We start from the raw sequence: 72,089 nt of genomic DNA, 5'->3' as shown, positions 1-72,089 counted from the left end.
GGAGCAGAAACACGGAAAGAATGAGAGAAGGAAAAGTAACGTGAAGAGAGAGATAGCAATGGTTTGGGCTTCGGTACTTTCTAATCAAAGAAAGCGAAAGAAGAAAGAGAGACCAAGAAACCATCATAATCACCATTATGATAATGTTGAGGATTTAACAAACAACACAACGGCGCCGCCGGTGACTCCGCCGCCACCTCCTCCACTGCCTCCACCTTCGGTTTTTCAAAGTATATTTAGAAAGGGGATGGGCAAGAGTAAGAAAATCCATTCAGTACATTCAGTCCCAGCGCCACCTCCTCCTCCGCCGTCAAGGAGATCGTCTAAGCCGAAGAATCAAATCCCCCAGCCTCCACTGACTCCTCCACCGTCAAGGAGATCGTCTAAGCCGAAGAATCAAATCCCCCAGCCTCCACTGACTCCTCCACCGTCAAGGAGATCTTCTCAACCTCAGAATCAAATCCCCCAGCCTCCACCAACACCACCTCGCCAGGGAAGCCGCACCAAACCGCCATTGCCAAACAAATCGACCAGCTTCATCAATGACACCTTAAACAGCGGCAACCAGTCGCCTCTGATCCCCATTCCACCGCCTTTACCACCGTTTAAGATTCCTGCAATGAAATTCGAACTTCGCGGGGATTTTGTTAAGATACTTAGTAACCAGAGCTCGAGGTGTACTTCGCCCGAGCGAGAGCACATTGATGGAGAAGTTTCAGAAACCACCACCGTTACAAACTCCGGTATGATTCATAACAGCAACGCGAGTGTGCATGTTTTCTGTCCGAGCCCTGACGTGAATGCGAAGGCTGCAACATTCATTGCTCGTCTCAGGGGAGAATGGAGGCTACAAAAGCTCAACTCCATCAAGGAGAAAGGCAATGGCTCATTGCCTTTTGCAAGGGATTCCACACACTAAACTATAGTTACATAATTCACTCGTCTCCATAGAAAACTTAGAATTCGTTCGCGAGTTGAGGCCAAGTCGGCCACATTTGATCACAATTTATGGTCTGTGATCACAATCTCGACAGCAACATAATACTTTTCAATGTTTTCGCGACTGCAGTTGAGGCCAACTCGGCCACATTTGATCGCAAGTCTTCGCTATACTAAGAACTGCGACGAGACTGCAACAGCAATGTAAAAATGCATATTAAGAAACTGGGCTCTAGTTATGGCTTTTTTTGTTCAACTATTAGAGTCTAGTGAACAATTTTTTTGAGATTTTGAGTTTTGGTTTGCTTGGTTTTGTGGATTGATAATGATCCAAGGTTTTTAGTTACTATGGTCTTATAAAGATCATACATTAGAAATGAAGTAAAACTGATTTGTATAGGAAGATAGCTGAGGTGAAGCTCTAATTCTGTTTTTGATGTGTTATTAGAGCTTCTACCAGATTTATTGAGAGTGCGAACATATGTTTTGTTACAGCTTGTATGTTTCTAAAATATGCAGCAATGAGTATGTGATTGTATTAGACTATTTGTTGAATAAATGTGTGATTTACTAGTTGATATATGAAGCTAATTGAACTAGTGTGATTATGCAAAAGAAATATACCAAACATACTCAGACTTGTTAAAAAGGTATTTTTGACAGAGTGAAGATTTGTTACTTGTAAGCCGGGTTTTGCTTTTCAAAGGAGACTATACTTCCTTGTCCTTGTGATGTACTTACTATACATGAAGAATTAAAGATCACAAAGAGGAAAACAAGGTTTCAATTTTCAAGCATGTACTATATAGCTTTTAAGTCTAATAAAGGGGAATCACTTTCAATAAGAAGTGGGAATCTTTGCTTTCTGTTGCCCAGTCAAATATGAAGTGGACAATTCATGCAAGCTTATCCTTGTCACCATTTTTTACATATATAGTAAAACTTTGATAATAAATGGAAATAATCCACCTCCATACAAAGTATGGAAATGAAATAATAAAAAGTAGTAGGTACAGAGTATACAAAGAAGTTGATATGGATACTGAAAAGATGTTTGTGACTGCTAAAGGCAGTTTATATAACTATGAGATCTTTTTGAATTGATTTCTGAAACAAAAAAGTGTATAATTGAATATTTGAATTAGTCAATAATTTATATTTATATATGGATTCCTCAATCATTATTTTTAATCACGTCAACAGAGGTTGAGAGAGCCTATTAAATGTTGGTTAGAAATCTGCGAGTTTTAGTTCAACTAATTTGGCTAAGCCAACATCAGCAAATGTTGTTGAGTTTGAACACAATAATGCTTACTTTAAATGTCACCCACAAACTAGAAATAAAACAGTTGCTTTAGACCTCGTTTACGGATGTCGCCTATAAAACCGAATAGTTCATTGATTGGAAGACTAAATCAGTTTAGTCAAAATCGAGTGTTAAATTATAGGATCTTACGTGCTGTGTTAAATCGTAAGATCTTACGTGCCAAGGATGCCTGATAATAGAGTAGTGGGTAGAGTAGTGGAATATGCGTTCCACTATTATTGCCGAGCTGACACAGTTTGTTAGTATTGCTTGCTTTTATATAGCAAGGTCTTTCTATCTCTCTTATTATCTAATACAATGAGTATTTTCTTTACCTTATCAAACTCTATCATGGTATCTTGAGCTTCTTTTTTTTCGATCCATGGAGTCCCTTTTTCCGTCTTCTCAGGTGAAACTTTCTCACCTGATTTATGTTAAACTTGATGACAAAAATTTCAAACAATGGAAGCAACAGATTGATGGTGTTGTACGTGGTCACCGTCTTCAACGGTTTGTCACTGTTCCTGTGATTCCATCTCCATCTCCTCCAGATCCTGCATCTCACAGTGCTTTTCTGGAGTGGGAACAACAAGATGCTCTCATCTGCACCTGGCTTCTTTCCACCATCTCTGATTCCCTTCTTCCCAAACTTGTTGAGTGTACACACTCGTGGCAGGTTTGGACGGAGGTTCACCGCTACTTTGACACACTGCTCTCCACCAAAGCACGTCAGTTACGATCCGAGCTTCGTCGTCTCACAAAAGGACCGCTCACAATTGAGGAACTTCTGAAGCGCACTCGTGAGATCAGTGAGTCGCTCGTTTCGATTGGGGATCCTGTTCCTCTTCGTAACCTAATCGAAATTGTGCTTGATTCCCTTCCTGAAGAATACGACTCCATTGTCGCCGCCGTCAACAGTAAAGATGAGTTGAGTTCCTTGGATGAACTTGAGTCGTCTTTGCTTGCTCATGAGTCGCGTCTTGAGAAACATCGCAAAGCTGCTGTTGCGGAGTCGGCGACGGTGAATCTCACTCAGGCCGCGTCGTCCCCTGCGTCTGCTGCCACGGATCAAGTCTCTACTGAAGTGTTTCCTCAAGGAACGAGTTACACCAATGCTAATGCTGAGAACCATACCTATGGCTCGCGTGGAGGTCGTTTTGGTCGTGGAGGCGGTCGTTTTGGTCGTGGTGGAGGTCATTTTGCCAAACAGTCATGTCAAATTTGTCACAAGTCTGGTCATGATGCTTCAGTATGCTATTATCGTTACTCAAATGGTGTTGGTTATCCTCAACAAAGAGCTCCATTCAATCCATTTCCTGTGGCTCCTCGTGCTATGTATCTTGTGCAATTTGCTTATGGTTCACCCAGAGCTGCACCTCCTAGATCCACAGCACCTCACGCACCACAGGCCTTTTATGCAGGTACTGAAGCTAGCAACAATAATCAATGGTGGTATCCTGACTCCGGTGCTTCTCATCATGTTACTCCTGAGGCTTCTAATGTGTCTGACTCTGCTTCTGTGCCTGGATCTAAGCAAGTCTTCATAGGAAATGGCCAAGGTTTGTCTGTCAATTCTGTTGGTTCCATGTCTTTCTCTTTACCACACAAACCTCACCTATCCCCCACTCTTAGGAATCTTTTACATATCCCTCAAATTACCAAAAATCTCATGAGTGTGAGCAAATTTGCTCAAGATAATAATGTGTTTTTTGAATTTCATTCTAAATTTTGTGTTGTTAAATCTCAGACTACTTCTGAAGTATTGCTCAGTGGTCATGTTGGAGATGATGGTCTCTATAAGTTTCCTAATCCTGCTGCATCTCCAGTGTCAAAGTCTTGTCCCAGTCTTAATTCTTGTAGTACTAGCAGTAGGTTTATGGGTTCCCCTGCAATAAGCAGTTCTAATTCTTCAAATTATATGTCAAATCCTACTATTCCTTGTAATGACTCTTTAAATAATAATATTACAAGTACTTTTCTTAATTCCTCTCTTAATTCTGCCACTGCTAGCACTGACTTATCCTCATCTCACTCTAATAGCTCTGCTGCAATAGCAACTAATCAATATGTTCTGTGGCATACTAGATTAGGCCACCCTAATCATCATGCTCTTGTTGCAATCCTAAAACTCTGTAATCTTGCTATCCCTTCTAAACCACCTACAGAAATGTGTCATGCCTGCTGTATTGGCAAATCTCATAGATTGCCTTCCTCTTTGTCTACTACTGTCTACACTCATCCCTTTGAATTTGTTGTTTGTGATCTCTGGGGTCCAGCTCCTATGCAATCTTCAAGTGACTACACTTACTTTCTAACTTGTGTAGATGCCTTTTCTAGATTTGTTTGGGTCTTTCCTCTCAAACTCAAGTCTGATACCATGCTTCAGTTCATTCAATTTAAGAAAATGGTTGAACTACAATTCAATTGTTCCATTAAGTGTGTCCAAACTGATGGAGGAGGAGAGTTTAGACCTCTCACCAAGTATCTCACAAACTTAGGAATTGTTCATAGGTTCACTTGTCCTCATACACACCATCAAAATGGTCTTGTAGAACGCAAACATAGACAAATTGTTGAAACTGGTCTAACTCTTCTAGCTCAGTCCACTCTTCCTTTGAAATTTTGGGATCATGCCTTTGTTACTGCAGCCTATCTTATCAACAGAATTCCCAGCCCTACCCTTAACAATACCTCTCCTTACTACAAATTACTCAACAAACCTCCTGATTATTCCACTCTTAAGGTTTTTGGCTGTGCCTGTTATCCCTTTCTGCGCCCTTATAACTCTCATAAGCTAGATTATAGATCTCAACAATGTCTCTTTCTTGGTTATTCCTCCTCTCACAAAGGCTACAAGTGTCTTGCCTCTGATGGCCATATCTACATCTCTAAGGATGTTGTTTTTCATGAAGCCTTGTTTCCCTATTCTTCCTTATTTCCTGAGTCTTCTAACTCCTCTGATCCTTCATCTGTTTCCTTTAGTGCTCCATCTGTGCCTCCTACTCCATCTGCTGGCAGTCAGTCCATAGCTTCTCTCTCTCAGTCCAACTCTCCTTCCCTTTCTTCCTATAACCCTGCTACTAATCACAACCCTATTCCTGGTTCTTCCTCTTTCCATAATGCTGTCTCTTCTCCTGAATCTTCAACCTCTGCTAGTCAGCAGTTGGTCACCCCTATTCCTGAGTCTCTTACTGCTATTTATACTCCCTCTCTTTCTATCTCCCCTCCCCTTATCCTCACTGATCCAGCTGAAACCAGCACTATTTCCCCTTCTTCCTCTCATAATCCTTCTGAACATTCCAGCTCAAGCTCTAATCCCAGCCCTCCTGATTTACCTTTACCTTTCATTCACCCTCAAAATGTGCATCCTATGCAAACTAGAGCCAAAAGAGGCATCACTCAACCTAGATTACATCCTACCCTTCTTTTAACACACATGGAACCCATTTCTGTTGGTCAGGCCTTGGCTGCTCCTCATTGGTTTCAGACAATGCAAGAAAAGTATCAGGCACTGCCGAGGAATCAGACATGGACATTGGTGAAAGCTCCTACTTCCAAGAAACCTATTGGTTGTAAGTGGGTTTCCAGAACAAAGGAAACCCCTGATGGCTCTATAAACAGTTACAAGGCCAGATTAGTGGCTAAGGGATTTCATCAAAGAGCTGGCAGTGATTTTCAAGAGACTTTCTCACTTGTTATTAAACTTGTAACAGTCAGAATTGTTTTAACCATTGTTGTTAGTAACAAGTGGACCATCCACCAGATAGATGTTAACAATGCTTTCCTCAATGGCACTCTTGAAGAGGAAGTGTTCATGCAGCAGCCTCCTGGTTTTGAAGCAGCTGACAAGTCTCTAGTGTGTAAATTAAACAGGGCTATTTATGGTTTAAAACAGGCCCCCAGGGCCTGGTTTGATAAACTGAAGAGTGCTCTAGTTCAACTTGGTTTTCAAGCAAGCAAGTGTGACCCTAGCCTCTTTCTTCTACATCAAGGCAAGCTTCAAGTCATGATTTTGGTTTATGTTGATGACATTATTGTCACAGGCAGTTCAGTTCCTTTTATCAACTCTCTAATCAAGCACCTCAACAACAAATTTTCACTAAAACAATTGGGACAACTTGATTACTTCTTAGGTCTTGAAGTCTCTCATCTCCCTAATGGTTCCTTGCTTTTATCCCAAACCAAGTATGTTTCTGACCTCCTAACTAAACTCAACATGCTCAATGCTAATGGGATGCCAACTCCCATGGTTTCCAACAGCGAATTATCCAAAATTGGCTCAGCTGCTGTTGAAGATCCCACTCAGTTTAGGTCAGTTGTTGGTGCACTGCAATATGCCACTTTAACTATGCCTGAAAGGATCTAGAGGTTTGTCAGTTTTTATCCAATCCTCTAGAGAATCATTGGAAGGCAATCAAAAGGATCTTGAGGTACTTAAGTGGCACACTGCATCATGGCTTACTTATTCAACCTGCCCATGTTCAGCAGCCCATGCAACTATTAGGTTTTTGTGATGCAGATTAGGCATCAGATCCTGATGACAGAAGGTCTACTTCAGGGGCCTGCATCTATCTTGGTCCAAATGCTGTTTCCTGGTGGTCCAAGAAGCAGCAACTTGTTGCTAGATCCAGTGCTGAAGCAGAGTATCGCAATATGGCTCAATTGGCTGCTGAGCTTATTTGGATTCAGTCTTTACTTCAGGAACTCCACTGCTCTGTTCAGGTGCCTAGGATTCTATGTGACAACTTGAGCACTGTCACTCTTGCTCATAATCCTATTCTACACAACAGAACCAAGCATATGGAACTGGATATATTCTTTCTAAGAGAGAAGGTTCTCAGCAAACACCTCTCTGTAGCCCATGTTCCAACTCAAGATCAATGGGCTGACATTCTGACTAAACCCTTATCTGCTGCCAAATTTGTACCTCTGCGCTCTAAGTTGCGTGTGTTAGACAGAATTGCCTTGAAACACCCACCAGCAGATTCTAAGGGGGACTTATAGAGTAGTGATATAATATAATAGAATAAGTGTGACTATAGTGGTCATGTGACTATAGTACAGTAGTGGGTAGAGTAGTGGAATATGCGTTCCACTATTATTGCTGAGCTGGCATAGTTTGTTACAATTTGTTAGTATTGCTTGCCTTTATATAGCAAACTCTTTGTATCTCTCTTATTATGTAATACAATGAGTATTTTCTTTACCTTATCAAACTCTATCACCTGAGAATTCTGGTGTGGTTAAAATCAAGCTATTTGAATAAGATCGTAAATAAAATAAAACGTGTTAGGCCTGTTTTTTAGCCTGAACCATAATTACCATGTTTTCGTATGTGTGTATAAATATATATGAGATTACCATTTTCCCCTTCATGAGGATCTTATGTATCATACTAAGAATCCGAGTTTTACAATCTTTCACAAGCTGACGACCTACTTAACAACGGGTACTTGAGTACATTGACTAAGACAACTATACCAAAGTATTATATAATAAGAAACAAGAAATAACCATTAGACCAAAAGAATGTGGAGTGCAAGAAGAAAAAGTGATAATATACATTGGTGTATCCCATTTCACTAGCATTTTTAAAACCATAGTAAACCTACAACCTCAACTAGTAATACTAGGTGCAAAACAGAATTGTTGAACTTCCTATCATTTAACTTCATCATCATCTATGATTGATCATTTTGAATTGGAACAGTTTGCATCTCTGACTTCTTTTTCTCCTTGAGAATTACCTGCCTTGGCATTACCTCTAATAGAAAGCCTGCTCCATTCCACACGGATGCAGAAACCTTCAGTAGTTGGAAAACCAATGACAGCTCATACGACAAAAATATCGGAACAGTCAGCGCCATTGTTGCCACTGTAAACATTCCTTGAAGAAGAATGAACATTAACAAGCGGTTTTGATCCCCGAGCAAACCGCTTAGGCGCCACCACATGTTGTTTGCTTTCTGAGCTTTTTTCGAAAGTTCCCTATGAAAAAGTATGGCCAATAACGGTCAAAATTCAGCTAACGTGGTCGCAATCATGATAGTTAAAAGTCTAGTATATTTGGCAAAACGGAATGAGAGGAAACTGTTTGTTACCTGTAGGAAGTCATGACTTCAGGATCTCTTAAGAACCGCTGTCGACGTAAGACATTGACAATGAGGAAGTAAAGAACCTGCCACAGGGTGTAAACTATTAAGGGAACGAAAAACAGCCATGTACAGAGATAGGATTTATCTTCGACATAAGGCCATGTAACTCTTGCGGCAGCTCCCTCTGGTCTCATGGCTTCTAGGGTCTCGGGATTCCACCATCGAATGGTAAAGAAAACCAATCCTGAATAAAAAATCGGTTCATTAAAGATGTGACGAAAATAAAAAATTAATGCTTAAAGAATCATGTCACAAGCCCATTCCAGATGTAGCATCTCTCTCTATTATTGTCATGTTCATGTAGATTGTCAAGTTCGTATGAGTTTACCAAAAAGAGAATTTAAGTGAGTTAAATCGTAATAGAAGCCAATGGTTTTCCAAAAAGAAAGAATAGTAAAATTGGTAGGTGTAACATACCAGGTAAAAGATGGATAAGAACACTGACGATTTTGTCAACAGAACTGAATACCAGACTGCAACGCCAAACAATCAAAGCCCATGCTAACGGCCCCTGCAACAGAAGCACTTAAATAAGTTACAACATCCACGATTAACCATTTGTGTACTAAGATGTCAAATTACCAGGGAATAAAATGCTCACCTCAGCAAATGAAAAGCAAACCAGAAAAAGCTTTTCATTCTTTGGATAAAAGAGAAGGTAAACCAAGAAAATTGTATTCGCATAGTAGCAAAAGTCCTGAAACACGTGAACAATAATTCAATAACCTTATTCCTATTAACTATGTTTCTACAGAAGCATCTGAAAAATCTTGTTAACTTTATCTTATGAATCATGATAATGGTAATGACAACAATGAGAGAGTACTCCAATGATTGTAATCAGCAATGGAATTGAATTGAAACACGGTTTAAATAAACAAGCCCTCTTCCAATGACTTTCTACCATGTGTCTCATACAACATTTAACCCAAAAAATAGACTTTTTGACAGTACAAGTAACATCATATATGGTTTAGGGATCCAGATGAACTTTTGTCACTGCATCATAAAGTTACACGCAGAAAATAATCTTAGACATTTTATACATTTACCAAATCAGCTTTAAATAATCTATCATTAATTTAGATTGGAGAGTTGAGATCGGTAACCATGTCACACATTTACTGCAGGGAATCCGATCCCGATCAAGGGCAAAATTAGTTGGTGGCCTTTGGCTGCCATGGCTACCCCCAAATAGTTATCTCCAATTTAATTTTTATGAAAAATCATTTGACGGTTCCCTAGTTTTCGATGTCTAGTCTTTAATGGATTTCATAGAAGTAGAAGGACGTATCGTGCTTATAAATAATAATCACACAATCTTTAGTTTATGCTTTTTTGTATATTGACCCCCTCTTGCATTGTTTCTTGGGTAGCTTATAGGATCAATCTAGTATCACCGAGGAATTTAATGGTAAATTGACATAAACGAGAGGGATGAACACTCTTATATTGATTTTGGCATAACAAACAGAATCAAAGTGGTTCTAATGCGGATTAAAGTGTATTAAAAGTAATAAAAATGACATAATAAATGATAGGCTAGTCAGTTTGAGAAGCCTAGAATCTCCCAAGAATAACTTTCAATTCTAGTTTGCCCACTCCCGTGCAAGTTCCTTCTTTTTATTCAACTACTGCCAATTTCTCTATCCTCGCCCACACCCGACTTAGCCCACTCAACAGGTAGTTATTAGTGGAATTGTCCCTGCTTCCCCCTATTCTTTTCTCTCATGTACACCCTTTCACAGAGCTTGGAAAACCATGTAGCTTCACTACTTCAACTTTTCATCAGCTTGTACCTCTTCCAGCCCTTCCCACACTTCACATTGAACTGTAGTAATTGTAGCATATTGCATCTGTTGAGATAAAGCATTTGTTGCACTATTTTCTTTACCCGGTTTATGCTTGATTTCGAAACTATAGCCCATTAATTTTGAAACCATTTTTGTTGCTCTTCTCCCATGATCTTTTGCTCAGTTAAGAACCATAAACTTTTCTGATCAGAGTGGGACCCTTGAAATGTTTCCCTAGCAAATATGGTCTCCATTTTTTAATAGCTATGACAATAGCCATGAGTTCTCTCTCATACACAAACATTGTCAGACAGATCCCCCAATTAAAACTATATTTCTTCAGTAATTGAGTCATAGGCCATGCTAATTTCCCATAATTCTTCACAAATTTCCTGTAATACCCAGTCAAATCCTCTATGTCCTTCTACGTCAGCACTATAAATAAATATATCATAAAAAAGGACATAACTGTTCCCCAAGTTCATCCGGCCACCATGGTGTCTGGGGACATAATTGTCTCTGCTCCGGTGGCTTTGCTAACAATGTTCCGTCACTTCCTTCATCCTCATCGCCATCTCTTCCTTTCCTTCCCGGATCTTTTACTCTCCTCCAACGAGGACATTCCCTCCGTTCCAGCAACAACAGACGAACCTATTCCATCATCATCTCCACATTTCCTAACCTCTGATATATCACATCAACATGATTCTCCATGTTGTTCCTTGTTACAACCATCCACTGTGCAGCAGAACCCAAGGCTCTGGATACCAAATTGATAGGATCAATCTAGTTACAGCGAGGAACTTAATGGTAAATTGACATACTGATTTTGGCATAGCAAACAGAATCATAATGGCTCTTATGTGGATTAGAGTATAAAAAAGTGATAAAAATGACATAATAAATGATAGGCGAGGCAGTTCGGGAAGCCTAGGATCTCCCAAGAATAACTTCCAATTTCTAGTCTGCCCATTCCCCTCCATGTTCCTTCTTTTTATTCAACTACTTCCAATTTCTCTCTCCTTATCCATACCCTACTAAGCCCACTCACCAGGTAGCTATTAGTGGAATTGTCCATGCTTCCCCCTCTTCTTTTCTCTCGCGTACACCCTCTCATAACTATCAGTAGCATGTTTTTTGTTCAGTTGTATAGTGAGTGATCCTGCCATAAATATTCTACCCATAAAACCAATAATAGATAATAAATGCCTATGAATTCTACCAAATTGTGCAAGAATAACAATGAAACTAACACCTATATAGCATCAACCCTTCAGATGATAAACCTATCTGACACCAACGCAACAATGACACCAGTGATCACATACAATCACTAATATTCTAACAAATTTATAACCCATGTGCTATGTCTATGTGTCAAGTCGGTTTCGTGTCTCGTGTTCATGTTTGTGCTTAATAGACTAATGCTCATTCAAGAAACAAAAAAACATGTGCTTCCAGAAGCAAGTAACAGTTTCAATGACACAAAAGTGCTAAATTTGAAAATCAGGTTTTGAGATAAATCTGAATTTACCAGGAGATAGTAATGCCATTTCTTGAACCTATAGTATATCCAACGAAGAGGAACAAACACAACATAGAACAAACAATAAACTAAGGGAACATCTTGAGGCCCTGTAAAAAAGAATAATATAAAATTAAACCAAAAAAAAAAAAAAAAACATCAAACTGTACATATTCGAATGATAGATTAATCAACTTACTTGCTCCTAAGAGGAAACAAAATCCACCAAAGCCAAGAACATTCAATAAATGAGTAACCTGAAGAAACAACAACAAAAAAAAAACACATCAAAAAATTGAAACTTGTTCCAGCATTGAAATACCCAAATTAAAAAAAAAATAAATAAAAGAAGACACCTTGTTGATGAAACTCTCATGTTCCTCGGCACGTTTTGCGATCTTAACCGCTTGTTTGGACAAAACCTCCTTCAAATTGAATCAAACCCAAAACAAAACCACATCAGAAAAATCAGAAACAGATAGAACATGTTGAAATCAAATGAAGAAAAAAGAAAACATGATGTGATTGGAGATCAATGGAACGGACCTTTGACCTATCCCTCAAGCGTCTTTTGGCCGCTGCAGTGGGTTCGGTATCTAGGACCTCTGTGTGATCTTCGTTTTCAGACATACTCATTAGAACAACCGAGGATTGATCGAGAAGAAAAAGTATGGTGATGTTATGGAGATTGTGAGGAGGGACAGGGATTGTTTGGTCTTTTTAAGGTTCCAGAAAAAGTAGGAATATGCTAGTGTCGTTACGTGGAATAATCTTCGTGTATAAGAAATCTAGAATTTTTTCTTTTTCTAATCAAAAGAGGGCAAAGCCCTGTATAAGAAATCTAGAATTTGATTACGCGGAAAGTTGTATAAATAATAGTGCAATTTTTTACTGCCTACTTAATATGCGCTATTTTTATTTACTTTTTTAAAATTCTCAAGTGTCTCACTTTTTGACACTATGCCATGAGGTATTTTAATATCTATATTCAGAGCTCTCAAAATGAATTATTCGATTCTAAATGGGTCGATTTTAATATCTATATTCAGAGCTTTCAAAATGGATTATTCGATTCTAAATGGGTCGATTTGGACGGGTCTTGAGTTTTTTATAGTTAGGTAAAAAAGACTCTGTGTAATATGAGCTCAAGATTTACTATCTGAGTCTGAGTCCGGCTTTAGTTAGGCTTCCGACTATTTGATCTTAAATAATTTATTTTATTTAAAAAATTAAAATAAAAACTCCATAATATTTATTATGAATAAAATTAACATGTTATTTTAAACCTAATACATTTTTAAGTACTATATTATCTCTTATAAATACTATAATGTGTTTCTAAATACAATATATGTCTAAATTGTATAAAATAATACTAGAATATTTATTATAACAGAAAAACTAATAATATGATATAACAGAAAAATTAATAATATGATAAAAAATATTTATTATATTAATGTATAATATTTAAAAGAAAAAGATTGAACATAAAATTTAGTGAAGTGAGAAAAATTAATATGTTATTTTGGAGTAAGATAATATAAATATAAATATATTTTTTAAAATTTATAATTATGCGGCCTTAATGGGCTACTCACGACCCATATGGGTTAGCCCTAATGGGTAGCACGCTTTTCAGGGTTTGGCTAAAAAGGCCCTGAAAAATAAGAGTTCTAATTTTAAGGCGCAAGCCCTATAATTTTTTGGGCTTGGCGGGCCGGCCCATATGGACTAGCCCATTTTAACCACTCTAATCCTCGGCATCCAATGGCTCAGTATTTTATTTTATTTTATTAATTGTAATGATATAAATTAATTTTTTATTAATAAAATGATTTTTTTAATCATTTTATTTAAAAAATTACTCATTTTTTACTTGATGATCTCGTGGATGAGGGACAAGATCTCATACATGATTTTGAAGCAACTGGAAAACTCATCGGAACAATGAAGTCGCCATCGAGTGTTTATTTATTCCACTAGAAGAAAAAGGAAAACATCGAGTAAAACCTAAGAGAAAACAAACAAGGGTCTTACGACCAAAAGAAAGGGTAAGGGAATCAGTTACACAAGGGGAAGGGATTAGCACCCCTCACGTCCGTCGTACTCGACATAATCCACTCTTGTTAGTTCTAAATTTATGAGTGTAAATGTCTGTAAGTACGAAGTGCGCCTAAGAGGGGGTGAATTAGGTTCTTAAAATTTGTATCGGTTTTTGGTGATATGTGATTTATTTTTCTGGTTTATGGTGAAGTTATGGAAAGAGTAAAATGCAGAAAAAGTAAATGACACGACGATATATCCTGGTTTCCCTTACAGTCCGAGAGTACTCTAGTCCTCTTTCAAACACGAAAGAGATTTTACTAGTGTAAGCAACTTACAAAAGCCTATGCAATCCACAAGAACAATCCTCTTGTGACTGACTAACAAATGATCAAGAGAACAATCCTCTCCTTGATCAAACCAAATGATTAAGAGAATAATCCTCTCTTTAATCAATCAACCCTTGCATCCAACAATCCTGGATAACAAATAATAATCAACAAATCTGAATATTTGTTTAAGTAAGAAAGTGTATGAATATGTATCAATCTATAAGAAAGATCTTCCCTTCCAAGCAAGCAATTATCAATGATAGTATAGTGCTCAATATTTATGACTTATGGTATGAATTTTTCTGGTCTTGTATGAAATACTAATGCAGAAAAACTCAATGTGAAAATTTCAATATCAATAAGCATTTTGTATGAAAATTGAGAGAGTAAGTGTATATAATTGCAAATGGAAGAGGTAAATATGAAATCTAAAAGTGAGGGTATTTATAACCTCTTAACACCTTCTAAAACAGTATGGAATCATGAAATGGTGCAATGTTCAAAGGACAAAAGAAAATGGATGTTTGGCTCTTTTGAAATGCTAAAACAATGTCACTGGTTCAGTCGTAACAAACGCCGTAACTGGTTACGCTGTACCGTTGCAGCCTAAAAGTTCAAAAAAACATTTATGTAATCGGTTACACCAAAAACCGTAACCGGTTACACTGGGAGAAAAAGCAATTCCAGAAGCAAGAAAAAGCCTGGTTGCGTGACCGTAACTAGTTACGCCTAAAACCGTAACCAGTTACGCCTAAAACCGTAACAAGTTACGTTGGAAGAAAAAACAAATTCTTTTGCTTTTTAAGACTTCTATCATGCCAAGATTCTTAGGAATGTGACTTAATAATCTTATGCAATAATGTACGGATTCTGAGCACTATTTTATCAAGACAACAACATGTTTATACCTTAAGCTCCAAATAACTTCAAATGTTGTTTTAAGAAACTTGATGCTATTTTGAGACTTGGATTGAATGCTCGTTGAATCTTTTTCTCATCCTTTCTTGAGGCTTATGCATAAATGTTGATATCATCAAAACATGAAATTGAGGAAGCTTGACTTCACATTCTCCCCCTTTTTGATGATGACAATGATAGAATCAATTTAGTAATTAGGGCAGAAAGTGACAAAAGTACACAAAATATAGTGAAAGAAAGGAATAATTCTTATTAGTAATAGAGTTCAAATGGGATCTAGTAGTACAATGATGCAGAAATGAAAGAAACAAAAGCAGGGAAATAGAAATGAGAGGCTCTTCGAGAGGCCTAGGCTCTCATAGTGGATAACTTCACTCAATTTTTGTGTGCCTCCAAATGAGTGCCTCTCCAATAATTTATTGACTCTGTCCTAGATTTCCTTTCCACTCAGCTGCTGCCACCTGGCCAGCCCATGTGCAGCCTTTAACAGAATTTGTCCTATATAGGAATATTCTCTCTCTCTCTCTCTCTCTCTCTCTCTCTCTCTCTCTCTCTCTCTCTCTCTCTCTCTCTCTCTCTCTCTCCTCTTACGTGTCCTCTCATAATATTTTACAAATCTACCAATTCTCCCCCCCCCCCCCTTCAAGACTCTCCTTGACCTCAAGGAGGAATGTTGGGAACTCAACTCTCACCTTATCTCTTAGCTACCATGAATTTTCAAAATTTGGCAGCTTTTTCCACTTGATTAAGATTTTCCACTCCCCCTGCTCATTCTTCCTAGTAGCTATCACTTCTTCAGGTTCAGGTTCTAAATGACATTCCTCAGTCATACAAGCTGGTAAGGGTTGTGATTCCATAGAAGGAATGGTTGCTTTCTTTAACAAGAAAGCATGGGAAAACTGGTTGAACCCTAGTGTCTTCATGCAATTTCATCTTATAGGCTACTGCTCCTATCTTTTGTAATACTTCATACGGACTATAGTATTAAGGAATTAATTTTTTATTCATCCTCTTAGCTAATTTCTTCATCTTGTAAGGTTGAATCTTCAAGAACACCCTCTCCCCCACTTCATACTCAACCTCTCTTCTATGTTTATTAGCTTGGTTTCTCATCATGTCTTGTGCCTTAAGCAACTGCTCTTGTAACTCCTTTAGCATAATGTTTCTTTCAGCTGTCAACTTATTGACTTCATCAACTGCTGAGAAAGAGGCATCCCCCCTGATTAGCACATGTGGTGCTCTACCATATAAAGCCTTAAAAGGGGTTGTTTTCAAGGAAGCATGATAATTTGTATTGTACTAGTATTCAGCCCAAGCTAGCCATTTAGGCCACTGTTTGGGTTTCATACAGTCACACACCTTAGATAGGTCTCTAGACACCTATTTACTACTTCAATATTCCCATCCGACTGAGGATGGTATGCATTGTTGTATTTTAACTTGGTGTCTGCCTGCTTAAATAGTTCAGACCAAAAGTGACTCAAAAATACCTTGTCTCTGTCATAGACAATAGAAATAGGAAACCCATGCAACCTTACTACCTCCTGGATAAACAGTTCAGCAATTTCCTTAGCAGTATAAGGATGGCTAACAGGTAGGAAATGAGCAAATTTGGTCAGTCTGTCCACCACCTCCATCATTGTATCTATACCTTGGACTTTAGGCAAACCTCCAATTAAGTCCATGGAGATGTCACTCCAAATTTGAGTGGGTGCTTGCAAAGGTTGTAGCATCCCTCCAGGTGTCAAAGTTTGATATTTATTTCTTTGGCATACTTCACAAGCTTGCACATAAGCTTGAATTTGCTTTCTCATCCCTTCCCAATAAACCACACTACCAATTCTTTTGTAGGTCCTTAGATACCATGAGTGCCCCCTACAGCTGTATCATGGAATTCATTCATAATCCAAGCCACCCTAAGTGAGTTCTTGGGAATTACTACTCTACTTTCATGATACAATCTCCCAATCTTCTTTATCGACCAACAACCAAATCAGACAATGATCGGAAACATCCCTACTTCCTATCAATTGACCTACAATCCCCCACGACAAAATGATATTATCGGAGACAAGAAATCTATCAATCCTACTCTTTGATTTTCCATCCCCACTAAACCAACTAAACTTCTTTACTTTACAAGAAACGTCCATTAAACCACTATCATCAATGAAATTCGAGAACTCCCTCCATTCCACGTTACTACTTTTCAAAGATTGACCCACTCTTTCTCTCTGATTCTTTACCCCATTAAAGTCTCCTCCAAAAATCCACTCCCTGTCTTGATAATTATTTTTCAATTCTAACAACCGAGACCATAATTGACGTTTTAAAGGCAAAGAAAAAGGGGAATACACATTAACAATGTAAAAGATACCTCCTTTCCAAGACACTTTCGATCCAAGATAACCTGAGCCATGAAATCTAGCTAGAATAGTAATTGTGTGTGTTCTTCAAATAGATAGTAAACCTCTTGCAGATCCGTCAGAGGCAGAAAAAGAATAGTCCATATCATCTCATCTCCACAAGCTCCTAGCTAAAGAATCAGAAACTTCCTTCAATTTAGTTTCTTGGATAAGAAAAAAATCTGGCCTGCCTTTGCTAATTATACTCCTGATCCTCTTCCTTTTAACAAGGCTGCCACCTCCCCTAATGTTTAAACTCCCAACAATCATTTAAAACAGTTTAATTGCGCATTCCTTCCTTCCGTTTTCTTTGCTTCCACTGACTGTATTTCTGAAATTTTCTTCTAAACATCCCTCCTGAAGCATCCCGACACCACTCCAATCTTAGCCAAAGCATCACACAATTTAATATCACAATCAGGTCCAAAATTAGATAATGTTCTAATGTTGCACCTAACTATATCAAAATTATCAAGATGGATACCATCAGGTTGAACACTAGAGCCGATTATGTTAGCCGATGAAGAAGGAGAAGAATGATGTGTTGTGGTACGCTTGTTCAAAGGTAAATACTGAGTCGGGACTTCTATCTCATTTGACTGGCCCATCTTTAAATGTTTAAAACTCTTTTTTATTTTCCTACTGGGCCTAGGTGGGAATTTTAATTTGGGCCCACCCACTTCAACATAATGTTTAATGCTTATTGACTTCTTTTTCCTAACCTTGCTCAATACTTCCGCCGCCCCAGAGTTTTTTTTGACAAAGAAGGATTAGGTAAAGGAGTCGTGCTATCAGGAACATGTTGTACCAAGTTTGCACCAATGGAAGGATGAAGATCTGAAAAGGTATGTTCAGAAGATATTTCAATGGACTGATGGTTTTTAACCAGTGCCTTCTTTTTAATCTCCAAAACTGGATGTAAAGCTTTATCAAAAGTCACATCCGCCTCGCTGTGGTTTGACCCTACCCCCAAAAAGTTTTATGAACATTCTGAATTTTCTGAACATTCACCTTTGAACCCGTGCATAACGTGTGCAATGCCATCTTCCTGCTTCTGCTTGTCCTCCTCATATCTTCTAAGAACATCCTCTGCTTCATTATCCGATGGACCAACCGATGCATCTAAATCCTCATCTCCAGCTTCATGTTTATCATATTTAGAAGAATCCTCAAAACTTGAGGATGAGTTTGAATCCAAAGCCTTCTCAGAGGACTTCTGAGCAATAATTCTAACCGGCCCATAAGAATCTTCCTGGAGAATCAAAGTGAATAAAGCCCCATCAATTGAAACCTTCAAGACTTTAGTGAGAAAAAAATTGGATGGAACCCTAATCATAAGCCTTGCTATATCCATGTTGCATCCAGACACAGTGTTCTCGTCCACATAAATGTAAGTTCCAATTTGGTTGGCTAAAATTTCGAAGAAATCTGTACTCTAAGCATGACAAGGAACACCATAGACTCTAACCCAAACCACCCTCTCCGAATCAACTTCATTTTCCTGCCACGGTCTTATTGATTTGAACCATTGTTGCCATCACCATCTACCTTCATCTATCAACTCTTGAATGATCCCTTCCTCTATTTCCTCAAGCAAGCAAAGATTCGCCCACATTAGATGGACTTTGATTGAGAAATAACCTTCGATTTCTAAGTGTGTTTGGATGTTGTACGACTCTCCCGGAAACAATACCTCCCCAATAAATGACTTCTTCCACCTGTCCCTTAACACTAAGCCTGATAAATAACTAAAGGAAGAAGACGTATCCTGGGAATCTTTCTTCTTTACTCCCCCATGAACAACATCAACAAAAGATTTGGAACTCTCAACCAATCTATTAGTATAAGTCGAAACCACCACCCTACGCCCTTCATCGCGATTCTGCAGCTCACCTACTCTCCCTTGCCATCCACTCCTATTTAATTTAGGTTGATTAGCATGAATTTTTCCCATCTATCAAAATGTTATCAAGCCTCACCGCTGTCATCCTTGAAGGATAGAAAAACACTTAGAAAGGGGGGGTTTGAATAAGTGTAGCTTTAAAAAAACTTGACAGATAAAAATAAATTGCACAGTTATTTTTATCCTGGTTCGTTGTTAACTAAACTACTCTAGTCCACCCCCGCAGAGATGATTTACCTCAACTGAGGATTTAATCCACTAATCGCACGGATTACAATGGTTCTCCACTTAGTCAGCAACTAAGTCTTCCAGAGTCTTCTGATCACACACTGATCACTCCAGGAACAACTGCTTAGATACCCTCTAAGACTTTTCTAGAGTATACTGATCCACACGATCACTCTAGTTACAACCTGCTTAGATAACCTCTAAGACTTCCTAGAGTATTCTGATCCACACGATCACTCTAGTTCCTTACAACTTAATGTAATCAATTCTAAGAGTATTACAAATGCTTCTTAAAAGCTATAATCACAAACTGTGATATTTCTCTTAACGTTTAAGCTTAATCTCACTAATATATTACAACAGCAATGTAGTGAGCTTTGATGAAGATGAAGATTCTGAGCTTTGAATTTGAACAGCGTTTCAGCAAGTTTAATATGAGTTGTTTTGGTGCAGAATCGTTAACCTTGCTTCTCATCAGAACTTCATATTTATAGGCGTTGGAGAAGATGACCGTTGAGTGCATTTAATGCTTTGCGTGTTCCGTACAGCATCGCATTTAATGTTATACGCTTTTGTCAACTACCTCGAGCCTTGTTCACGCTGTGTCTACTGACGTAGCCTTTAGTAGCTTTTAACGTTCCTTTTGTCAGTCAGCGTAGCTTGCCACTTGTACTTTCTTCTGATCTGATGTTTGTGAATACAACGTTTGAATATCATCAGAGTCAAACAGCTTGGTGCAAAGCATCTTCTGATCTTCTGACCTTGAAGTGCTTCTGAGCGTGATACCATCAGAACTTCAGTGCTTCTGTTCTCTTGTTCTTCTGATGCTTCCATAGACCCATGTTCTGATTCTGCTTCGACCATCTTCTGATGTCTTGCCAGACCATGTTCTGATGTTGCATGCTGAACCCTTTGAGACAAAGCTTCTGAGCGCTGAATTATGCATACTCTTTATATATTTCCTGAAAAGGAAATTGCATTGGATTAGAGTACCATATTATCTTAAGCAAAATTCATATTATTGTTATCATCAAAACTAAGATAATTGATCAGAACAATTCTTGTTCTAACAATCTCCCCCTTTTTGATGATGACAAAAACATATATAAATGATATGAATTTGCGATCAGAAAGAACAGACGGCAAAAGACAAATTACACAGCTATAGCATAAGCATATGAATATGTCTCCCCCTGAGATTAACAATCTCCCCCTGAGATAAATAATCTCCCCCTGAAATAAATACTCGAAGAACTTTAATAAAAGACTTCCCTGATTATTTCGGTAGAGACGATCATATAAGCTTCTGTCTTCAGAGAATTCATAGCTTCTGACTTCTGCTTCCATTGGACAGCTTCAGAACTAGAATTTCTTTAGATCCCTAGAACACTCACAGCTTCTGATTCCTGCTTTCATCTAGGACAGCTTCAGAACTAGAATTTCTTTGATCTTCTGAACATTCACAGCTTCTGATTTCTGCTTCCATTCAGGACAGCTTCAGAACTTGAGTTTTCTGGATCTTTAGAACATTCACAGCTTCTGATTTCTGCTTCCCTCGGATAGCTTCAGAGCTTGAATTTCTACCAACATCACTTCATGCTAGATTTGTATCAGAACATTGTTGAATGTACCAGAGCATCATCAGAGCATCTCTACATCCTGAAATGTTACAGAACAAAAACTAAACGACAAAAGTCAGCATGAACGAGTTAGAACATAAAATGTATATTTGAACACATGATATGTATCAGAGCCATATAGGCTAAAACAATGTGTCAGAGCAAATAGAATTTTGTCAAAGCAAATAGACAGATATGGATTAAATTCTATTTTCAGTGCTTCTGATTTCTGAAGCTTGACAGCACTCAGCTTGCTTCAGTTTCCATGAGCTTATTCTTTTTACAGAATAACACTTCTTATGGTTTTGCTTCTTGTGTTTGCTTTGAAGATTTTCTTCACTCCTTTATGCCTGCAAAACACTTAAACCATATAGAACTTGCAGTTCTTGTTAGTGAATGTGTGGGAGCTTTACCCAGCAACTGATAGGTTAATCAAATCATTTATCATTTATCTTCTCCCCCTTTTTGTCATATCATCAAAAAGCAAAAAAGATTCAGAGACAAACAAAACGAAACACACGGAGGAAGAAGATGATTTCATTGAAGTTCGAACAGCAGGTACAGAAGTACATGAAGATAAGAAAGATCAGATGCACAAAGACAGATGCAACGAAAAGAAAGAAACAACACAGACTCAATCTAAGATGGCCCTAGTCTTGACAAGATCTTGGTCAGCATCTCTTGAACCTTATTGTTGTGTCCTTCTTGCCTCACCATGAAAGCGCTATACTCAGCATTGAGTGAGCTTTGCTCATCCTGTCTCTTCTGAATTTCTTCCAGAGTCCTTGCAAGACGAGAAGATTCATCAGAAGAAGCTTCAGCGCTTCTATCCACAGGGATGACATGTTGATCTGCAGCTTCCATAGATAGATCATTTGCAGGGATTTCCTCAACAGGAACAGATTTAGCAACACGATCTTCAGCATCTGCTTCTTGCATAGAAGCATCTCCATATTCTGCAGCAGGAATTTCCGAGTTTCCATTCTCAAGTGCCTGAAGAATGGCAGCTAGATTCCTGGGAGCAGAAGGAACTTCAACTTCTGGTGGGTCAACAACTTCTGGAATGACCAAGCTTGGGTCTTTCTCAGACGGGTTTTCCCTCAGATAGTCAAAGAGAGTCTTGAAGTCTCCTAGCAGAACAGGATAATCAGGAACAAAGATAACAATATCCCTGCATGGATTTGCTTCCATTTCAGCAGCCAATCTTAATTGTTCCATCTCATCCAAGAAGGGCTTCTCTTCCAACAGATGTCTTCCTTTGAGACTAGCAAACCAGAAGTCTTCATAATTCCTCAGAATTCCACGAGGCCGTGGGGCAGCAGCTACACAGGCTTCCTGAAGTTCTAAAAACAGAGCATCTGATTCTCTGCGAAAGATCCTCCAGAAGTTCCGCATAGCAACATCATTCAATCCAGAACTTTCAGCAATTCTGAGAGTATCAAAGGTACTTCTGAGATTCCTCTTTATGTTTTCAAAAACTACACCAATAGGATATACAGGGCGGAATTTTATTTGGGTTTTTGAAAAGGCAGGGTTGGAAGTGAAGTACGGATGAGGTTCTCTATCCAACCTATAAGAAGATTCTGCTTCAGTATCAGAATCTAACACTACCACTTCAGCTTCAGGACGAGGCTTGGGAGTGTAGTTGCAATCACGGAGCAGCTGCTCATGTGATGCAGAGGTTGGAAGAGGAGAATCACAAAGATTGTTTTGAGAGGTGGAGGGAGTATGTTCAAGAGAGGCATTGAGAGAAGGTTGAGATGGAAAGAGAGTTTGAAGGGGTGGTATATCCAGAACAGGATTTATGGTAGGTGGAGAGGAAGGAATGGTTATAGGAGAAGATGGAGGTGTAAGAACATGGACAAAGACAGGTGATTCTGATGTGGCTTTTTCTGGTTCAGGTGTAGGGACAACCTCTATTGGTGCAGCAGGAACAGAATCAGGTTCAGAAATGCATATACCTTTGGAACCTCTCAGAAAAGCTTTGGCCACATCCTCAGTCTTCTTCTGCTTCTTACTCTTCGGCTCTTCAATAATCTTTGTTTTGCCGCTAGCGATTTCTTTCCTTCTGACATATGCCAGAACTTCTGGTTGATTCTCAGCCTCTTGAGAGATATTTTCTTCATCAGATTCTTGAAGAATCATCTTTCTTTTTCTGATTTTCTTCTTCTCAACAACTTCAACAATCTCAGCATTGTTATTTGACTTCTTCTTCTTTTTCTCAGCTTCCTTCTTTTTCTTCTCAAAATCAGCAGAGACAGCCTTAGCAACCTTTGCAATGACTTCTTCTGGGACTACTTCTTTATTGGTGGTAGCAGCAGGATGATCAAACTTTCTTTTGGTCCTTTCTTCCTTCTTACGATTCACTTTAATAGGAGCACCTTTGTCTTGATCTTTAAGACTCTTATCCTCTTTTTGTGACTTCAGATACTTAGTTCTGACTTCAGGTACCTCACTATTGAAGAAGGTTTCAAAGTCAGCTAGTACTGGTTTTCTTCTGATTCTTGTTCCAGCTAGAGGTTGAGGAACTTTGAGGATAGTGTTAATTATTTTCATCTTCTTTAAAGAAAAAGCATTCAGACAGGCTCCAGAGGTGACAGCAAGGTCTTTGATAATACCTTCAGACTCCAGACTCTCAACAATCTTGGAATGCACCAGAAGGTTTGTAATAATTCTACCAAAAGGAATGATTGTTCCACCATTTTCTTTTCTGAAAGCGTTTCTGGAATCCTTTACTGCTTTCCACATATGGTTGAAGATAATGTAAATCGCATCAACCTTCTTCTGAGTGGCAATGCAATAAAGAATATACCTTTGATCATTACTGATGAAATCCGAGGCATGTGTTGCTTTCCTATGGTAGAAACACCCAAGAAGGATCTTTGTCCAGATTCTGTAGACATCTCTCAAATCCTTGACGTGTTTTGTTTTCTTGACATTTGGATAGAGAGTGGATAGAACATCTCCCATATCTGCCCTTTGATCAAACTCAAAAACCCCTTCAGGGTTTTTCAGATCAAACATCATTCTTAGGATGTTTTCAGTAATAACAACAAACTTTCCATGGACGAAAGAAAGTATAGATTTTGGAGCAACCACAGCATGTGCCCAGAACTCCTTGACAAGATCCGGATAAACTGGACCAACGAACTCAGCAAACAACGAGGTCCATCCTTGAAAGATGATGTCTTCTTTAAGGTGAAATTGGTTTTCTTCAATGTTGTCAAAGTCAACCATGAGTTCACACAGAACTTCCAATTCATCTTTAGGAATGGAGCATGCAACAACAGGAGTGAGTTGCAAAGTTTCTTCTTGGAGATGATGAGGAACAGATGACTCAGCATTTTGGGATGAGAAGGCAGCCATGGATGCAGAATGAACAAAAACGAACAAGAAAAGCGAACTGGGTTTTCGATTAGGGTTTTTAGAACACGGCTAAGAACTTTTCAAACGAGAGAATGCAAGGAGAGAGAGAGTCAAGGGAGCGAAAAAAATGTAAGATATGATTTGAAAAGAATATATAGAGACGGATTTGAAAAGGAAAATAATAAGAAATATAAACTGAACAGTTCCAGAATCAAAAGAAATCAATTTCATTAAATGATGAGTGACGTAAGGAGAGAGAACGTGGTAAATGAAATGATTTAAAACAGTTACCTAGGTCGGCGTCTTTTCAACTGCACGCTTTGTACAAAACCGTACAGACACGTGTTCACCATCAGATAATAGATGACAGCTGTAAATTTCAGAATAGACTTTACGCCTTCAGATTCAGATCACTGCTTCTGATCTGATCAAGTTTCTCTTCAGGAAACACTCCTTCTGAAGTGCTGATGTAAATCTGAATGATCTTCTGATCCATTACTTCTGATATACACAGCTTTCTGGAGGTTCACTTCTTTGCTTTGCAGCTTCTGATACGACAAAATTGTATCTGCAGAAATTCTTAAGATAGATTCTTCAACAGATTTAAGTACCAGAACTTGGAAGACAATCCTTCTTCCCTTCAAGTGTTGAGACCAACTTGAGTCCAGGTGACATGACATGTTGATTTTTATCTTCTTTGTCGCCAAGAGAATCTGCAAAAGAAATAGTCTTTTTCTTTGGTACCCACATTTTCTTGGGTCCTTTCTTGTTAGTTCTCCTCAAGTTCTGATTGAACTTAGGTTTAACATTGTAAGCAGAAGGAGGAACAGCATGATAATTTTTAATGTGAGTTTCATGATATTTCCTAGGTTGTGTCACATGCCTTTTGGTGTGTGTTATGTGAAAACTTTGAGCATGTGAAGTGTGCCTAATATCATGGGAGTGGCCATACTTGAACTGATCATACAATGGCTTGTATGTGAGTTTCATTTCATCAACAGGTTCAAGTTTGTATGGGGTTTCACCCTTAAAACCAATGCCGACTCTTTTGTTTCTAGACACAGCATATATCATAGAAGCTAGCTGACTTCTGCCAATACTTCTAGATAAGAACTTCCTGAAACTTAAATCATATTCTTTCAGAATATGGTTTAGACTAGGAGTGGATTTTTCTGAATCAGAAGGAGATCCAACATTATTGGATAATTTTAAAAGTTTTTCTTTTAATTCAGAATTCTCCAACTCAAGCTTCTTTGTTTCAAATTCAAATAGCTTTTTCAGCTTTTTGTATTTGAGACTAATCTGAGACTTGAGTTCCAGAAGTTCAGTTAGACCGGAAACTAACTCATCTCTAGTAAGTTCAGAAAATACCTCTTCAGAATCTGATTCTGATGTAGATTCTGATCCGTCATCTTCTGTCGCCATCAGCGCACAGTTAGCCTGCTCATCTTCAGAGTCTGAATCATCTTCTGACTCATCCCAGGTTGCCATAAGGCCTTTCTTCTTATGAAACTTCTTCTTGGGATTTTCCTTCTGAAGATTTGGACATTCATTCTTGAAGTGTCCAGGCTCATTGCATTCATAGCACATGACCTTCTTCTTGTCAAATCTTCTGTCATCAGAAGATTCTCCACGTTCAAATTTCTTTGAACTTCTGAAGCCTCTGAACTTCCTTTGCTTGGTCTTCCAGAGTTGATTTAGCCTTCTGGAGATCAGGGACAGTTCATCTTCTTCTTCAGATTCTGATTCTTCAGGATCTTCTTCTCTAGCCTGAAAAGCGTTAGTGCATTTCTTGATATTGGATTTTAATGCAATAGACTTACCTTTCTTTTGAGGCTCATTTGCGTCCAGCTCTATTTCATGACTTCTCAAGGCACTGATAAGCTCTTCCAGAGAAACTTCATTCAGATTCTTTGCGATCTTGAATGCAGTCACCATAGGACCCCGTCTTCTGGGTAAGCTTCTGATGATCTTCTTTACGTGATCAGCCTTGGTGTATCCCTTGTCAAGAACTCTCAATCCAGCAGTAAGAGTTTGAAATCTTGAAAACATCTTTTCAATGTCTTCATCATCCTCCATCTTGAAGGCTTCATACTTCTGGATTAAAGCTAGAGCTTTAGTCTCCTTGACTTGAGCATTTCCTTCATGAGTCATTTTCAAGGACTCATATATGTCATAGGCCGTTTCCCTGTTAGATATCTTCTCATACTCAGCATGAGAGATAGCATTCAGCAAAACAGTTCTGCATTTATGATGATTCCTGAAAAGCTTTTTCTGATCATCATTCATTTCTTGCCTTGTCAGCTTTACGCCTCTGGCATTCACTGGATGTTTGTAACCATCCATCAGAAGATCCCATAGATCACCATCTAGACCAAGAAAGTAACTTTCCAGTTTATCTTTCCAGTATTCAAAGTTTTCACCATCAAATACCGGCGGTCTAGTATAACCATTGTTACCGTTGTATTGCTCAGCAGAGCCAAATGTAGATGCAGGTGTAGACTTTTCACTTTCATCAACCATCTTTTACTGAAGCGTTTTTCTCTTCCTGAATCTTTTCTAAACACGGTTAAGTGCTTGCACCTTAGAACCGGCGCTCTGATGCCAATTGAAGGATAGAAAAACACTTAGAAAGGGGGGGTTTGAATAAGTGTAGCTTTAAAAAACTTGACAGATAAAAATAAATTGCACAGTTATTTTTATCCTGGTTCGTTGTTAACTAAACTACTCCAGTCCACCCCCGCAGAGATGATTTACCTCAACTGAGGATTTAATCCACTAATCGCACGGATTACAATGGTTCTCCACTTAGTCAGCAACTAAGTCTTCCAGAGTCTTCTGATCACACACTGATCACTCCAGGAACAACTGCTTAGATACCCTCTAAGACTTTTCTAGAGTATACTGATCCACACGATCACTCTAGTTACAACCTGCTTAGATAACCTCTAAGACTTCCTAGAGTATTCTGATCCACACGATCACTCTAGTTCCTTACAACTTAATGTAATCAATTCTAAGAGTATTACAAATGCTTCTTAAAAGCTATAATCACAAACTGTGATATTTCTCTTAACGTTTAAGCTTAATCTCACTAATATATTACAACAGCAATGTAGTGAGCTTTGATGAAGATGAAGATTCTGAGCTTTGAATTTGAACAGCGTTTCAGCAAGTTTAATATGAGTTGTTTTGGTGCAGAATCGTTAACCTTGCTTCTCATCAGAACTTCATATTTATAGGCGTTGGAGAAGATGACCGTTGAGTGCATTTAATGCTTTGCGTGTTCCGTACAGCATCGCATTTAATGTTATACGCTTTTGTCAACTACCTCGAGCCTTGTTCACGCTGTGTCTACTGACGTAGCCTTTAGTAGCTTTTAACGTTCCTTTTGTCAGTCAGCGTAGCTTGCCACTTGTACTTTCTTCTGATCTGATGTTTGTGAATACAACGTTTGAATATCATCAGAGTCAAACAGCTTGGTGCAAAGCATCTTCTGATCTTCTGACCTTGAAGTGCTTCTGAGCGTGATACCATCAGAACTTCAGTGCTTCTGTTCTCTTGTTCTTCTGATGCTTCCATAGACCCATGTTCTGATTCTGCTTCGACCATCTTCTGATGTCTTGCCAGACCATGTTCTGATGTTGCATGCTGAACCCTTTGAGACAAAGCTTCTGAGCGCTGAATTATGCATACTCTTTATATATTTCCTGAAAAGGAAATTGCATTGGATTAGAGTACCATATTATCTTAAGCAAAATTCATATTATTGTTATCATCAAAACTAAGATAATTGATCAGAACAATTCTTGTTCTAACAATCCTATCATCCTTCACCTCCTTAAATCTTGCAATACCAAAGCGCTTCCCGAATTTGTTTCGCCTAGGAGGTATCACCACCTCCACAACCTCTCTCTCAAACAAACAAACAATTTGAATATATCCACTTCCCTGCAACTATCAGGAAATTCAGAAAAATAGAAAGATGAAATCTTCTCTCCAATACCCGCCTGCCTCCCTCCGAATGGGAAACAATCCCACCTTGGTGTTGCATTCCTGAAACCTCTCTTATGAACTCGCTGCCACTCCATGGAATTCAAGAGAAGAAGAAGAACCAAAAATGGCTTAGAGAGAAGGGAGAGAGACCACTGCTTTCTCTCTCATCTTGTATTAAAGAGTGAGGAAAATACCTTATAAAATAGAACAAAGGATAATGCTAGTTACCTTGCCAGATTTTTGATCTGGTAGAGTGAAGCTAAAAATTGTCTTGAGACCAGGTGCAGCTTCATCCATAGTTATGGTTATGAGTAGCTAAACAGTATTCAATCAAACATAAATCACATAGCATGAGGTCTAATTAGACATCAGATCAGATACCTAAAACCATATCATAACTATGCATTGAAATGGAGGAAAACCATATCTTTTAAAAGGTTTGTTAGTAATTCAATTTATGCATTGAAATGGAGGGAAAAAATACTAATGATAACTATATAAACGTGGGTTTGAATATTTTGATTTTACAATATATTTAATTAATTTTATTTATTTTTATTAATAAATAAAAATAATAATTAATCTATTTCTTAATTTAATAAAATTAATAATTTAATTTATTAAATTGCATAATATTCAATAGCTATAGAGACAGTTAATTTTTTTCATTTTACGAGTCACTACCAACGTAATACCTATATTATATTAATTAACAATTATTTTTATTTGAGAGATAAAATCTTTATTTCTAGGAAAACAATGAGAGTGATATTTGTAAATTTTATCAACTCCTACAAGTTTTCTCAATGAAACTCACTATTTTTAGGGATCACTATCACCATAATATATTTTTTCTTTTAATTAACAAAATATTTGTAAATATTTATAGTTATTAGTGATATTTTTAAATATTTATAGTGATTAAACATATCGGATTTATTATGCTGGTTATTATCTACATATTTATTTTTAAATATTTGCAGTTATTAATGATTTTACAATATATTATCAACAATCAAGCCTTATCGAATGATCTAAGCTATGAATGAACGTGTAACATCCCGACTTTTTACAGCGCGAGTGTATTTTTTTTTTCAAAATTAATGCCTTACAAAATGTGGACCACTGTCCTTTTAGGAATAATAAAAATGATAAATCAGAGTACGAGCTGTTTGGTCTAAGTCTTTTCCATAAATAGGCCCAGCGCAATGCCCAAGGTCATAAAATATTTGACCACTTGAATATAATTGCGTACAGAGTATTTGACAACAAGTAAAGGTCAAAACCACACACACAAATTAAGCATCCAGCTTTAACAACAAACTTCCCAAACAAACACAGACAACACTCTGAAACAAAACCCTAAGCTGATCTTGAACTCCTAGCCAAAGACATTCACATCTTGCAAGTCTTCACGACACCAGGATACCTTAACTATCCCCAATTGCTAACAGCCTGGGTGGTCGTTAGCCACAACAGAATAATAGTAGAGGGTCACGATCTAAAAATAGCATACATGAAAGAATAGACATATACAAGTACAACATGATGGATGTAACCACATGATATGTGTAACAACAAGAGAGATATAACCATACGATAGATATAACCACCATGACAGATATAACAACATGATATGAATAACCAGTTCAACATTTATTTCCACACATAGAGCAATGCACACATATCCTAAATGCAGACCTATATGAGTGGTGATCGCCCATCCAGTCGGGTTCCTCACCTGTGATCGCCCAGCCTGTCGGGTTCCTCACATGCATGAATTCCGGAATTTTACCTCTCCGCAGAGAGTCGTGGCCTCTTTCCACTAAAGGTGCAGTATTCTCCACTGACACTGACTCAATAAAATCCCGCAGGATTAGGTGGGCTCAATCTACTAGAGTCCTCACTCGGTGCAGTCCTCTCGACATACACGCAACTATGATATGCATGAGCACATATATGCAAATGCATCATAACATTTCTCAATAGTCAATTCATATATTCGACAAATCATATGAACTTACATAATCTTCACATATGTAATCATAACCACAAGTCAATTCATATATTTTCAACAAATCATATGAAAACACATTCTCAAGTTTAGCATCACAGCATAAACACACATCCCCAACCGGGCATACAATCATTCATACCAGCACATATGCATTCAATCATATATAATATCGTTAGAAAGTGCCCTTACCTTAGCATGCGTCAAACACATTCAACTTACGCTACATGAGAACGGTATGTCTCTCTCGACGAGGTGTCTATCCAGTTCACACTTTCAACCTTTTAAAATACACAATTTAATTAAGTTAACCCTAACCCAATTACATCCATAATTAAGACTCTATTTTGGCCACTTACCTAATCAATTAAAATTAGGTTTTTATTACCGTTTTACTAACTAATCATTTTATATTAAAAAGAATATATCATTTAAAATAAAAAATGATTTTTCTCTTAAAAGAGTAATTAAATATTAATGCAAGAAGTTCATAACTCACTAATTTAAATTCATTTATTATTTTTAGCAATTCATTGTATCAAATAGTTTGATTATACTTTGAATAAAATCATTGTCTAACAGCCATAAATATATAAATAGCTAAATAATATTTGATTGAAAACTAATACAAAATTATCATTATTTATACCTTTAAAGCACATAACTTTCGAAACAAAAAAATTTATATTCCTTTTATACTAAAAATTTCAATTGTAAAAAACTCAACACATAAACTCTAGTCATTTTTATAAAAAAAACAAGTTATTATCCTTTAAAATATAATATTACCATCTTTAAAACAATAATGAATTTAAATCATCCCAATACAATTTTAACTTTAATCAAGTTTAAAGACAAAACAAAATTATGATCACCCAACGGATCCAAAATATTAATATATTTAGTATTTGATTCTAAAGATTAATAATTATTTTTAAGTTTCAAATTAAAACAGATTTGATATCCTTATACATAAGTTATATAAAATTGGACTAAGTGATAATGAATTAACTTAGTTCTTTTTGATCATACAAGTATAAATTTTAGTTATAAATTAAACTCACTATTTTCAATCAATTTAATAAAAGTAATTCAACAAAAACTAGAGCAGTGAGTCCTTCTTTTCCAAAAAAAAATCAATCCAACGATTAGTTAATTAAAATTGCAAGAGTATTAAATATCATTTATTTACATATGTCGTTACGTGTATATGTACAATTCTAATAAGTTTAATTTCCTCTTTTCTTTTCAACAAAAGTTATTAACATAATCAACATTTTTAAAGTAACAAGCAGAAAATATCTTCATCAAAATATATGACTAGTAATTTCTTTATGGAACTTTTTAAAACTCTCATCAAGATTGGCCAGCTAAGATAATATAAAAGAGGAAAAATATTTGGTTACCTCAAGCTTTAATCTTTTCTTTAATCATCTCTTAAATTGATCTACTAAAACTCTCTAAAAGATCATTCAAATCTCACAAGGTATATATGTAAAATGCAAGAAGAAGAAAAACATGAAGAGTGGAGGAGGGAGGTTCGGTTAACATAGAAGAGGAGAAAGACAATGTGAGAGGTGTTGATCATTGTTTTCTTAAATAGAGAATGTGAATGTATTATGGCCATTTGATCAAATGCTAAATCCATGTGTATTAAATCTCAACCCTTAATTCTCTCTACTCACAAACATTATAATAGTAATAAAACAACTAAAAATATCTAGATATTTTAGTTACCACTTTCAAAAGTGATGCTTAGTAGTTTTTTTAAGTGATGCCATGATGCTACGTAAGGAAAAGACTTAGATTATATCATATTGTTAACCGAGATATACACACACAAAAATACCCGGAACGAATAACAATTGAACGCGTGTTTTATTAAAAAATAAAAATAAATATATTAAAATGATCCATGCGGAACATACTTTAATAAAACAGACTGAAAATGATCAAAATCTTAAATAAAAAAATATCTAGTTAAACAGACTTTGACAGGTAAGTTTATGACCGTAAATGTCGTCGAAAAATAAAACGAGCTTACCAACACAACCTATGCGCAACATGGATTAATAAAAAAATCTGGTACAAGTAAAAACTCGAAATATTTTGTCTGCAAATTATTCACACGGTGTCGAATCACTTCAACCGGTCAGTTTGTAAAACTCCTATTTAAATTTTGACGCAATAACAATATTTTGCATAGATAATTAAAACTATAAGAACATGATGCTATTTTTCATAGAGTTTTGGTAGCACTTCGGCATGGTCTCTATAACACTGTGTTATTTATAGACAATTATATAAAAAATTGATAGAATAAAATAGCATAATACTATTTAATATTCTCAAATTCTAATTATTGTTAATGTACTTTTTCGGGTCTTACATTACAACCCTCCTAAAAGAAGTTTCGTCCTCGAAACTTGAGGCAAGAGTAACAACTCAACTAGTTATTATTAACATCATCACTAGCACGATCGTGCACATATCACAATCCTCTGAAAAGTCGCATTAAATCAGACTCTAGACACAAGGCTAGATATTACACTATGAAATCACCCCTCAAAATTATTCATAACAGAATATATTCACAAATGATAGGTCCTCCAGGATCCTAGGTAAATGTTCAAACTTTCAAATTCACATTTTCGACTCCACGTCATAACTAATTCTACTAGGTTCACACTAAGTGGTGGCTGATTATCCTTATGATAAAATGCTAATTAACTTACACATTACCAAAGCAGGAAAGAGTCATCTATTCCATTCAACATGATCCCGTCTACTATCAACAAGATATTAAGGGTGATTAGTTCTTTAATTTGTCAATAGGTAGGCGCCAACCATGATGGTGGAATAAACCATCATTACCTAATTACAATAGTGTCCTTTGTAAATTGTTCTTAAAGTTACGCGAGACACCAGGTTATAATAATCCATTCAAGGTTTACTTAAATGTTTCCTCAATTTTCTTCTACTTCATTTCCTTCGATGAGGCACAATTGCCTAAAACACAATACCTAGTCTCATTTACACTCACTTTGCAAGAAACATCGATTGAGTATCCTCTAAAATAGTAGACATTAATAAATAAGAGTACAATCTAATTTTTTTTAACTCCAAGTGAAGTCATATTCTACGTAGAGAACTTCATCACTTTGACAACGTCCATAAATCCTTAGTTTTCTTCCTTTAATCTCATAGTTATGGTGATTTGTCTATGTCACATTTGAATCTCATTCCTAATCACAATCTTAATAATATCATCCCATCATCCGGTTGGTGATTGCAACTCCCTAAATTTTCTTTAACATGAAAAAAATATGTCATCCACAAGACATAAATTCCGCTTACACCAGTCTTAAACTATTGTCTTTCACTCTAACACAACTACTTTATTTTTAAATTATTACCTAGCTTATCCTTGTAGGCTTTAACATGAACTGTTCCTCTTCGTTGGCGGCTACTATTTGCACACTACGTCTTTCGTGTTTTCCTATCCCTTCTTCCAAACTTTCTTGAGTTTCTTTACTCTTACTATTAAATTTTATTTTCCTCAAAAGAGCTCGTCACCTTAACCACTCTTAATTGTTTCAACATCTCATCTTTTGTTGTTCAATTATCCATTAATGACATATCATAATTAACGTCGTCTCGACTTCCAAAGTCTCGTGTGAAACTCTCCAACATGTTTTTTTTTTACTTACAAATTTTACCATCCTGAATCTTATGTAAAATTCTATCTAGTCACCAATACATCACTCATTATCCTTGTGATATAAGATTTTCAACTGTGAGATTAGTCTCCTTCCGCTTATACCACTTCTTAAATCATTTCTTTAAATCCGAACGCGACCTCATCATCTATAGCATACACCCTTGATGAAATGCTCGGTCTCCTTCTCATTTTCTATTAAGGTATCTCATGGTAGTCCTTCTTAAAATCCCTTTTAACTTTAACCAATTAAACAACGTGGTTATTAACTTGTATATAAATAAATATTGTGAGTTATCTTCCTCATTCCTTGGTCGTGTACAACTTCCATCTTCCTTTATGATTACCTTTTAGATATTTTAACTCCAAAGATACTTATACTAGATCTTCTTGGATCATCTAAAAATTTACAACTTCAAAATTTCAGCAACAAACCGCCTAGAGTTATTTCCCTAACATATCGTGACCTTTATCATGTCAATTGCAAATAACATCTTTAATTATCGTGACTATCCAAAGGTGTTAATATTCTTTTATAACACAATCCAATTTTCCCCTCATAAGTTCTTGCTAATAATCCTGGCACGTCTATTCACTCATCCATTTTCTTATTCATTTCCAACTTTTACTAAGGTACCAACCGACAGAATTCCTGCGATCTAACACTCTAAAGAATTATTCCCCCAAATTCCTAGTAAATCTCCAAACATTGTCGTCCATGACTTGAATAATTTAACCCTTGCCCATTCCAACTCTTCTGATCACTTAAAATCTTGGTGTTAGTTGTACCTTTTTCTCATATAAACCTTTTTACTCACTATCTCCCAAACTATGTATAGATCATCACTTATCCAGGTAATACTTTGTACCTTACCTTTAATCATCACATGATTCTTCCTTAATACATTTAATTACATATCTAACATAAGAAACTAACTTTAACCTTTCAGGTACCTTCCAAAAGTATAACTGTTGTCTAACTTCCCTGGTTTGATCACTTTTAACGCTCAACACCCATTTTCTTCCTAGAGAAGACACTCGATTTTTATCCGAGGATTCTAATTATTTCCAATTGACATCCATAGTTACTCTTCACTGTCAAATAGATGTCATCTAATAAATATTTAATAACCTTCATCTTATCTCATTCCAAACTTATCGAAATGAACATCCAATATTTTTATCAAAAGGTCCCTTAGTCCAGGTTCTTACTTGTAATCCTTTCTAAGCTCAACTTCCACTCGTCCCTACTCAACATCTCTAAGTGATAAGAATAAACACTACTTCTAATATATAGAGTTACTAAAGTAATACCTTTTTATTTTTACTTGATTCAATCTCGTCCCTTCTAAACCAACAATTCCAAAGAATTTAGAGACACATATCGACCAAAGTCGACTGATGCTCTAGGGTTATAACTATCATTCTTACTGAAGTACTATAGGGTACATTAACTTTAGTTAAGAAATAATCGATTACCTAAGCATATATCATGCTTGACTCAAGACACAAATCACATAACATATAACACATAGGACTCCGAACATTTACTCCTACTAAACCCGACACTTGATCAACTTAGGACACATGACACACAACCCCAAGAAAATCTAGACCAAAGCTCTGATACCACAATGTAACATCCCGATTTTTTACAGCGCGAGTGTATTTTTTTTTCAAAATTAATGCCTTACAAAATATGGACCACTGTCCTTTTAGGAATAATAAAAATGATAAAAGAGTACGAGCTGTTTGGTCTAAGTCTTTTCCATAAATAGGCCCAGCGCAATGCCCAAGGTCATAAAATATTTGACCACTTGAATATAATTACGTACAGAGTATTTGACAACAAGTAAAGGTCAAAACCACACACACAAATTAAGCATCCAGCTTTAACAACAAACTTCCCAAACAAACACAGACAACACTCTGAAACAAAACCCTAAGCTGATCTTGAACTCCTAGCCAAAGACATTCACATCTTGCAAGTCTTCACGACACCAGGATACCTTAACTATCCCCAATTGCTAACAGCCTGGGTGGTCGTTAGCCACAACAGAATAATAGTACGGGTCACGATCTAAAAATAGCATACATGAAAGAATAGACATATACAAGTACAACATGATGGATGTAACCACATGATATGTGTAACAACAAGAGAGATATAACCATACGATAGATATAACCACCATGACAGATATAACAACATGATATGAATAACCAGTTCAACATTTATTTCCACACATAGAGCAATGCACACATATCCTAAATGCAGACCTATATGAGTGGTGATCGCCCATCCAGTCGGGTTCCTCACCTGTGATCGCCCAGCCTGTCGGGTTCCTCACATGCATGAATTCCGGAATTTTACCTCTCCGCAGAGAGTCGTGGCCTCTTTCCACTAAAGGTGCAGTATTCTCCACTGACACTGACTCAATAAAATCCCGCAGGATTAGGTGGGCTCAATCTACTAGAGTCCTCACTCGGTGCAGTCCTCTCGACATACACGCAACTATGATATGCATGAGCACATATATGCAAATGCATCATAACATTTCTCAATAGTCAATTCATATATTCGACAAATCATATGAACTTACATAATCTTCACATATGTAATCATAACCACAAGTCAATTCATATATTTTCAACAAATCATATGAAAACACATTCTCAAGTTTAGCATCACAGCATAAACACACATCCCCAACCGGGCATACAATCATTCATACCAGCACATATGCATTCAATCATATATAATATCGTTAGAAAGTGCCCTTACCTTAGCATGCGTCAAACACATTCAACTTACGCTACATGAGAACGGTATGTCTCTCTCGACGAGGTGTCTATCCAGTTCACACTTTCAACCTTTTAAAATACACAATTTAATTAAGTTAACCCTAACCCAATTACATCCATAATTAAGACTCTATTTTGGCCACTTACCTAATCAATTAAAATTAGGTTTTTATTACCGTTTTACTAACTAATCATTTTATATTAAAAAGAATATATCATTTAAAATAAAAAATGATTTTTCTCTTAAAAGAGTAATTAAATATTAATGCAAGAAGTTCATAACTCACTAATTTAAATTCATTTATTATTTTTAGCAATTCATTGTATCAAATAGTTTGATTATACTTTGAATAAAATCATTGTCTAACAGCCATAAATATATAAATAGCTAAATAATATTTGATTGAAAACTAATACAAAATTATCATTATTTATACCTTTAAAGCACATAACTTTCGAAACAAAAAAATTTATATTCCTTTTATACTAAAAATTTCAATTGTAAAAAACTCAACACATAAACTCTAGTCATTTTTATAAAAAAAACAAGTTATTATCCTTTAAAATATAATATTACCATCTTTAAAACAATAATGAATTTAAATCATCCCAATACAATTTTAACTTTAATCAAGTTTAAAGACAAAACAAAATTATGATCACCCAACGGATCCAAAATATTAATATATTTAGTATTTGATTCTAAAGATTAATAATTATTTTTAAGTTTCAAATTAAAACAGATTTGATATCCTTATACATAAGTTATATAAAATTGGACTAAGTGATAATGAATTAACTTAGTTCTTTTTGATCATACAAGTATAAATTTTAGTTATAAATTAAACTCACTATTTTCAATCAATTTAATAAAAGTAATTCAACAAAAACTAGAGCAGTGAGTCCTTCTTTTCCAAAAAAAAATCAATCCAACGATTAGTTAATTAAAATTGCAAGAGTATTAAATATCATTTATTTACATATGTCGTTACGTGTATATGTACAATTCTAATAAGTTTAATTTCCTCTTTTCTTTTCAACAAAAGTTATTAACATAATCAACATTTTTAAAGTAACAAGCAGAAAATATCTTCATCAAAATATATGACTAGTAATTTCTTTATGGAACTTTTTAAAACTCTCATCAAGATTGGCCAGCTAAGATAATATAAAAGAGGAAAAATATTTGGTTACCTCAAGCTTTAATCTTTTCTTTAATCATCTCTTAAATTGATCTACTAAAACTCTCTAAAAGATCATTCAAATCTCACAAGGTATATATGTAAAATGCAAGAAGAAGAAAAACATGAAGAGTGGAGGAGGGAGGTTCGGTTAACATAGAAGAGGAGAAAGACAATGTGAGAGGTGTTGATCATTGTTTTCTTAAATAGAGAATGTGAATGTATTATGGCCATTTGATCAAATGCTAAATCCATGTGTATTAAATCTCAACCCTTAATTCTCTCTACTCACAAACATTATAATAGTAATAAAACAACTAAAAATATCTAGATATTTTAGTTACCACTTTCAAAAGTGATGCTTAGTAGTTTTTTTAAGTGATGCCATGATGCTACGTAAGGAAAAGACTTAGATTATATCATATTGTTAACCGAGATATACACACACAAAAATACCCGGAACGAATAACAATTGAACGCGTGTTTTATTAAAAAATAAAAATAAATATATTAAAATGATCCATGCGGAACATACTTTAATAAAACAGACTGAAAATGATCAAAATCTTAAATAAAAAAATATCTAGTTAAACAGACTTTGACAGGTAAGTTTATGACCGTAAATGTCGTCGAAAAATAAAACGAGCTTACCAACACAACCTATGCGCAACATGGATTAATAAAAAAATCTGGTACAAGTAAAAACTCGAAATATTTTGTCTGCAAATTATTCACACGGTGTCGAATCACTTCAACCGGTCAGTTTGTAAAACTCCTATTTAAATTTTGACGCAATAACAATATTTTGCATAGATAATTAAAACTATAAGAACATGATGCTATTTTTCATAGAGTTTTGGTAGCACTTCGGCATGGTCTCTATAACACTGTGTTATTTATAGACAATTATATAAAAAATTGATAGAATAAAATAGCATAATACTATTTAATATTCTCAAATTCTAATTATTGTTAATGTACTTTTTCGGGTCTTACAGAACGTATCCGTGCGGACGAGTCTTCTACTAGTCTATTATAAAACTAATACTAATAGATTGACCAAACTGTCAATTATGTCCTTTCTTCTAAAATAATTTACACTATCATTAGGATATTTTAGTAACTAGCTAAATAAACCTTCACCTTTCGATCATCATTGGACACTTGACAACCTCAATTCTTTTTCTCCCCAACACACATCATTTCTCTCTTATTTCAAATTTCAAATTTCTTTCACATTTTATTTTCCCACACTTTCTTAATTTCATTTTAATTTTTCTCCATTTACTTATTATCACATATTAATAACCTATTTTTTAATTTTAATAAAATTAAATATTTATTTATCTCACAGGTCACTATCAAAACAATATTTAATTTATTTTAATCGATCATTACACACTTTCTCTATTTTAATTAAAATTTCAAATTTCTCTCACATTTTTTCCCACACTTTCTTACTTTCATTTTAATTTTTTTCTATTTAGTTATTATCCCTAAAAAATAATTTATTTTTTAATTTTAATCAAAACATTTTGTTCTATTTAGTTTTTTCTATTTTGTTATTTGACGGGTCACTATCAACCCAATATTTATTTTATTTTAATCAATTATTGTTTTAATTTGAGAGATAATATTCTTATTTTTATGACGGGTCACTATCAAGACGATTATTTTTTTATGATTATTTAATACAATTAAATATATATGATTATTATTCATTTTACATTTGTATTTAAATATATTTTATATCGCATCAAATAAATCTTTTATTTCACGGATCATTATCGACACAATATCTTTTTCATTTTAATCAACAATTCTTATTAATTGAGAGACAATTTTTATTTTTAAATATTAAAATTTCATTTTTTTATCTTGATCTTACATATTCTTTTTTTATATGATTATTTAATATAATTGAATTTATATAATCATTTTTCATTTATAAATAAACCATTCATTTTAAATTTATACATTTTAAATTTATACGTACTTAATAAAATTTATTCAATATCGAATAGATTTACCCGTACGGAAGCACGAGTATCTTCTTAGTTTATTTGAAAGAAAAAAAACTCAAAATTGAGATGTGAAACATGTTTAGCCTGTTTTAAGTTTTTGCTTTTAGAAACTAGAATATTGAAAACAATTTTCAAAAACTATGTTACAAAACATCATTATCAAACAAATTTTTTTCATTTTTAAAATTTTAAAAACAAAAAAACAATTTTTAAACTTAATCAAACTGTCTTTAGTTTCTCAAATTCTCATAAACAAATTATATTTTCTATTCGCGTGTTTCTCAATTTCACAAAGTCTAAATAATTTAGAAGTCTTTCTTAATTTTTTTGATACCTTCACAGTTTTTTTTTTTAATTTCAAAAATATAATTTTAAAAATTTCTAGGATTGTATCTCTAAGATTGGCTATGTTTGGATTCAATAAAAAAAACTGAGCGGAATAGAGAGGAGCGAAATGAAATAGAGCGGAATAGAGTGGAACAGAATAAATACGTCATTCCATTGTTTGGATACATCATGATGGAATAGAGTAATTTTTTCATTCCATCCAAATTGGAGGTACAAAAAATGGTGAAAAGTGATAGAATGGGATAAAATGCATTCCATCCGATAGCACTCCATTTCATCCGTTTTAATCGATGCAAACTATGGAACATAAACTTATTCAATTCCATTTCGCTCCATTCCATCCTATTCCATGAGAGTCAAATTGCATTATGAAGATTGTTTTAGAATTTGTTTGGATGAAGCATTTTAATGAGGTAATGTAATGTTTTGAGGGAATTTAAAATGATTTGCACAAAATTTATTGTTTGGATCCAAAAATGAAGAATTGTTAAAATGATGGAAATTTATGAAGTATTTTATCTAAGTTAAATTTAATCATTTTGAAATGACACCAAAAATCAAAGAATTTGAAATTCCTCTCATACTCTATAGAATGTATTTGTTACTATTATTTCTTCAAATTTCACAAATTGGTCCTCATATTTTCCATATTACAAAATTGACTCCAAAAAATTTTAAAAAATTACAAATTGGTCCTTAATAATTTTTAAATTTTGCAATTTGGTCCTTCAAATTTTCAAAAATTACAATTTGGTCCCTACTTTTCAATTTCTTAATTTGCTCCAAAAAAATAAATTTTATAAAAAATGACCCAAAAATCTAACAATGAATTATCTTAATACTCCATCTAAACAAAATAATTTAAAAATGAATGGATTTCAATTGAATCATTTGAATTGCTTTGAATTTTAAATTTCTTTAAAATTTCCAATTATCTCATCCAAACACACTCTTAGATTAGAATCATAGAAACAGATTTAATATGGTGAAACCGAAATATCCATCACACGCCCAAAACACGGCTCATCAAGGAACCGAACGATCAAGACCGATACCCCCAAATTGCCTCAATAGGACTCAATGTCCGAGGACCGCCCGTCACCCAAATTCGATCCTCCCACCACAATTTTCTGTCAGATCTTCGTCGCCGTTACAAATTGGAGCACAGGAGCCGTCGCCGCAGCTTCGCGGCTCCCACATCCTTTGTCGATCTTTTCGACTTTCTGCAATTTTGGTTTCTGATGGTCTTAAAATACGCATATTTCAATATTTTATTGATTATTTATATATATTTGTTCCATCTTTTAATGTGTGCAAGCTGAATTTAATTAAATTGCTTTTGATAGCATTTCTGTTTTGTGAATTACATATCTGTGTAATATTCAAATGTCAGAGCCAAATCTAATACATATTTAGCATAAGATAGAATAAGATGCGTTGGTTCCCTTAGGTGTAACACCATGAAACTCAAAGAGTAACTAGATAGATAGATAGATGGTTGACATGCCTAAAGATACTTACCATAATAAGTATCATCATTTTTATTTCTTAATCTACTGGTATACAACCATCATAAAGCTGGCTGTAGAGGTTCAAACTTCACTCTTATTCAAGACACTTATACACATACATTCATACATACTTTAATTCAGCAACAAGGCGTTCAAAGCCGCTGAGATAGACCCGACTATTGCTTCGGAAACTTGTGTCACAAATCGAAGAGCAGATTTTTTAACATAATCCTTTATCTGATTGCTGTAATTATTTCCAACATCATGGTTCCTATCCCAAAGCATAACTCCTCCATAGTTAGAAGTAGGTTTAATGAAAGGAAGAACCTTAGTAATGAGATCATCTGGTGGTATATAACCACCACTAGGAGCTGCTTCAGGTGCTGCTGGTAATCCCATGAAAACCGTATTATTCGGTAGAACCAACGATGTCCAATCATTCCATGATTTCAAGAGCTTTGTAGCATCAGAATTTATTATATCATATTGGCATGGAGGGTTATTGTAGAATTGAACAAATATATAATCAAACAAGCCAGTTTTGATAGCTTTGTCTAGGTAGCGATCTGGTATAACACATTGTGGGGCAGCAGCCAAGTAAAAATACCTGTTTTGTTGTCTTAGATTATCAAGATTTATAGCAAGGTCATCCCAATATAGATTTGTACCTCCTTCAATATCAAAATCAATACCATCTAAGGTAACACTTCCAAGTGGACCAAATTGGCCACTAAGGAAGTTAGTATACAGATAATCACTAACATCTTTAGCATCATTTGGTGAGCCAAGGGAGTAAGTTCCAGCAGCACCTCCAATGGAAAGGAAAACTTTGATACCTTTCTGTTGACAGTGTTTTATTTCAGGTTCGAGTTTTGTGCATGGGCTCCAGTCACCGCAATGACCGGCGAAGTTCCAACTTGGAGGTCTTCCTTCTCCAAAGACATTGAGGAAAGCTAATATCACAATCTCAAAGTTACCAGTGTCACATGTTGATGACAGTGTGCCATCTCCATTGTTTTGACCCCAGTAGATGGCAATGCCGGCATCATCACTTGATGATGCTTTGACAGTGAATGAGGAGGATATTGTTAAGACTAACAAAAGGAAAAGTGTTTGTATTTTGGAACTCATAATGTGCTTTTTGTGTTTAACTGGTTTGATGATTACATTAGATTTAACACTTTTATAGAGGTCTTGTGCCAAGGTTGTGTACCATTTAAAACATGTGAATAAAAAGTAAATATTTATAAACTCTTAAAATTCAACTTCCAGCACACCGAAGTAGACTTTTGGGGATAGGTGTTTTAAAAAAAAAAATGTCGGAAAGATTGTATTGTATGCACCATAGATACTTTTTTTTAATGTATAAGAATCTAACTCGGTACTAATTAAAGGAGCTTATAATACTTACACTTTGCCTATCAACAATGTCTAGCAAAAGAAAAATTATATTCACATGCTCAATAGCTTTAGTAAAATGGCACTGATATTCTATCTAATTTTAAAATAGGGTTAAATACGTTTTTAGTTCTTATAAATATGCGATCATGTATTTTTATTCCCTATAAAATTTTCCTTCAATGAATGGTTCTTATAAAATTATTATGCACTTAGTTTCACTCCCTACTGTCAAACCAATGTGTACTTTTAGAACGATTATTTTGCAGACATATTCATAATGTTTTAAAAAATTGCTGGAAAAAAAAGAAATTCAAAATCTAATTTCTAAGTTGAAATTTTCTTTACTTTTATCATTATTTTTTGAAATTTGAAAAATTCATACTTAATTCTTCTCGTTTTAAAAAATTCTAAAAGTTGGTAAATAAATATGATTTTTTCTTTACCCACCTCCCTATGGGGGTCACCCCCAGCGAAAAACCCAGTTTACCACTGCTTCGGAAATGAACTTCCGAAGTAATTTTTTTTAAAATTTTTTTTCAGACTTCGGAAGTTTATCTCCGAAAAAACTAAATGGGGGGTGTTTTCGGAGATGCACTTCCGAAAACACATTTTTTTCAGATTTTGGAGGGTTTCGGAAATGAACTTCCGAATTATGCAGAAACTGTGTTTTTTTTTATGTTTTTGGAAACAGTCTCGTATTTTTAATTAAAGGAAGACGGCAAATAAAATAAGCGATATATAAACAGAAAATACTAATATACTAATATGATAAGAAAACTGATATATACAAACCGATCCGATCCAAATCCAAATAATAATAGTGTACGAATGATACAATCCGAAAACAAAACAAAAAATAAACCCGACCACTACTGGGTATGCCTAACCCTCTCACCCTGGGCCCTCCTCTGCCGCCTGTATGCCGCCGCACGGCCCGCATCAGTGATGATCATCTCCATCACGACGACTTCCTCTGGACCGCCCTGATGAACGACACCTCGATCCAACGCGTCCCGCCCAAGCATCTCTATCCGCTGGCAGATCGGCAGGAGATCAATGACGTGGTCATCCTTGGCCTGCTGGTTCTCTAGGATCTCCTCGTGTGCTGGCCTAGGAGCGCCGGGAGCGTCGGGTGTCAGCAGAGGATGTGACACCCGATAGAACCATGTGACGTACCCCTCCACACAGTGCCAGTCCTGGGTGACCCGCATGCGACGGTACTCCTCCGGTACCACATGATGCTCCCAATCGTCAAACATGGCAGTGAGCTGCACTCTTGTCACTGTGTCGGGAGCAGCCTCAAAGGGTGACTTAGGTATCATCTGCACAAATCTGAACTGCCGCATGCACCGCTCAGGGAGATACCGGACCATGATGGTAGTCCCGCATGCCAACCAGCCAGAATATAGAGATATGTCGTCAAAGGGGACAATCTGAGTGTAGTCGCTGAACGGCCTCCAGGTGACGTCATCGTGCATCGTGCGGTCCAAGTACCCACGGTATGGTCCCACCGCATTGTTCCCCCTCTAGAGAACGTATCTGGCGGCCCTGGGCATGGCGTCAACGTACGCAGGATCGATATGGAAGCCGTGGATGCCGGAGAAGTAAGAGATGCTCCAGCTCTGAAACATAAATAAATACGAAACATAAGTAAATACGAAACATAAATAAATACGGAACAATTAAAATGAAACGTACCGTAAGTAGTGTGCAGGATCCGGTCAACTGCCTCATCCTCCAGTTGGAGGCCTCATTCAGCTTCTGGTATAGGTATGCCAGAGTAGCTGCCCCCCAGTTCCACTGGTGAACGGTGGTCAAGTCCATGAAGTAGCGGAGGTAGGTCATGTCGACGTACCTCGCACTCTTGTCGACAAAGATCGCAGCGCCTACCACATGCATGTATCAACACCGGAGAGCGCAGCCACGATGATAATGTGTAAATAGCTCGTCACCCTCAGCCTCAGCCTCGGCCGCCACCACTAGGTGGTGCTCGAAGTAGCGGCTCAGTGTGATGAACCGGATATGAGGCCCAAATGTTGTGGCGCACTCAAAGTAAGCAACTTCGGGCTCCATACCCAAATAGAGCACCATCCACTCAGTGGCTTCGACCCTCTGGATCCGGGAGTGGGTCAACAGTGGCCCCCTGATCGGCAGGTGGAGAAGACACTGCACATCATGCAAGGTGATCGTCATCTCCCCAACCGGCAAGTGGAAAGAAGACGTCTCCCTGTGCCACCTCTCCACAAAGGCCCCCTGTATGCCGTGGCTGATGGTGGCGTACCCCGTCATGCAGAGCCCACTGAGCCCTGAACTTCTCACAGCGTCGTTAAACCACTCGGCAGTCGGTTTAAACAGACTAAAAATCTTTCGGGCATGGTTCACCATTTTCAACGACTCTCTCTCCTGTTACCAAAAAACAAATATAAAAGTATGTTACATAGACCGGTTAAATAGACGGTTAATAAAATATTGAATAAAATTCTAAATTATAAACGGTTAAATAATGTAGTCGGACAAATTATAAAAAATACCTCTCCCTCCCAAATCCGCCGAGCGACGTGATCGCAGTAGAATATCAGCACATAAGTGTCTCCGGGCCCTCCCGGGTAGCCCTCCTCCTGCTCATCCTCCTCCCCGGGTGGAGGGTCAACATCAGGTACCCCCTCCGCCTCGTGGTATGGCACTGCCACCTCCTCCTCCTCCTCCTCCTCCTCTCGCTGGCGGGAAGAAGATACCCGAGCCAGCCTACTCCTAGATCCAGATGAGGAGGTACCCTCGCCCATCTCCACGGGAACTCGCACACGTCGTCCCCGGCCCTGCCTCCGTCCCTGTGTCGACGCCAGCTGCGTCGCCGCCCTCTCGCGTCTAGCCGACGTAGTCTGGGTCTCTCTACCCTGTCTTATGCGTGCTGGTTGGTTGCCAGACATGTTCCTGTAAACAATTGAAATCGATTAATATGCGAGACAACAGAAAAAACTAAAAAAATTGCACTTCTGATACAATTCGGAAGTTCATTTCCGAAACTGGGAATGAAGGTGTTTTCGGAAATGAACTTCCGAAACACCCCTGCGCAGAACTTTTCTGCAACTTCCATGGCAGACCCCACAAACTTCAAACCTATGTTTACACATTCTAAACATCCTAAATATCAGTACAAACCTAACCTAATACGTTTTTTGCTATTTGTAAACACCCTAATATAATTTTTATTCATAGATCTTAAAATCAATATGCTTACCGATTGAATAGATTGGAGGGCTTTTGAATGTAGTAGAGCAACTAGATGTGGAATATAATGTAGCCTTGGAAGTGGTTTGCAGAAAAATCTCTTTGGGGTTGAGTATTAAGTTGATTTAGGGTAAATGAATTGGGAGAGGGGGCTGTTTTGCTTAATCTGCAAAACGCGCACTATTTCGGAAATGAACTTCTGAAATGCTGTTTTCGGAAATGAACTTCTGAAATAAGACAATTTTTTCAAAAAAAATGGCGCTTTCGGAGATGCATCTCCGAAACCACCTTTTTCTTGCATTTCAGAAATGCATTTCCGAACTCAGGGGTAGTTTGGGTTTTTCACCAGAGGTGGACTAGAAGATTGAGAGGTAGCCAAAGAAATTTTCATAAATATTTTACAGTATTCTAAACATATATATAAAAAATTATTCAAAAATTTAAAAATTAAAGGATAATTAAACAGTTTTTAAAATTTTAGAAAATAACAGAGACTAAAATTGCATGCATAAAAATTTTAGAAGGACCATTCTTTGAAGAAAATTTTATAGTGATTAAAAATGCAGGGTCACATATTTATAGGGACTAAAAACATATTTAACCCTTTAAAATATACACAAATTTTTTGTGAAATTTATTATCTCTAAAAAAGGTTAGTATATATTTAAAACTAGAGCAAGTGTCTGTATTCATTTAAACATTTTATAATATATATATATATATATATATATATATATATATATATATATATATATATATATATATATATATATATATATAATTTATTATATATATATATATATATATATATATATATATATATATATATATATATATAATAAATTATATATATATATATATATATATATATATATATATATATATATATATATATATATATATATATATATATATATATATATATATATATATATATATATATATATATATATATATATATCGTCACATGATCTTATTTTTTCTCAACTGAAAATAATTGAGAAAAAAGAGGATCACGTGAATAATTTAAACGAAATATTAAATCTCAACTATTTATTTTAATCAAACGGTCGTTATCTCATATAAGATTAACCTTTCTCACTAAATACGTTTCCTATATATATTTACTCTAAGAGAAAGTTATTATAACTTACTACACATCTTGACCATTTATTATTTTCAATCTAATGATTAAAAACAATAAATAATTAAATGTGAAGAGAGAAAATTATTACTTATTATTTTTAACTATTAGATTGAAATTAATAAATGGTCAAGATATGGAGTAAGTTATAATAACTTTTTCTTGTAGTAAATATATCCTTCTTATTAACATGAGTAATGCTACTCTTACACCCAATTCCTACACCCAATACTTACACCAAACACTGTTCACCGTATTTATACGGTGAACAGTGTTTTTAAAATAAAATAATAATATTTATAAAAAATATTTTTTATTTTTAAAATTACCGACGACACTGTTCATGTACAAACGTGCATTAACCAACTTCAATATTGCATTAACCAAATTTTTACACTGTATTAACCAAGTTTGATGACTGGTAAAAATTATTTTTAATACCTGTATTTTGCATTAACCAACTTCATTACTGTATTAACCAAGTTTTTACAATGTATTAACCAAGTTTGGTGATTGCTAAAAATTATTTTTAATACCTGGATGTTGCATTAACCAACTTCATCATTGTATTAACCAAATTTTTACACTGCATTAACCAAATTTGAATAATGTTATTCTCACACCCATGAACAGTACTTTACAGTAGTCACCAAATTTGGTTAATGCAATGTAAATTGTTGGTTAATGAAATTATAAAGTTGGTTAATGACACAAATTTAAAAAAATAGAAAATTATTTATTATTATAATAATATTTTACTCTTCATAAAATATATTTTTTTATTTAAAAAATACTATTCACCGTATAAATACGGTAAATAGTGTTGGGTGTAAGTATTTAGTGTAGAAAGTAGTGTATGAATATCATTACTCTATTAACATATTATATTACAAAAAAATTCATGTATTATCACACTGTCTAAAAATGACACATCATTAAAAAAATAAATACTTCATCAATTTAAAAATGATATACGATATATTTAAATAAGTTAAAAAGATAATTAAAATGATAATTAAATATGAAATATGATATTATGTGATACTTAATATATTTATAAATATAATTTCATAAAAAAACTTATTTGTTGTTATGAAATTAAAATTTATTAATTTATATGCAAAAGATATATAAGTATATTATTTTATTTATATTTTGTAATATTTTAATAGGAACCGGATAAATAAATACTACCATTGTTTTACATGTTCTTATATTGTTGTGTTTCAAGGCAAAGTTACCGTAACTTATACGAAAATATATATAAATTGGCGAATTGTCGAGTTTTGCCCTTATTCCAAAAGGTATCACGTTAGATTCCTAACTTCGAGTCACCAATAGAGACATTAACATGCAATAATAATAACTTTACGATCAACATTTTACATGATGGTTTTTCAAATAGTAGAATTAAAGTTACGTATCAGTTTGATCAACATTTTATGATCATAATTTTACACGATGATTTTTTAAATAATAAAATAAAAGTTACGTATCATTTTGAAACATGACTTTTTTAATAAGTGAACTTAATGATGAATCGATTGAACCTTAACTAAAATAATGATTAATTAGTCTTGTTAAATAAGTTTACTTGATAGTTAGAGTGTTTGCGGTGCGGTTTGAGCGGTTTTAATGTTAAAAATTAGAAAAAAATTTCACCCACCTCCTAACCTTCTTGCCCATCTCTGGTGAATTTACCACACTGCCCCTTGTTTCGGAAGTTCATTTCCGAAAAGGTACTTTTTTTGTAAAAAAATGTGTTTTCGGAAATGTATCTCCGAAAACGTGTTTTTTTTAATATAAAATATTGATTTCGGAGATGCATCTCCGAAATAAAGTTACTTTTCAGAAAATGTGGTGTTTTCGGAAGTTCATCTCCGAACGCACCCCCCTTGAGGGAATTCAGAAATGAACCTCCGAATTTATGTCTGGACAGAAGAAAAATGAAAAACAACAACGATTCGCTTTATTTAATCGGGTGAAGATTACAACGATAATATTACTGAAAATTAAAGTTACATATTGTTGAACACGGGTAGGTGGGGATGAGTCAACATTTTGATAACGTCGTCCGCCGATCTTTGAAGTTTCGCGTCCAACTCGATCGGGCCTTTAGAAGAAAATCGGTCGAACGTTGTCCACAAAACCGCTAAATCTTCGTCGTTCTTGATCTCAAAAGGTGTGAACTTAATGCCTCCCTCGTCGTTAAGCGATGGCGAGCGGTACTCGAGCTTGACAACCTTTCGATTCTCGGGATAGCGCAAAAGCGTGTTGAGCGACGTTATCAACTCCGCAAACGGCGTGTCGCGCGAGAAGCGAAATTGGAACGGCATCGGGTAGCCGGTGGGGAAGTAGACGAATGCTAGGTGGGGGTAGGTTTGTGTCATTTGAGTTTTATGGTGTGAAGAGAATGAAGAAGAGTGTGTTGTATTTATAGACTTATTGGAGCAATGATGGCCCAACAAACCTTATCCTGCCTCAGGGGACTTTTCGGAAATGAACTTCCGAAAATTGGAGTCAGGCTAGTATATTTCGGAAGTTCATTTCCGAATTATGCAGAAACAGACATAAATTTTGCATTTTGTTGATTGCTTAGTATTTTGTGTAAATTGAACAAATGGAATTGACATTAGGGCGAAAAATGGATGGAGATTGATTGGATTTTGGAGAGGGGTTTGAGAAGTTTTGGAGAAAAATGATGAAATAGTGAAGGAGGGAAATTTGTATATGCAGGAATAGTTTCGGAAATGAACCTCCGAAAATATTCACGTTTTTGAATTTTTTTAACTTCGGAGATGCATCTCCGAAAACACAAAAAAAATGGTGTTTTCGGAGATGCATTTCCGAAGTTAAAAAATTCAAAAAAAAAAATAACTTCGGAGATGAATCTCCGAAGCAGGGGCAGTTTTGGTTTTTCGCTGGGGGTGACCCCCATAGGGAGGTGGGTAAAGAAATTTTCAAAAATTATTTGAATCGCAAAAGAAAAAAAACGCACGATTTAATTTGGTTCAGTTGGTTCAGTCTTTTTTTTTTGTAAATATTATTAAACCATACATACACATATACATATATAGAGAAAATTAAATTTTGTGTTTAATTGTTCATACATTACCATAGAAAGTTTATAATTGTTAAAATAAATTTATAATTTAATACATAAAATTGTGTCTTATAATTTAATCTTAGGTCTAAAGAATGATATATATGAAATAGCATTCTTAAATAAATATCATACCAAGAATACGATAAAATATCTTTTTGTCAAAATAGTATTTATAAATAAATAATATTTTTAAATACAAAGAATATGATTAAATATACACGTAATATTTGTTGATTTTTCTAAAGAATTAAGGAAATATATATTGGTCAGCAAGATTTTGTAACATAACGTGTTTGGTTTGTAAAACGCAAACCACAAACCAAACCGAATCACGCGGTTTTGTTGGAAAATGACCAAACAAATTTAAACTAAATGCAGTTTTTTGCAGTTTTGGTTTGTTTTTACAATTTTCTATTGGGTCGGTTCGATTTTGAACATCCATAATAGCTACTAGTTGCATAAGAACATTCAATGGTAGAGATTTGAGTTCGAACTTGTTAAAGCATTATTATAGTAGTAACTTGTATGGCTAGCTAAGCATGCAATACATTATAATTTCGTTGAACTCATGCACTCCAATGGTGGATCATGTTAGTTTAGTATAACATCATAGAAAAGCATATCCATGCATAAGTTAGTTATGTTTCAGTTAGAGGTTGTTACATGATGATTCTCTATATAAACACAATGTAACTAACTTGCCGTGATGAATGATTTCAATCCCTTCTTCTCTCTCTTTTCTAACTGTTTTACATTCACCTTAATCATACATTCATCTTAATCATGTTTAGCACAAACTCCAAATGGTATCGAGCTCTTTTGAGCTTTGCTACGCATCATTTCTTCATTATGGTTCATGGTGGCGTCAATGCCGTCGGTGCTCCGATTGCATATCCATCGCAACAACCTAGAAATGTGTATTACATTCATCCTTCTGATGGACCTTCATCTGTATCTGTTAAACTAGTTATAATTATTCCAATTATCATGCATGGGCGAGATCCATGCGACGTGCACTTGGTGGAAAGAATAAGTTTGACTCCGTTGACGACTAAATTCTAGTTCCTAGAGAGTTTGATCCGAGTTTCAAAGCTTGGAATAACTACAACATGCTAGTACATACGTGAATCATGAATTCTGTGGATGAATCCATCGCACAAAGCATCGTCTTCCTCGAGAACACCATTGATGTGTGGAATGAGCTCAAAGATCATTTTTCACAAGGTGACTTTATTCATATATCTGAACTACAATGTGAAATGTTTGCTCTAAAGCAAGATTGACAATCTTTGTTTTTGAATTTTTCACGGCTTTAAAGGTTCTATGGGAAGAACTCGAAGCATATGTTTCGATCCTTGTATGCTCGTGTCTTTATCGATGCATATGCAACACATGCTTGAGCAATGGCAAGCTACAACATGAGGTAACTCGTTCCATTCATATTCTTACGGGTTTGAATGACACATTTGATCTAGTTTGTTCTCAAGTTCTGTTGATGAATCCACTACCTAACATCAACAAGTTCTTTTCCATGGTATTACAACATGAAAGAAAATTCAAGATTTCAGCTTCTAATGACTCCGAGATCCTCATCAATGCAACTGACTATAGAATATCTACAGGGAGAGGGTATGGCAATGGTTCTGCTCCTTTCGGCACCAAGAAAATTTGATTGCATTAAGGCAAAACTGGCCACATAATCAACACATGCTACAAGAAGCATGGCTTTCCACCTCATTTTGGAAAAGGTAATACTATGGTTAACCTTTCTTCCACTGAATCTGAAGAAGAAAAAGATGATGTTGATGACTCAAGAATTCAACAAGGGATTGATTCTTATACCTTCACCAAAGATCAATATAACCAACTCATGAATTTGTTGCATCCTTCAAGCTCTATTGGAAATTTAGGTGCGTCTTCTAGCAAAGTGAACATGACATCACATGCTAATCTTCATATCACATCAGGTATATCGATAATATCTCAATCTTTGAATCATGTCAACATTGGCTCTTGGATTGTTGATTCTGGTGCTACTGACCACATATGCTTTTTAATGAAATTTTTCGATTCTTATCAATCAATTGAACCTGTCAACATTAGATTGCCAAATGGTCATATGGAAGTGGTTAACTACTCTGGAACTAATATCTTTACTTCAAGTTTCATTGTCCAGGATGTTCTATTTGTTCCTTACTTTCACTTGAATTTACCATCAGTTTCAAAATTATGCCTTGATCTTGAGGAAGATTGGTTCGAATGATCTAATTGAAGGATTGTATTACTTGACCATTACACAAGCCTCACATCAAGTTTCACACTAAGCCAACACAAATACATCACACTCTCAACAAACTTATGCTTTGATTCCTCAAAATTTTGGACTTCTACAAAATTATGTTGCACATATTTCACTGAAAAAACATTGAGTTTAGTGGCCCGTTTCATTAGTCAATCTTATATACATGCCTATTGAGTAAATATATAAATTACTCAATATTACACAATACCAAAATCTCAGAGTAATAAATAATAGACTTAATTTTGTTTTTGTCTTGTATATTATTTTTCCATTAAAAAAACTATGAATAAATAAAGAATTTCATAAATATGAGAGAAAGTTCATTTTTTGTTGTCACAGAGAAAGTAATTATAGATAAATTTTATATATATATATATATATATATATATATATATATATATATATATATATATATATATATATATATATATATATATATATATATATATATATAATAAATTATAAATTTCAAATGTGTAAGTGGTTTTTGGAGAATCTTAAATGAGAAAGAGGCTTTATGACTCAAATTAGTGTGGGTCACTTTTAAATCTCGGATCCGAAATATATTTTACCCCGGCTAAAGTAGCGAGGTAACAAAGGGCGTCATGAAAATATTCCACTTAACACTTTGTTTATATCTTTGAATTCCCTCAAATTCCCTCAAGATTTAGACTTTAGATCTTCGAATTGTTGAATTTTTAAGAAGATCTTCTGTTGGATCTGTCATACTCCAAATTTGTCCGTCTTAAATCTTACTGTCAAAATATTTTTTCATTTTTTGTTTTATGATTTTTTTGTGTGTTACAAACATACTAATTTCTTAGAAGTTATTTACAATGTTTAACTAACTTTAACAAATGTTTACGTTTTGGGTCACACTAACATTTGGTTATATTAATTTATTTTTAGGAATAATTAGTTTAGTTAAATTATTGTTTTTAGTAAAAATATGTCCAAGATGTTTATTTATTTTTATCATTTCTATAAATTTAATCATTTTCTATTATTACTTTAATTTTATAAATAGTTTATTTTTAGGTTGCTCATTTAGACATTCTCTAAATAAATAAGTTTAATATAAATTTTATTTAGTGTTGTTTTGTTATTATATGAGTATTACTATTGGCAATTTTAAATGGGGACAACTTCTCTACCCATCACAAAAAGTTGCGTAGTGTACCTTCAACTAATCACAAGGTCCCATTTAATTTTAGCATATTTAATTAATTATAAAATAGTTTCCTTATTTGTTGTTTCCAAGATATTTTACACTGAATGTAACTTTACCTAACATTTTGAGTTGGGTAGATAAGAATTCACCATTTTGAATATAATTGCATTTAGATAATGTTTATAAATGCATTTTAAATATGGTGGTTTTGTTTAGAGTGAGGGTAGAGCATTGCAGAAAGAAGAGAGAGGGAGAGAACGAGTAAAGAGAGAAAAATGATTGAAAAAAAGAAATTATGTGAAGCAGTTGGAAACATATACTCCCTCGACCTGTTCATTGATGCGCTCCACGTGGTTCCCTGATAGCCATGGGATCTGGTGACTGTTGACTGGTCATCATGCACTCCCTTACACCATGTGCTCCATTACACCATGCTCCCTGGTCAACCTTTAATCGTAGCCGTTTGTTTGGAATAATCAAGATTAGCGATCTAGGCTTAACGCCTGGTGGTCTTCTAATCTTGATCAAACAGATCAAGTGGCTTCTGTAGACCATAACACCCTGTATCTCCTACACCTGACCCAACGAATTCAAACATACTTTGGGCTTGGCCCATTACAATTTACACATCCAGTTTACTTACGATACCCCCCCTGTTTCAAATAAATTCTATTTATTCTTGTTTTTGGTCTACGTGTTTTTTCCTTTACTTAAGGATCGGGCCGGTCCGGCTCGAATATAAGTGTTGGGCCACAACTTAAGGATCAGGCCGGTTTGGCTCAAATATAAGTGTTGAGCCTGCTCGACCTAGACCAAAACAGAATCCTCCTAAGTCTTTGCTTCTAAGAGGAGCAATGACTTTAAGTTGTTCGGGATTGTAGTTTCCGTATGCGTTATGCTCGTAATCATTATCCACGAAGGACCACGTGAGCATTCCTACTAGGTTGGACGTTGTTACAAGAATGAGGACATGTTCTGCCGGCACCATACTTTCGTTTTTCAGGAATATCTATTCAGTTCGTCTATTTGAGATCTATCGAGGAGCCTTGTTCCGAGGATGTGGATCCTTTCATTTGCCTCTACGCGTTTGGGGAATGTGAAACGATTGAGTTTCAACAGGTGAAATGTCAGGCTATTTATGACGAGTGGCATATAATTATGGCGCCATCATGGCATAGGGGAGTCTAGCAGCCTAGGTAATAATGGTGGTGACGACTTCTCTTCTGACTTCCGCGTAACGCTTTACTATAAGAAGGGGAAGAGGACCAATTTAACATTTTGCTAAGTGTTTTCTTCCGTGTTGCACTGCTATCCAGAACAAGAAGCTTCTCGTCACAACAATCCTCCCAACCTTCCATTTCCACCAAGTAAGTAATTTCTTTCCAATCTTATCGTAGATAGCTAATATTATGGATTTTTAGGGTTAGTTGCTAGGTCAAATAAGCTCGTAGTAGCGATCTGTCACAAATTTTCTTTTCTGGATGCATGAATCTCCTAAGCACCCCATAAATGCGCCGACGTCCCAGGGATGCTTTTTAGGGAACTTAGATGAATAAGATGACCAACCTTTGGTTAGTTCAACGAGGCTATGGGCAAGACGGTGAGCGTTTGCTTCCTTTAAATGCTTTCGTCGTGCGGTGTGTGAGTGCGGCAAGGACGTGAGGGAATCTTCCCGAGGAGAATCTGCCCGCGTTAATGCCGTACCCTCACGAAAAAAATAACTACTGGCTCGAAAAATAGAATCACCACCGAACTTTATCTATCCCACGGAGGGAAGGGAAAATATCGAGAAAACCCGGAAGAAAGAAAAGATAAGAAATAGGTCTTTCATAGGGAGTAACACTCAGATGGTCCCTTATAGGGTGAGGGTATCTGAATACTTTCTTTGAATATGATTAGAGTATTTGGAAATTTGAAAAAGAAGAGAAGAAATGGAAACCTTATTGTATTTTGTGAATGGGGGGGAGGGGGGGTTCTAAATCCTGTTATGTTAACGGAGTGGAGTTAGTCCTAATATTTTCATGTACAATCCTACCTAATATTATTATGTTAATAATCTATCTAATATTGGAATTAAAAGACTAAACTAATATTTTTGGTATTTTTAGATTTTAAAACAAATATTAAAATGAAAAAAATTAAAATAAGATAAAGTAAAATGGGCTAAACAATATAAGCAAAATGGGGGGTTCATGTATAGAAGGGTTTGTTGGGCTTCAAATTGTTAAAGGTCCAAAGTTCAAATTGAAATTCAGCCCAGTGATGTGGGCAATTAGCTAGGAGGCGACGGGCCTTGTATGCACGCAGCAAGTCCAATAACATTGCATATCAGGCATGGCATGGAGGGTCTAGCGCTGATGAAATACAACATACAATAAAATGGGTTGGACCATAAACATGAAGCCCAAATTACCAACCAACACTAAAATCCCTAAATTCAAATGGGGCAGTCCGCCCCAGTCTCTATTGGCTTCAGTCTACTCTCCCTTCAATCTATCTTCCTCTTTTCACGATTCTCATGCAAAACAACTCACTCACTCTGTTTGCTCCACACGTGAAAAACAACTCCTTCACACCTCCAAGAAAATCGGCCATGGCCATTCCATCATGCTCCAATCTGTTAGTGATTTTAGTATCATCAATGTATTTTGGTAGTAATGTGATTTACTGTAGGCCGATGCAATTATGCGTTAAGCTTGAAACGAGTTAAGGTAGTGCGGAGTGCACGCTCGTAGAGCCAAACGTGCAATTGAATACGAATAATAGAAACGGGGTTCCAAGGGGCGGAGCCCCTGGCGGGGTGCGGGGCAGCGTCCTGCCGGGGTCCAAGGGGCAGTGCCCCTGGCTGGGGTCCTAACAGACATAACCCTTTTACCGAACAGGTGTGTTGTTTCCCAACAAACATAACTGTTTTTACCGAACAGGTATGTCATTTCGGTTTCTATTGTTGATCTCCTATATAAGGAGTCATTTGGCCTCGGTTTCGGATACGAAAAACATACTTCCTCTACATTCTGATCTGTTCTCCATTGTCAGAAACAGATTGTTCTTCGAGAATTATCCCCACAAATATTTCGTGAGCCCAGACAAGAATAGGGTCGAAATACTTTGTTCGGAAAGTGAACGAACACGATTCTTAAAGATATCTAGGATTATCATACCAATCTCTAACACAATCATCCAGTTCAATACCATCCCCTTCATTTTTCAAGCTGAACACAACCCAAAGTACAGACATAAAACATTTAATCATATTCTAAACATGAACCCTAAAGTAATCAAACATGGTTTTCATTACAATTAAAATGATGTATTCTATCAGTGTTACAAGAGTAAACAGATGGCAACATGAACTTGTGGAGAAAGAGTCGAAGATTACCTTGCTCTGACGATTTGACGACGACTTGAGTCACTTCTTTTTTCTTCTTCTTCTCCTCTCTCTTATGGAAACCGATATCTGATTGTGATGTGAGTTGCGGTTTTCCGTCTTCAAGTGATGCGAGTTCGTTGTTGATGCATCCTTGCGCGTGTTTGTTGAGTTTCGTCTATAGGTGAATGGTGTTCAACTGAGTTGAGAAATGAGAATGCTAATGAATGATGGTGGTTGTTTCGGTGAGATGTGACGCGTGTGGCTTGGATAAAGGTTTGGTTATAAGGTGAAGCCACTGTGTTGTATTCTTGTTGTTTTGTGCGTAGGTGTGTGTTGAAGTGACGTATGAAGGTATCTATGATGCGGTTTCGAACAAAAATTTATAAGTGGGTTCAGTTTGATGAATTGAAGGAAGGTGGTAGCAATTGTAACGTGTGTTGTTGCTAATCGGTTTCACAGGTTCAAAGCTGGTTTGGTTTTGGTAGGAATTTGCAGGCATATGAAAGTTAAGTTAATTTTTTAGTATTCATCAAGAGGGTGAAGTGTTGAAGGTGTTTGAATGTATGGTTCATTGAGGAAAATTGGAGGAAGGTTTTTCTTCTGTTAAAATTTTGTACAGAGTAACACTATTGTTTCTTCCTCTCCTTTTTCAATGAATGGACACCTGTATATATAGGTGAGAATTGAGACGGGTATAAGGGAGATTTATGTAGGATTTAGATAAGGATGAAGGAATCAAATTTGTTCTAGTGGGGGGAGGATGCAATACTGATTTTGTGGAATTTTTCCTTGCGAGTGGAGAGGGAGAGAAAACCGTGTACTATTGTGGTGAGATGGGCAAACTTTTGTTAAATTCTTTGTCTTTTGTGAAAAGTTCATTTTTGTTCCTTAATGAGTATATTAAATGCACATTGAATTGGTCCCAATCCACTTTGGCTTGATATTTTATTTGGCTCACAAGAAATGGCTTGCATATGGCTTGGACCTCCAAATGTAACTTAGACTTAAAAAATGATAATGGGCCTAAACTTGAATTGACTTGGACCAAAATGACATCTTGCTTTTCCTTTTGCACCTATATAAGAAAAACAATAACAAACACAAAATAGAATATATACAAATGATTTAATGATTCTAATTTCAAAATTCAAATTAACTTGAATTCTAAAATTAAAATTACAAATCAAAATGGTTAGTGACAAAAATATAAAATGAACATATATTATCTTTTAATTTTTTAATGACATGAAAAATGATGAATTAATGGAAAATATGTGAAAATGCCTAATATTGCTGATCTTCTGAACCAAAGATGTTTCGTGAATGCATGTATGTTATGCTGATGAAATGCAAAACATAAGTCAGATAAACGCGTGATAGGAGGGCAAATTTTGGGTTACAACAACTACCCCTATTTAATCATCTTAAACCTGAATGCATGAATTGTGATCAACTTTTCGGGCATTCGAGGTAGAAAAGGATTAAATACAGAAGAAATTGAAAATTTGCCCGATGAAAGTATAGTTCCATGACATAAACATCGTCTCTATCACTTCATCACACACCAACATCGTCAGAAGAACATCAACATAACCATAATACCGAAAACATTGACACACCGCATTAGTACCACAATGCTATGATTCACCAATCGAATATGTAAATCAATACATCTATTGTCATGACAGTAACACGAGTAATATGTAAACCTTTCACCTATCACTTTCATTATGGAATGTCCAATGGTTTGCGTCATTCCCGCATGTCTATGTTGTTTACCCCTTGACTCCTAACAAGTCAAACCGCATAAAAACCGCGCCACAACGCCACCCTGATTCATCTACTTTAAAGTCACTATCCATATTTTGATTTCCATCAACTATCAGATCTACAAGTTTCACGTCTAGCTTTCGACTCTCTTTATTATCCACCAAAAAATTATTGTTCACTTTTGATATCCTCAACCTTTCACTCTGCGGTGTTAGCTTGTATATAAATTCAAGTCTCTGAACTATTCAATAAGTCCCGACTCTTTCATAGCCGCTTTTCCATTAGGCTCACACAAAATGGTGAACAACTATATTCTCGATAGAACGTCAATTCACTTTACACACTATCAAGTTGGTAAGATAAGTCTATCCCATTCAACACGATCCTGTGTACTATGAACAAGAGATTAAGGGTGACCAGTTCCTCAATTTGTCAATAGGTAGCCGACAACCATGATGGGGCATAAACCATCGTTACTAAACTATAATAGCATACCTATAGAACTTGTGCTCAAAGTCACCTAAAGTACCATGGTCCAATAATCTCCTTTGAGGTTTATAAACGTTTTCACAATTTCCTTCTCTTTCGATCTTGTCGATGAGACACCATCACCCAAACACATTACATAGTCTACTGCACACTCACTTAGCATCACACAAATGTTAAGTATCCTCCAACTCAGGACATGCTAATATACCAATTACATTACATATCATTTTTTTTCCAATTGAAGTCCTTATCCATATAGAGGACTTTAACAACATTCATAAATCCTTAGTTTTCCCTCAAATATCACAACATCGAGGATCCGTATATTTTCTTATTCGAATATCATTCCAATCACAATCTCAGTAATACCAACCCCGCATCCAGTGGGTGATAGAACTCTCTAAATCCTCCCTGACACATGTAGATACCATTCCATCACAACATGATTCCAATCTCTCTTAAATTTTCTTTCCTTTACCATACCTCTCTTGTCCTCAAAAGCTATCGCTACTCTAATCATTCTTAATCGGAATAAGCTGCATCTCCTTGCGCTTCTCCAATACCTTCACATCCTTTCCGGATACCAAACATATCATTCCCTTAATTCATTCATTAATAACACATTCTTACTTGACGTCGTCACAAACAAACTACGATAATGACCAGTTAAGCCCAAAAAACTTCTAGTCTCTGTAACCGACTTAGGGGCCTCTCAATGTAGAACTGGATCTACTTTGGATGGGTCCACAGATACCATCACCCGAAATACCATGCTCAACAAAACTCACCACCTCAAACCATAATCTACACCTTGACAACTTAACATCAAGTTTCCTTTCTTTAAACACTATAATTCAAATCACAAAGTTCCACATAATAACACAGCTCGTCACACAATGAACCCATGTCCATGCATCGAATAGTTGGAATTACGATACTGAAAATAATTTTAGCATATAGTATGTTAAACCAACTTTCAAGCGATTCGAGCCACGCGTCAATCAGACCCTCGCAGCTCGAGTTATGAATTTTTAAAGTTTGCGAAAATTGTTGTCAACTTAGTGGTAACCGATTACTCCAAATGAGGTAACCGATTACACCCCTTGTAACCAAACAAACCACACTATTGTTTCATAGGGTAACCGGTTACTCAGAAAGCAGTAATCGGTTACACCCCTTGTAACTTGCCATCCTCGCCTTTGTTTTATAGGGTAACCTATTACCCAAAAAGCAGTAACCAGTTACTTACAGTGAATAATCACTTTTCTGATACGAACAACACTTATTTGTACACCCAAACAGTCCTAAATTCCACATAGAACCTCATACAACCGTTATCACAGACATGCAAACATCTGAGCCTCATCTCCTAAGAGTTATCCTACTTGCTTAGTAGATATCCTCAGGAAAACATCAGGAATTTACACACCACTGGCATACCACTAGCCATTACATTGCTCTCTATCCCCTGAGGAACAACCTTCAGCAATACCTGATCGTTCTCCCTCAGAGACGCCCCCACTTGACCAACAAATAGGAACCTTGAATCCGTATTATCTTCAGGCATAAGAATCTGCATCGAATCATCAAAATAATTTGTAAGCACTTGGTTTAACTCCAAACAGTTTCCCCCAAGGATAGCGTCAAGTTAATCAAACATCTTGCTCTAACGATAAGTCACAATTATCCCCAGAAAAACACCAAGCCTCATACACAACTGGCACATCATTAGCCATAACATCGCCCTCCAGTCCTAGAGATGTGTACAGCACGTGTACCTGATAATTCTCCCTCAAGGAAACTTTGACCTGACCGTTAGACATAAATCTTGAATCCATACTTCCTTTGAAATCGAGAAACAACATCACCTCAACAACACCTTCACTCTTGCAATTAGCGGTACGCTACACCAACACTTCATATCTGAAACATCTTTGAGAAACAAAATCTCCTCCCCCACTTATCTTAAACTAACTCCTGCATATAAACGATATAAAAGCAAGCAAGCACCGAAAGTGTTTCACACACATGTCGCGTACTAAGAAACAAACAACATTAGACAACCTGGTCGGGCAGACGGACCTGCTCTGATGCCACTATGTAACATCCTAAATATCCCTAACGTATTTTATAATAATTATCAGAGAAATATTAACCCATAAACATTTAGGATGTCACACTTCAACAAAACCAGCTCATTCAATCAGATATGTAACACATACTTTTTTTTTTGGAAATTATAAAAATTATTATCATAACAACAATGCAAGTCTTAAACTTCAACTTTCAATTAAACAGCAGAAATAATTCGACATATAACAATTTGTCAACATCAAAGCATAATCATGTCTCAAAATAAAAATAAACAGAGTTATAACTTTTTTTAGAAATTACACATAATCTCGTACAAAACATAAACAAAACATAATATTCCGTTCCCCAGTGTTACACATCAGAGCAGACGCCGACTCTATTAAAATAAAAGGGAGACTCCATCTTCCACTCACTTTGACTATGAACTATTCCTGAGTATCTGCACGATGCCTTATAAAGCATCATTATAACAAAAAGGGTGAGATATCATAATTATATAAAGGAAATCATGATAAACAGTATGCAATATATTATTATATGCATTACCACACATTTGAGAACACCACTCCCATAACATCAGCACCAAGCTATCCAGACATAATGATAACACAACAACATAACTACCGAATACACGTGGTAAACAACCATCATCATCATGGTATATCAACTAACCAACGTAGTAACCACATAACCACATTTCAACGTAGCAACAACATAATAACATAGTAAATGTACTGTGTAATGATACTCTTAACCATACTCAATGCATATGCTTGTGGTACCAAAATGTGAACTCTCTGGTTCACCGCTCCGACCCCCACCTAGGATCGAAGCTTTCCAAACGGACCTCTGTCCAAAATTGTTACAATGTAAAGCTTCACTAATCCATCACCATAAGAATTAGCTACTCGCACCCAATCCACACTGTGGGATTGAGGCTCACCAAAAATATCTCACTGATTCCAACACCATAGGAAGTCAGTTACCAACAACGGACCACCGTCCAACACCATGAATGTATGCAACAACAACAACATACACATAAACCTTCATCATGGTCGGTGCATTTAGCCACTACTGGCCACCATGCAACACTCACTTGCAAAACATACAACAATAGCAACGCATCGACTTAGCAAACAATCATAATGAATTTTCACACATCCAACAACACAAAATCATGGTATCACACTTCACCAAGCATGTTATCAACTCATGGTGTTATAACCAATAACAATAACACAACATCACAATAACTCAACATCATTGTATCATAATTCACCAAGCAATGTTATCACATCACATAATCGAGTTTAACAATTCATTACGACCAACATACAAGCATCCCCATATTAACAAAACCCCAATTACATCCCCTCATCATCATGTAAAAAGTATACGAACTCGACATTTAAATGAGTATAGCACGCCGTATGGCAAGGTATTGTTAATACACATCATCAGGAACACCATACAAAAGTGCAATCCATTTTACACAACCATGTAGTAATTAAAACTACTTCTGATGTGTCAGCAAGTTCACGAAAATAACGAAGTAATATAAAATATTGTCGAACCCACAGAGACCAATGTCAACCTATTGTAATCTATCGCCGGTTTCAAAAGCTAAGGCTATGAATATTTGATTAAAGGAAACTAAGACTAAAACTGAAATAAAACTAAGAAAATATAAATCATAAAGGAGAGGCCAAAATGTGGATTACGTGTACCTCAGGTACTCTGTAACCCATTGGCGTTAATTTACAATTAAAATATATTCAGTAGAAAATACCTGTTTAAAGACTCTATCTCACACTCCCGCGCTTTAAAGCCATACTCCCTAACCATGAGATTTTACTCTCGCTCTCCCATTTCAATTAAGAAGTATATTTTGAAACCTAAATAAGTCCTAATCGATACTTAAGACGCTCTCGCCCTCCTTAGGATCGATGCCCCGTTCCCACTATATGGTTCAACCCCCATGCTCTCGCAGTGTTGGTTCGAACCTTAATTGATTCTCATTCTCGTGACAAATCATTTTAATTAAACTTGGAAACAAAAGACCAAAAAAGAATTTTATGCAAAACTTAAGCCAATTTTGTTACCGAGTCCCATCGAAACGACGATCCTCACATATCGGACTCAAAGACTGAGTCGGACATGATTGCGAAAATAAATAAACAATTTTAGGTTTTCAAATCAAAAGAAGACATAACAAACAATTTAAAATAATTAAAGCGATATTTGGAAATTAAAGTAAAGTGATAAAAGCTTAAACGATAACAATGGCAAAACTTGTATAGCAAAATATAAATGGCGGAGAATGAAGGCAGGTAAATAAAAGCGTAAAAGTAAATGAACCTGAAGATAAAGACTGGAATATAAAACTAAAATAAAGGACTTCAAATAATATTGACAAGATTTATCCAAGGGTTACACAGATTATAGGCCTAAACACTAATGATGTGGTAGTTCCTCGATGTGAGAAACTACCACTTTTACAAAGGTAATATATGCCTAAAAATACGAACAGCGCTTTCACGCACAAACTTGGATGCTTCTAAAACTATGAAACTTGTCTTATATAGTGGTCTCATGCTGTAAAATCCTTCCAAAATCATGTGAGAAGTGGTGGAGATGAATCAAGGAAGTGGGGGAGAGTGGGGCAGTTGGCTTCCCTGTTTTCTGCTACTGCAGGAAAATGGCGACCGCTATTACGCTCATGGCGAACGCCATGAGCTTTAAGTGGGCTGGTGACATGGTTGGGTGCAATGGCAAACACCATTAGGTAATGGCGAACTTCGTGCACAAGAAACTTGTGATTTTCTGCTCTTTTTCTTCCCTTTTTACTCCTTTTCAGGTTTTCATGCATGGACGCTATATAATGACAAGTACCTAAAACACGAACAAAGCATGGCATAATACTACAAAAATGTAATAAAAAGATACTAAATAGCAAGTGAATCGGGTCTAAAAATACGATACATTTAGATGCTATAAACACCCCCACACTTAAACCATTGCTTGTCCTCAAGCAATCAACCAACACGGTAAAAAGAAAGAATTAAGCGCGATTCGAAACAAGGGCACAACACGACTCCTAACATACGTGGCTTCTAGGCTAATGCTAGATCGATGGGTACTAAATATTCAATATTAAGGATACCGTAACAACACATAATTTTCAAAAACTCCCTCCTTATGCAAACCAATCTAAATCATGCCATTATAACCCAACCTATATCTCTTGTTCTCTTTCACCCCATTTCATTCTAGTGCAATCACATTAAGCTCGTTATCCATACACGCACATAGTAGGAGATATCGGTTAGCGACTATGATCCTTTTCATTTCTTTAGCATGAGGTTCTGGTGTCGCTACCGCGAAAATTAACAGAGTCGCCACTAACATATTTATCCTGAAAAGGAAGGGAATGCCAGCTGTCACACCCCAAATTTGTCCTACCCTTGGTTTCCAACTGGCTTAGACTTCTCATCTCATGTACATATCTACCATTAAGTCATTAACATAACTCATGCATTCATATCATTTGTATTAATCGGAGACTAGCAAGGGATAGCTTTTATAGCAGAGAATCTCTTACCAAATGTGTGGATCTGAGGTGTGATCATGTGGCCCTTTGTTCGTTGAAGTTCCCCTGGGTTGGGGCCCTTTCATTCTCAACTCAAGGCATTGGTTGAAAAGTACAAGCTTGATGTTCATCTGATTATTCTGAATTAGGGTTTCTTGACCAAAGTCAACGCAATTGACTTTTTGGTCAAATACATTGAGCGAGAGATGATTTTATGGGGAGAAGTGGCATGGTGCTTGTGTGGAAGTGTTCAGTCGATTTCCGTTGGTCAGAAGCAGATTAATCGGGAATTCCATCAATAGTCGAAAAATCGGAACAGTTGACTTTTGGGTCAAAATCGGAAGAATTATTCAAATATTGACTTTTGGTGGAAAATCGGGCAAGAAAAGTCAAAGAATGGATAAAATCGGGAGTTTGACAAAAAGCTGCCAAAAATAGAAAAAATGACAAAAAAGGCAATTTTCAACACTTAGAAAATTTTTTGGGTGTTTCGAATCTTGTTGGGCAGTCCACTTCATCACTGAATTACACGTGGCAAACTACATTTTTCGGAGAAATTTCCAACATCAAAGTTGTTCCTCTCATGGAGGAGAACAACTTTGTAGTTGGACACTTTTTCATTTGAAGCTTGTATAAAGAGTTAGAGTGGTGTGAAGTTACTGAAAATCTATTAGAACCAAGTCACAATCCAAGTCACAAGCCAGGACATGCCCAGGCATTTCAGCAAACACATGGCATGCCAAATCTCAAGCTATTTTTAGAGCCCTACAAAACAGCCATGGAAGCAAACTTGGTGTCATTCTAATCCTTGCCATGTCTTCCTTCCAACAAGCCAGGGATTGAGCCAATTGGACAAATATTGAGAATATTATGAGTCCTCAAAGTGGTGCCCCAACCCTGACCAAACTCTGCATGCAGCCAAGGCAGATTTCCAGGGCACACGCATGCATTTCAGCAAACACATGGTGTGCCAAATGTAAATGCCTTTTTCTTCCTCCACAAGTCACTATTTTGAACAAGCTTGATTCTAAGCCAATCCTTGCCATGCCCTCTTTACATTGATCCATATTTCATAACAATTGGGTAAGTGAGGAGCAAGATAGAGGGGCTCAAAGTGTCGCTCTCACAAAGTCATATTCTGACTATGCACACGAGCCCAAAGCTAAGGCATGCGCACGAGACTCCAGCAGTGTTGACAACCTGAGTTCATGATCATTTTTCTCCCATTTCCAGATGACAACTCAAGATCCTTCAAACAGCAAATCTCATGTATTCCATCCCCTCTTCCATTTGAGCCAGAAAGTGAGTCATATGAAGGACCATGGCTTGAGATATGAGCACTCAAAGTGAGGTGCATGAAGTGTTATTGGCACTGGCCCAAGGATCCATTGCTGCAGCATATGCATAAAGTTATTCCACAATAACATCACATTGCCATTGCTAACCATGCAAACACCACACACATTGAAAGCTTGCATGAAATTTACTCCATGAGGTATACTTGTTCACTAAGCATTGCACTACAATACACACTAAACCAAGTCCCATACTAAGGAAAGCCAAAGGAGCTCATGCTGCAAGCTAAGTGTCCCACATCGAGAAAATAGAAAACTATGCTGCAAGATGCATTCACAGGTCCCACTCTAAGAACCTCTCCTCAAATCACGAGCCCCTTGCCCTATAAAAACAGGTTCACACCTTCATTCATACGGTGACGACTCTCTCATTCTCCCATCTTTCCTCAAAACCTCTTATCACTCTCCCTCCACTCATTTTCTCACTCCCCGCTCATTCCTTTCTCTCTCCACCGTCCTCTCTCTCTCTCCCTCTTTTTCTGTTAGAAGTTTGTTACAACACCATAACAAACTCTGAATCTTCCATGAAAGCTTGAGCTTCGAGTTCGCTCCTCCGTCACCTAATCTCCATAGCCAAAGCAAGGCCGATCGTCATCTTCACCACAGCTGCAAGATTCATCAATTTCAAGCCAACGTGAGTTCATTCCTCTGTTGAAAGCTCGCTGCTGGGAGTTCACAACAAGAACAAGCATCACCGTCGTCGAGAGTTCGAATCCAAAGAGTTCTCTATCGCTTTCACTCTTAGGCTTTACAAGTAAGTAGTTCTGAACTTCATAGCATGTTAGCAATGTGTAGTGTGATATATGCATCTGGTTAACTTTTTGTGTTAGTCCATACGTCCATAATGACGACTGTAAGTGCGCACTTCTCAAGATTTAAGTTCCTCAGAATATATAGAATCGCTTGGTGTTTCGCTGTGTTTTGAGGTCTTATACATGTTCTGCGCGTGATAAGTGATTGGTTGATATGAATACCGTTGATTTCCATGGATATGTTAGGTGTTAGGGTTTTACAAAGTTATTCGGTTTGAACATTAGGAAGAGAATCGGATGAAACTAAGTGCAGATCCGTGCTCAGTGCGAAAAACTGAGTCGGATGGTGTCGGAGTAGTTCATTTCTGGGCGTTTTGCTGTACTCCGGCGCGGTGAGGCCGCCGGAGAAGATGACCTACGCGGTGGTCCGGCGCCTGACACTTTTGGTGTGTGTTATTCCGCTTGCTACCGTGGCGCGTGAGGATTGGTTGTCCTCCCCAATCTTTTGGCTATTTCGTTTTACTTCAATAATTGGCTTATGACGTGTGACGTTGTTACTGGTTGGGGAGTCTATTTTGGCATTTTGTGACTTAACTATAGCTATGCCCTATTGATATCATGTTACCCTGCATTTTCACATACAATGATAACATAATAATAAATGAAATGAAGTGAACAAGAACGCTGGGCTTCACGCTTTGGGCTTTGCCCTGTGTTTCCGAATTGCACTCCCTCACTGCTTACACACCACCTGGCGCTAGAATGGGCCTGTACGCAACCTGCTTTTCACACCCCCTATTTTGGGCCCTGTATTTCGCCCACAACTGATTTTAATTCATTTGAAAATGCTAGTGCACCCCCTGGTAGTTCAGTTCTAGTTTTCCTTCAATTTTTTTGTTTTCTTTTATTTTTGCTTCTTAAATTCCAATTTTAAATCAAATAAAATGCATAAAATTGTTCATAGATATTTTAGGGTATGCAAATAATCGCCATGATTTTTGTTAATTTTCCTTAATTGTTTTAATCCTTTTAATAAATCTTTTTTTCACAATATATTTGAATTTTCTTTGTATCAATACTCCCTTGTAAATAAAACTTGTTAATAGACTTAGGAATTAATTTTAGTCTTGCTTTTTTTTATAGAACTAATTGATATATGTGTGTTTGTGAATACCGTTTGTTTGCTACAATTCCCAATTTTATTTGCCGCATATTGATTTTCCTTTACCTACTTCATGTATAGTTTTTTGTTAATAAATTGTATAGTTTTTCATTTTAAATCCCTTGTATAGACAACTTAGACTAGAATTCAGAAATAGTTCCCTTCCTTCATTCTTTTCCCTTTCGACTTTTAAAATACTTAATAAATACCGATGAAGATCATACCGTTACTATATTTCATAGTAGGAAAGAAATGATTGGGGTGTAGGCCTCGATGTATGTTCTTTCCTACTTAGCGGAGAAGAAATGATTGAGGTGTGAAGCCTCGATGTATTTCTTAACCGTTATTTAGAGAAACGATTGTGGCGTAGGCCTCGATATGCATTCTCTAAATATTCATAAAAAAACTCTTTTTGTATCTCTTTTACTTAGCGGAGAAGGAATGATTGAGGTGTGAAGCCTCGATGTATTTCTTAACCGTTATTTAGAGAAACGATTGTGGCGTAGGCCTCGATGTGCGTTCTCTAAATATTCAAAAACAAACAAAAAACTCTTTTTGGTATGATCTAAGTCACAAATTAAAATCCCCTTAAAAAACACCAACCAAAAACACTTCAAAAAACTTAATAAATGTTCAGACTTAAAACAAAAGTAAGGAAGTGATGCGAGACCTTGTAGTGGGTTCTCGTCATCATGGAACTACCCTTAAAAGATACGAACCAATCTCTTTTTCTCCTTTCTAAGGGCAAGTTATCTCCGCTCCACTGCATCCTAGGCTGTCCCCTTGTGCAAGAGCGTGAGCGTTAACGCCGCCCAACTAAAAAACACAAAAACAAACAGAAAATCGTGAGCCGAGCTACGGTAACTCTGATTCCTGAAAAGGATACGTAGGCAGCGGGGTAGGGCCCGTGCGAGTACAATTCTTTATTTTCCCTACATTTTGCATTCATTCGCATTTAGACATAGACATAGTACACACCCTTTAGATAGAAACAAACATAGGTGGATACCATCGAGTACGATGGGCGCGAGGGGTGCTAATACCTTCCCCTTGCGTAACCGACTCCCGTACCTTGATTCTCTGGTCGCAAGACCCTGTTCCTTCCTTTGTTAGGTTTTCTGATATTCCTTTCCCTTATGGGATAAATATATTGGTGGCGACTCTGTTCATTTTTCGCGAGCGTGCGACAGCTGGCGACTCTGCTGGGGATGTTGCTAGACCTGTTGCTGGTCCATCCTTAGTGAGTCGATCCTAGCCTGCGTTTGTTTGTTTATTTACTGGGTGTTTATTTGTTTTTATGTCTATACCTTGTATATATGTTTGCATGATTATTTTTCTGCCTGCATATCATGTTTATTTCTGTTTGCACATCATGCATATGGATCATATTCTGTGTTCCTTGGGGTCTTCTGTTCTGTTTTGCAGGTTGGGTGGGATTGTTCTATGAGGTAAAAGGCCCAATACCCAGGCCATGAGTGATACCTTAGGAACTAGGAATAGAGTGGCCATGACGGACAGAAGACGTATGTCTGATTGATCCGATCATGTATCCACGGGCAGAGCTTGGTTGAAAGAGGCAATATCGTATGATTACGCCTACTTTCAATCCTCTGTTGGCTTTTTTGACCTACCTTGACCTAGACTACACCCGTGAGTGGGGAGGGATATACATGACAGGTACCGTTGGTGATTGTTCTGTTCTGCTGATGACTTGTGTTCTCACGGTTTCATTGTGCCTATGCCGGACCTTTGATCCTGCAACGTCCGATCTTATCCAGAGGCAACATACACTTCTCCTATGTGGGGAAACCTCCATTGCATCATTTACATCATGGCATATTTACCTTCCAAAAAAAAAAAAAAGAAGAGAAAAGAAAAGAAAGAAAAGATGTAGTAAAAAAAAAAAAGAAAAAAGAAAAGAAGAAAAATAGTATTATTTCTCATATGCATGCCATTTTTCAGGGTATCCGAGGTTATTACTTTTCATCCAGGATGGCTAGCAACGTGACCGCTACCAGAGAAGCTACAAGGCGTACTCACACTTACAGTTTCCATCGCGAAGGTTTGGTTCAGTTGGGGCAATTGGGTGGATTGATCACTGGTCATAATAAAACTGTGTTCACTGAGAATTATGGAAACATCTTGACTCTTTTGGACTCACACGTCGACGAATGGGGTTTGTCTACTCTTCTCCAGTTCTACGATCCTGACTTGCGTTGTTTCACCTTCTCAGGCTATCAGTTGGCTCCCACTCTCGAGGAGTACTCTCACTTTCTCAATATCAAGATTCAACACAAGGTTCCTTTCGTGTGTGTCCCAGAGAAACCTGATTTGAACAACATTGCCAACGCTCTTTATTTGAGCATAGAAGACGTCCTTGGGAATTGGAAGAAGAATGGTAACACCCATGGTTTCTATATGAGTTTCTTGGTTGAGAGGGCCCAAGAGTTGGCTAACAAAAAGATGTGGGAGGCCTTCAACACCCTTCTGGCCGTTTTGATTTATGGGATCGTGATGTTCCCTAACATTCACAAGTTCGTTGATCTGGCTGCTATATGTCTTTTTGTGGAGAAGAATCCGGTCCCTACTTTGCTAGCCGATACGTACTATTCTATTCATTCTCGATATGGGAAAGGAGGAGCCATAAGAAATTGTTTGCCGTTGTTATACACCTGGTTTAAGTCCCACCTACCTACAAGTGGTCCTTTCGTTACTTCTACTCAGAAATGGCATCAAAGGATCATGGGGCTTACTGGAGATGACATTGTCTGGTGTCCTACTGGGATGGACGTAGAGAGGGTTATAACTAGTTGTGGTGCTTTTGACAATGTTCCCCTCATAGGAACAAAAGGTATTATCAATTATAATCCCAAGTTAGCGCTGCGTCAATTGGGTTTTGCACTTGAAAACAAGCCTTTGGACAAAGAGATATTTGAATCCGTTTGCTTTGAGAAGGGAACCGATCTGAAAGGTCTAGAAAAAGTGGTGAGTGCCTGGAATGACATCCATACGAGTGATCAG

General features: G+C 36.3%; 4 protein-coding genes and 2 long non-coding RNA genes across 6 annotated transcripts in view; 2 read left to right on the top strand and 4 right to left on the bottom strand.

Annotated features, from left to right (window-relative positions):
- The window catches only part of LOC131595036 (uncharacterized), a 2,543-nt gene extending 1,022 nt beyond the window's left edge, over positions 1 to 1,521 (top strand). The window contains exons 1-2 of the mRNA XM_058867258.1: positions 1 to 350; positions 411 to 1,521. The exon at positions 1 to 350 is cut by the window's left edge and continues 1,022 nt beyond it. Of these exons, the coding sequence (XP_058723241.1) occupies positions 1 to 350; positions 411 to 919 (859 nt within the window). The 3' untranslated portion in view covers positions 920 to 1,521. The remainder of the gene's footprint in view (positions 351 to 410) is intronic.
- A 6,186-nt stretch (positions 1,522 to 7,707) lies between these two features.
- On the bottom strand, positions 7,708 to 12,516 carry LOC131595035 (glycerophosphocholine acyltransferase 1). The gene is made up of 8 exons (XM_058867257.1): positions 12,265 to 12,516; positions 12,075 to 12,143; positions 11,918 to 11,975; positions 11,728 to 11,828; positions 9,002 to 9,097; positions 8,818 to 8,911; positions 8,347 to 8,584; positions 7,708 to 8,233 (listed from the first exon to the last, which is right to left on the bottom strand). The coding sequence occupies exons 1-8, from the start codon at positions 12,352 to 12,354 to the stop codon at positions 7,927 to 7,929; spliced, it is 1,053 nt and encodes a 350-aa protein (XP_058723240.1). The 5' UTR covers positions 12,355 to 12,516; the 3' UTR covers positions 7,708 to 7,926.
- Positions 12,517 to 29,702: 17,186 nt separating this feature from the next.
- On the bottom strand, positions 29,703 to 32,206 carry LOC131599425 (uncharacterized). The gene is made up of 3 exons (XR_009282762.1): positions 31,952 to 32,206; positions 30,738 to 30,826; positions 29,703 to 29,986 (listed from the first exon to the last, which is right to left on the bottom strand). It is a non-coding gene; the product is annotated as an uncharacterized LOC131599425 (long non-coding RNA).
- Positions 32,207 to 35,063: 2,857 nt separating this feature from the next.
- On the bottom strand, positions 35,064 to 38,521 carry LOC131599424 (uncharacterized). Its single transcript, XR_009282761.1, has 3 exons — positions 38,263 to 38,521; positions 37,049 to 37,137; positions 35,064 to 36,298 (listed from the first exon to the last, which is right to left on the bottom strand). It is a non-coding gene; the product is annotated as an uncharacterized LOC131599424 (long non-coding RNA).
- A 3,563-nt stretch (positions 38,522 to 42,084) lies between these two features.
- Positions 42,085 to 43,300, bottom strand: LOC131599423 (acidic endochitinase-like). Its single transcript, XM_058871776.1, has one exon. The coding sequence runs from the start codon at positions 43,261 to 43,263 to the stop codon at positions 42,265 to 42,267; it is 999 nt and encodes a 332-aa protein (XP_058727759.1). The 5' UTR covers positions 43,264 to 43,300; the 3' UTR covers positions 42,085 to 42,264.
- Positions 43,301 to 71,060: 27,760 nt separating this feature from the next.
- The window catches only part of LOC131597612 (uncharacterized), a 13,174-nt gene continuing 12,145 nt past the window's right edge, over positions 71,061 to 72,089 (top strand). Inside the window, exon 1 of the mRNA XM_058870299.1 lies at positions 71,061 to 72,089. This exon is cut by the window's right edge and continues 316 nt beyond it. Coding sequence (XP_058726282.1) covers positions 71,061 to 72,089 — 1,029 coding nt within the window.

The sequence above is a fragment of the Vicia villosa genome, linkage group LG4 (genome assembly GCF_029867415.1).
Source record: "Vicia villosa cultivar HV-30 ecotype Madison, WI linkage group LG4, Vvil1.0, whole genome shotgun sequence".
Classification (NCBI taxonomy): Eukaryota; Viridiplantae; Streptophyta; class Magnoliopsida; order Fabales; family Fabaceae; genus Vicia; species Vicia villosa.
This window is presented reverse-complemented; position numbering and strand designations above follow the sequence as displayed.

Excerpts from the sequence above, each read along its gene's own strand:
- LOC131595035 (XM_058867257.1), bottom strand. The coding sequence starts at position 12,354 with ATGAGTATGTCTGAAAACGAAGATCACACAGAGGTCCTAGATACCGAA. Across the intron at positions 12,144-12,264 it reads GCTTGAGGGATAGGTCAAAG|GAGGTTTTGTCCAAACAAGC; the intron begins GTCCGTTCCATT and ends TTCAATTTGAAG. Across the intron at positions 9,098-11,727 it reads AATGGCATTACTATCTCCTG|GACTTTTGCTACTATGCGAA; the intron begins GTAAATTCAGAT and ends CACGTGTTTCAG.
- LOC131599423 (XM_058871776.1), bottom strand. The coding sequence starts at position 43,263 with ATGAGTTCCAAAATACAAACACTTTTCCTTTTGTTAGTCTTAACAATA.